Source organism: Boleophthalmus pectinirostris, unplaced genomic scaffold (assembly GCF_026225935.1).
Source record: "Boleophthalmus pectinirostris isolate CB_2022bp ecotype Guang Dong unplaced genomic scaffold, ASM2622593v1 HiC_scaffold_17, whole genome shotgun sequence".
Classification (NCBI taxonomy): Eukaryota; Metazoa; Chordata; class Actinopteri; order Gobiiformes; family Gobiidae; genus Boleophthalmus; species Boleophthalmus pectinirostris.
The window spans coordinates 17,906,193-17,978,281 of record NW_026571115.1 but is presented as its reverse complement, the minus strand read 5'-3'; the positions used below and the strand labels follow the sequence as shown (position 1 = coordinate 17,978,281).

Sequence of the window (72,089 nt, the reverse complement as noted above, 5' to 3'; positions counted from 1 at the left end):
TGCCCCCTCTGCCCCCCCTGCCCCCTCTGCTGCCCCAGAGCGCTTCCACGCCACAGCCCCCAGGCCAGGGCACCCTGTTCAGGCCCAAAGGCAGCCGGACTCCCACCCCCTCCCTGCTCTCATCTGAACCTGTGAGTCAGCACAGCACCCTGTACCGGCCCCCCAGCAGCCTGGGCTGTACGCAGACGCCCAGCGCAGGCTTCTCTTCCTTTGTTTGACACACACTCTGCTCTGACCTGCAGGAGCCTGACGACCCTGAGGACAGGAGGATGTGGCTATGGTTCATTTGATTGTGTTTGTCCTGTTCTGTTGCACAGGCAGAGTTGTTGCTCTGTATTTGGCATTGCAGGCATCTTGACTAGCCCTTTCTCCTTTGTCAGGGTGTCCATGTGTGTGAATGGTCAATTTGTTTGACATATTTTATGAAAAAAGACAATCATTTGAGAGATTGAATGCATTTCAACGGGGCAATGAAAAGAGAGCCCTTGTATTAACACACTGTATGAATATGTTTAATATGAGAGCTTTATTGAACAACAGTCACCTTAGACCACAAGAGAATGGACCACATGGTTAGGACTGGACAGTGGCTGCAGAAGCTCTGGACTTATGTGATATTTAAACAGTGGTGGACTTTGGCACTGGCATCGCTGCTCACTGCTGCCTTCGGCGCAGTTTGAACTTCTGCCTAATCATTGTTGGAAAAACATTCTGTGTTGATATGTACTTGTCCATATTGTTTACAAGATATTTATATCAGACAGCTCAAGGCTCTACATTTTCAGAATCACTAGTGGTAATGTAACAAATCACATTAAAGCGTTGTGGCACCTTGATAGTTGTCTGACAATATTTTGACAATGTGCTGGTAAATACACAGCAGCTTTATTATTTTTTAACTACTGACAGACTCAAGAGAAGACCAAAATGATATTTTATTTGTAATTACGTATATCTATTTGAAATCTGTGCCAGTAATTGTCTGCCAAAAATAGAATGCATCATTTCTGAGGCATCAATCACTGCTGTGGGGATGGGATTGGGACAGAACTGTGTTTATTTGAAAGCTTCTTTTAATGATGTGGTTTTATGTGTCAAACTACCACTGTGTACACTGACACACACAAAACACAAAATCACTTTCACTTTCATTATTGCTTTTTAAAACTTGGGAACTTTACTGTGCTGAAGTTATGTACGGTTCATTTGTCATTCTGTCAGAAATGGAAATTGCTTATCACTGTACATGAGCAAGTAAACATTAAGGACCTATTCATGGTAGCACTTCAAATAAATTATTCTATTTTTAACTGCCTTTCCATTGACTACTTTACAAACACATATGAAAATGGAGTATTTGGCTTTGAATCTTGCTTTTACCTTTTTTAATACCCTCACCTTTCATTTTCATATTAAATGTGACACTTGATCCTTTGGTGCAAAATGACCTAATCCTTTCAGCCACAACAGAAATAATTGGAGGAGGGCATGGAGGTGGAGAGAAGAATTTGCAGAAGAACTCGATCGCATGTGCACAGGCTGAAGAGCTCTAGAGGTCTGGAAGAAGGGAGGGAGTGTGTCTGCCTGCCTGGATAATCTCCTTATTTCAGACCGGAAAACATCGATCTCAAGAGAAGCAAAAGAAAGAGGACCTCTCAGATGTGATGTGGTGGTTTTAAGCAAAGAGAAAGTCAAGCTGAGCCAAGGGTAAAAGATTGTTACTGGTTAAACATTGTAATCAGACACACATGGCAGTGCAAAGCATGTCATTATGCAAACAGAATGCTATTACAATCACCTGAATGGTATCACTGAGTGGTACTTGAAGGAAGTGTACAGCAACTTGTAGAATATTACATGTCTGTTCTTTATAATGGCATTTAGTTTCTGTAGTTGTCCAAAAATGGATAGGCTAAAACTAGTATCAAAACTAGATACTAATTTAAATATCAATCATGACGATTTTTTTACTTGCATTGTAGGGTTCACAATGCTACCATGAAATGCATCCTGATGACTTATTGCCATAGTGATAAAATGAAACATAATAGCTGCTACATAATAATCCTTCTTTAGATATATGATTTCAGATACATCAGACTCTTACAAGCTCTCATAGCTGACCTTGTGTAGTTATGAAAAGTTGGATTGTACACAATAATGGCAGTGGGTTCACTCACTTGAATATTATGAATTCAGATTTGCTCTTGACACTGAGACAAGTTTTTCTGAGAGGCATTCAGTTGAAAAGTACAAGGGTTAGCATACAGTTGAAAAGTACAAGGCATAATCTATTGAAGAAATAGAAGTAGTAGTTGGCTGCGATAGTTTGAGAACATAAACATTTTGTTAAACATTAATGAATAAGAGTTTGAGCTAAGACAAAAAGCATCCGCCTGTCAGTTTTGGGTAAAAGGGCACTGGCCCTCTCTCTGCTGGTGGGACATGCCGTACTGGGAACACTGCCAAAGACACAGAATATGTGTGAATGCCGCTCAGCGCCTTTAGCACTGCCTCATTAAAGCACGACTGTAAAAGACAAAACCGATTAAGTGATTCTAATCAGGTATTTAGGACTACAGACTTGTGACAATTATCAAACAACATTTACACATTCCTCGGAGCTGAGATCAAGAAGGGCTTGTATCACCTCAGGCCACATCCTGCCTGTTAACACCTATTTGTGGTCAAAGGCAGAGGTCATCCAAGAGACCCGCAATACACAAGTTTAAACAAGAGGTGTCACAGCTCTGTATGAAGATGACTGACACTGTCCATTGACATGTCAATAGGGTGAAGGTTTGTTTATTAGGAACTAACTAGACATCAAATGAATCCTAACATGATTTCAGTGGTGTTGCTCTATGTTTGTTGTTTTTCCATTTGAAGAAAATCATAAAATAACACATATCTTAAAGGTGCACTGTGTAACTTCTCTGATTGGGTGTCTATCTCCAAGATGTTATTGCTCAATATGTTCCACACTTTGTTATTAAACTTACCTATCTTACACGTATTCAATTGCAGGTGTTTTTATTGCCCCAAATACCTGGGGAAATACCAATTCCTTCTGTAAGTAAGGTCTCCTTTCCACAGATCTGACCTGTAGGTTGGTCTAAGCTTGTCTACATGGAGATAGATATGTCCACAACATACTGTGGAACATTCTGGGCTCAGCAATAACATCTCCATGGAGACAAACACATGACAGACCCTCCTCCAAAAAGTTGCACATACTTTCTTACTTGTTTACTTATTTACTTAAATCTACTTCTTACTTTTGACTACTTTCTGGTTGGCTTACCATTTATTTATCTTGCCTTAAACCTATAGCTATAGTTTATTCCAAGTAGGTCATATAAAACCCAGTTGACAAGTCACTTAATTATTAGTTCATAAATTAACATTACACAGTTTCCTCCTCGGTGTGTCACGTTGAGTCTCATGTGCGTGTCTCCTGTATCTTTAAGGGGCCATCTAAAGGGGCGTGTCCACGGCGCACACTCCAGTCTCCAGAAGCAGGAGGCTTTGTAGTGAATTATCGCCCTCAGAGCAGCAGCAGTGCCTCGAAGGATGTGCTGCACGTCCCGTTTTACAGAAGACCTGTTTGTGTACCGTTTATATTTCTAACCGTGCGTAAAAGAGCCGCGGTTTCTCCAAGCGTTTTGTTCTGTGAGTGCGACCTCACCATCAAGCCGCTGGGGGGCTTACGGAGGAGCACGCAGCACCCGGCTTTTTGTGAATGGGATGCTTGGTAAGTAATTATACCTATTGTTCTTGACAAACGCTTGCATAAATTAGATCGTATACACCATTTAAGGTTGGTTTATTTTTATACATTTATCCTGGAATATAAAGAAATATGGTTTTACGCAGCGGCTTGGCAGAGCGTGCGCTAACCAGCTGACGCCTTGGGGGTCAGCTACTTATTGTTCTCCTGCCATTGACCCACCCTGGATCACGCTCTAAGGTGTAGGCTGATACTAGCAAGAAAGAAATCACGTGGAAAGAGGGAAATTTGGTAGAAAATACATTCTAATAAATCACGAGACGAGATATGAAGATACAATTATATGGCCTATTTCTGGTGTGGGTACAAAGAGGTGGTTATCAGATACCTTTTGTAGAAACTCGCTATAGTTTTCCAATTTTACTTTATACCATAAGTCACTTTTTCTCCACCTGAAAGGAAATGGTAAAGGAAAATCTCTGTCAAGCACAGTTTCTTACATTCCAAAGAGCCACTTGGTTGGACTCAGTGCCTTACTGACTGTAGCACCCACGATGATCCCATCACAAACTTTGTGACCCATGCGATGTAGACGTATTAGCCCTGTCCATTAGTCACCCTCTTCCTGGCAGTGTTCTGACCTGGTCAGTGCTTTCTATTTGCTTGGCTGGATTGTCATGGGGCCTGTGATGAGTCCATTGACTGGAACAGCAGCACAGGGCCTGCAAGTCTGTCAACCATCACTCCATCAATGCCACCCAGATAACTGCTCCTCAGGTATTGTTTGGGGAGATTATCTTATCAGCACTAGGGCAAAGTGCTTGGCTTTTAAAGTTTTAGGGGGCTTTGTTGTCCCTATAAGCTCTTTTTAGTTTAGTTACTGTGATTAAATTTGCTTTCCAAAATAGCAGTACATTTATTCTATAACTTGGACTTTACTGATCCACAGTGGATAGAGTAGCTCACACATCTCAATAAATATAATAACAAACAGCAAAACCATAAATGGTAATAATAAACCCAACATAAGTAGCAAAAATAGCAAGAGACTGGTCAAATAAGGCATATACATCCATCCTCGAAGAGCCTATACGTTTGTGGAGAACCTTACGATTTCCTGTTTGGTATTTAATTACCTGTATGAGAGGTATATTTATAGCACTAATGTGACAGTTGTGCATCCTTGTAGTTGTTAACACGTTGCTAAGCCCAATATTACAGCCTACAATAAAGTGTGCTCATAATCAGCTGGCTCCTGGCTTGTGTACAGTTAGGATGTACAAATACAAGCGGTAGGTGCTGTTCACTTTCCCTTTAGAGGTAATCAGATGCACCAGAACCACTAAAGTGGGGCTTTACTGTGTTATTTGTGGGCACTGAGCATTTCCCTGTTTGAGCGTGTCTGCACTCTGTCTGCTGTAAGTCTACGAGTGTCCCGTCCTACACATTCCAGGAAATGCCAGAATAAACTGTTATTTTTTTTCCCCATCTGTGAGTGGTGCTTGTAAAAGTGATTACACCAAACTCAGATTTTGTTAATGTTTTATGGATATTTAATTTGCTGATGTCAGTATAAGGTGATGAACTGTCTAATTCGATATCTGATTTTTACATCATGAGGCCGACTGAATTAAAAACAAAAACAACTTAGAGGACCCATATTACGCTATTTTTTTTATCTATGTTCTAATGTTGTTTCCTCATCAAAAACACACCTGGAGTTGTGTTTTCTCTCAAACAGAAAACACTCTGTTCCACCTTGTGATGTCATGTGACAATACAGGAAAAGCTCCACCGTTTTTAAACTCCATACACCATCACCAGAACGCTTTTGGATGATATTAGTCCTGGAATTGCCGATCTTTACTGAACAAACTGTAAAGGGTAGGCGTTAACTTGAAAGCTACCACTACATGACATCACAAGGTGGGACAGAGCATTTTTACATCTGGAGATGTAGACAAATAATAAATGATTAATCGAACATGTGTGAATTAAACAAAACATAACTCTGGGTATGTTTTTGATGAGATAACAACATTACAACATTGCCAAAATCTCTCAAGAGTCAATTTTGTGTAATATTTTACCTTTAAAGGATATGTTCAGATCTGGTTTACGGTGTTGGGTAGGGGACTAAACATTTCGATTTCAAATGCGTCTGCTTTGATGTAATTTTGAACCCTACACTGCAACCTAAAGTTCACTGTTGCTCGTGTTTAGTTAACTGGGGCAAACTCTAGTTCATTGGCATTTACATTCTTAAGGCTCGTCTTAAACTTGAGATTCTAACCGCATACTCTGTGTCATTATGTGAACGAAGAGTTTGTTCCCATGCCTTTTGTTTGCCGCCATTGTTTTTCTTCGTCTTTTTTCCCTGCATGCATTGTGATTGGTATGCTTGTGTGTTGACGCTAGGAAATGTTCTGTTTTTCTAATCTGCCCTGTTGTCACTTGTTGAAATCGGTTTACGTCCACAAACAACACAGGACAAATGGCTCCACAGTTTGTTGCTTCAAGACCACACCAGGACAGTGGTAAACTCATTTACAAGTTTATCAGCATTCTTCAACTTTTTCCCATGCATTTGATCAGTTACATTAGACAGTCACTTAGGCCTATCATGATAAATGCTATATCGACTTATCATTCAATATATGATGGATGGAACAATCATTTTGGGTGGTCAGTATTTATCATGAGTTCTTTTTTTCTATGTAATTGTTAGATTTATTTATTTTTTTGCAGTATGATAAAATTTCAGCTGTAAAAGGTTGAATGAACTAAAACTATACAATCTAATTATTAAAGTTTCTATTTATTTCCTGCAACAATAAGGTACATTTGGAATATTTTTTATAGATAATTATGCTTTTAGTTGCAATATAGTCTATATTTACTTCACCAATATATCACACTTCAAAATTTGGTATTGTGACAGTCCTACCGTCACTTCTTTGCACCAGTCCCAAGCACGGATTCAGTAATTTAAAAAAAAATAATAATCCTGAACAATTTGTCATAATTCAAATGGTTAACTAACTTGTATTTTTCTTTAAGAGCCTAAGTAGAGCCCACATGACATGTGATCCTGCCTCTTTACCATATCTCTGCATTTCTGCTCCTTGACCCTATAATTACACCACTCACTTTAAAGAAACCATTTTCAACATCCCATAATTTTCCAACATTCTTTCCGAAAACACAGGTCCCTGTTCGAGCTTTTGACATATACTTGCAGTACTTTTTGGCACCTGGTAAAAACAGCACCTGGGTCGCAGTGTTGACACCTGGTCATTAAACACCACTAACTTCTTGTGAAAACAATTCTGAATTTGGTTTATGTTAATTATGTGAGTTACCAAATGATCTCTGTCTTGCATTTTGACCACTGAATTCCACTGATTTTGTCATTTAGGCTGCATTCTTGTCATGGTTCAGATTTGGTTTAGTCCTGTTGTAGACATTATTTGGACCTGTAAAGGCTGGAAAAATAGATTGAATGGAGCTCAACAGTGACCACTTGCTTCTGTTCTGGAAGTAAATTTTCTATTCATTTTTTCCCCCATAGATTGGTAGTATATAAAGTTTCAGAACCAGATTTTTTAAATGAAATTATAGGCCTTGTGGTCATTATTTAACATGTAGCTGTTTGGCCCTTTTGAACATTTAATAGGATTTTTTATTTTTAATTTTTTTTATTTTTTTCAGAAAGTGTATGAGGGAAAAATTAATGAGAAATTTAGCTCCAGAACTGGGGTGTGGGTGATGTGTTCCGAAGTAGTCATAATAAGAAAATAATTGTAATGGGCAGATGATGAGGAGAGTGAAACTGCTCCCAGAGGTCAGGCTCTGTGTGAATAACATTCAGACTGAACCAATGAGCTAGGCCAGGGGTTTCCAATCGGTAGCTCAGGAGCCACCAGTAGCTCTCCACCAAGTAGCTTGCCAAAGAATTTCTGAATTATAAGTTTTGTGCTGAATAACAAAAAATTGATGAATAGAATGACTGTTAAAATTGTAAATATATAATTTTCATGCCTAACTTTAATTTCTGCATTAATAAATAGATAATGGTGTATGTTTTGTAGGCCTCTAACTGTTTCTATCTAAGGCCCTGGCTCTTATATTTACTCAATTTGTTGCGATTGCTAAAATGAGTAGCTCTTTGGCATTTCCGTTCTGTAAAGGTAGCTCATCGGAGGAAAAAATGTTGGAGACCCCAAGAGTGGTGATTAGAGTAGATGTGGTGTCCTGTAGGCTTTGAAAAAAATCATGACGTAAATATATAAACAAAAGGAATATATCTTTTGGTGTATAATGATAATAGCCATCTGATATAGCCATCTGACAGAAATGTGCTAAAACATGTATTGTTCAAACATAATTCATCTAGTGCAGGTTCAAGCATGATGTGAAAAATTACCCAGACAAAGTGCACTTTTTATCTTTGTTTGAAAAATTACAGTCCTTTTAATTCTGCCACTTCCTCTTTAGACAGTATGCAATTTTTTAAATTTAGCATTTATTTATCACTGATTTCATACATTGCCCACCCCTTCATATCCCCAGCAGATAACGATAATAATTATATATGTACAAAGTTAATAAAGCAGCTGCTGATGTGGATATGCTGCTGTTTGTTTGCTCAGCCCATCAGTACTACACTACGATGTACTGTACTGTTTATATTATGTGTTCAGGAAGGGCAGGCGGAGTATATTTCCGGAGATGGGAAGCTTTACTACCTCATTTTCTCCCTGCCCTTCCTGTGGTCCCATTGCCACAAACACGCTGCCACATTTCATAATACCCTTCATAACAACTGGGAACTCCGTGCTTTGGGGGTGCACCAGTTAAACAGCTGCAGTGAGTTTCAACTATCCATAATTAGACTCATTTTTGCAACTTGCACTTTCAGAACTGAGCAAAGAGAGAGTGACAGTTACTAATGATGTCACAATGAATATTGCATGTCTGGGGGACCTTTAGTTATTCGCCATCATCATAAAAACTTAAAAATGGCACGATGGATTCCTCATTTGCATTTACTCAACCATTTTGGCAAAATGCTGAGGGCGGCAGTTTAATAAAGATATATTTTCCGAATCCCTATTCATGCGCACATTTGTATTATTTTGATAGGGCAGTATTTTTACAATGTCAACATATTCCACTATATATTCACTAATAGAAGTTAATATGCAACAGTTGTTTCAATCCATAATCTTGTTCAGGAATTATTAACTGGGTCTATTCCAGCAGTGATGTGTATTAGTCTTAGAGGCAATGTAAAAGACTGAACTCACTGTTGGTACTACTGGAATACGGTCTTGTTCTTGTTTCAGTGTTAAAGGTCCTACAGTATATTGCACAAAATTGAGTCTTGTGAGCTTTAAGCCATTTTAGAATGTTGTTAGCTCATCAAAAACATGTTGAGTTTTGTTTTGGAGTTGTTTGGAGTTGTGTTTTGTTTCATCCACACATGTTTGAGTAATCCTTTATTATTCGTCTGCCTACATGTCCAAAACTGAAAATTCACTGTGCCACCTTGTGATGTCAAGTGGTGGTTTTCAAGTCAATAGCTTCTTTTAGCTTTTATTCAGTAAAATTTGTGGGCTTAAATGTTACAAATGATTCTAGTGAAGCTGTATGGAGTTTAAAAACACAGTGGAGTACTTTCTGTATCACCACATGACATCACAAAGTGGAGCAGAGTGTTTTCTGCTTGAGAGAAAAACTCAGTTTAGCCTAAATATACAGAGTTTGTGTGTTAAACATGTGTGAATGAAACAAAACAGAACAGTTTTTGATGAGGAAACATTATAACCTAGATCAGGAAATGCTGTAATATGGGCCCTTTAAGTCTCTATCTTCAGCTTGTTTTTCTATCTTAAAATGTATCTACTTGTAGTTGTTGGACTATTAAAACAACTGACAACTGTATTGACCAAATGCAGTATCCAATTTGTCTTGACATGAATTTTCGTTTAGGATCAATAAAGTATCTTGTCTAATCTAAAGAGGCTGTACTTCAAGGTTACACTTGACAGTAGCTACCATTGCAATCCATAATGTAAATGCTTCACCAGTTATTATGTAGAGTTAATCTCTTGTCTATTTTCATAAACTGCTGCGTGAACTTTCTATTTACGTTTTTAATACTTACACAATAACTTTTATTCCACCAAGACAATGGCACATAGCTGGACTGAACAATGTGACTTGTGTATACACATGCATAGGGGATCCATAATAATGATGTTTATCAGCCTATGAATGCCTCCATTGTTGCCGTCAGTAGCGTCAAAGCACAAACGAATCAAAGATGTGTTGGAGTGACAAATCTGGCATCTGCACTGACTGTAAAAATAAGAAGCAAAAGCTAAAAGGCCTTGTCAAGTACATGTTGAAGTGTACTTTCTGGGTCCACTGTGAAGCTCTAAAATGGTTATTAAGTTTTAAGACTACAGTGGCAGTTATAGTTGGTGATAGATATTTTAAGTGGAGCAAACCAAATAGCCTATGTCTGTGGATGGCCTTTTGGCAATAAGAACACTTTGTTCTTATTCGTGTAAGATTTTTTGAAATTCCTTTTGGCATAATGCTCAAAAGGGTGACTATTCCTATGCCATACTACTTACTTCAACTTATTACATAATGGAACCTTATTACATCCTTCAGATCTTAGGATTATCTGGCATTTAAGTACTCTCCAAAGTGAATCCTTGCTTAAACCTACAGGCTAATATATTAGGATGGAGCTTCTAAATATGTTTAGCTTTGATCCTCACCTAGCTTGAAGCTGTGCTGTGACAAGTCTGATTTTTCTTAAGACTTTAACAACAACTCACTTTCTCACTAGCTCACTTTCCTCCTATAGTCTGACCTCATTCATATCCACAAATGGATATTCCTGGAAAAACGCAGGCCCATTGCGTTGTTCGCCCAGGATGAATGTACAACTCTTCTGTGCCCCTTCTCAAGTCATTTAAAGACCGTAACAGAGCCACATTTTGGATTTGCCTTGCTCCATATAGGACCAAGGATTTCCACTTTGATCAGTGGGCTCTGGGCCTTCACACTGCGTTTCTCTACAGCAGTGAAAAGTGGCCTCAGAAATAAGCGCTAAGGCCAGAGTTCATTCAGGATAGTGTCATGACACTCAGCCGCTTCAGCAGACAAAGGTGCTCAATGGTGCCTTCAAGCACATGGATACAATGGAATCTGTTTACTGACTATTGTAAGTGTAGGGTTTATATGATCAAATGCATAGAGTATGGTAAATAAAATGTGCTTTATTTTGAAATATATAAAGTGCTCATATTACATTATTTTTTGATCTTTGTCATAATATTATATTATAGTTTCCTTATCACAAACATACTTGGTGCAGTGTGTGGTTTCATTCACACAAATCCTTCATGTTTTAGCTGAGTTCTTCTCTTAAACAGAAAATGCTTTGTGATGTCATGTGGTGATACAGTGAGTGCTCCACTGTGTTTTTAGAGTTCACACACCTTCACTAGAATCATTTGGATGATTTCAGCCCTGGAATTGTCATCCTCTACTAAACAAAAGGTAAAGGTTGCTGTTAACTTGAAAACTACCTCTTCATGACATCACAAGGTAGAACAGAGCATTTTGAGCTTTGGAGATGTAGATAGACTAATAATAAAGGGTTACTCAAACATGTGTGAATGAAATAAAACACCACTCCAGGTATGTTTTGAGCAGATAAACTTAAACTTAACTTAAAGCTCACAACAGACAATTTTGTGTCATATAGGACCTTTAAACACAATCAAATCAAAATCTTAATGAGTCGTTGCAATTATCGAACCATTAAGAATGCATTTATTTAAGTCCTTCACACACAAAAAAAAAAATCTTATCCTGTCTTTTCTTAAAAACTCCACTAACCCTAAAGTTTAGTAGCCAGGTTGGTGCCACCTAGTGCCTCCGCTCAATTTAATTTCTCTCCAGCGACTAGGTCAGGAGTTGAAATACACTAGACGGTTCACATAAACCCTGGAAGTGCGAATCCGGGCATCAGCAAATCAGCAAAGAGCCATATATTCTGTGTTGTCAATGATTCCCGAGATCGAGGATTTAAAGCCGGAACAAAGAGAATGTTTGGTGAATTTTATCAAGGGGAAAGACGTTATTGCCCTTCTTCCTATGGGATTTGGGAAAAGCTTAATATATCAGTTAGCCCCATTAGTGGCGCATCACGACTAAATAGCAGCAATTGGTTAAATAAAGTACCTGCCTGCCATCGAGTGAACTAATTGTAATGCTGCGATGTCAGACCGTTTCTGCGAAGTGAAACCGGCTGATGAATCAGGCTAGAAGTTTAGACTGCTATAAACTAAAATACATACAGTATATTAGTTTAGCAGTTCCAGGTTTTGAATGCATATCTTTATAATTTGGGTATGTTCTCAGCAACTGTCCAATCCCTTTTAATTCTAGTATTTGCATGTTGTGTTTCAAGTGTTCCTGGCATGTTATCAGCGCTTATTACTGGTAACTCTCTTTAATATGAGACCAATTTTGAAATCAAATTCTGGCTTAATGTCGGTGGGAGGCATCTCTTTGTACCTCTCATTGGATCATGTTGTTAAGGCCACTCCATTCACAGCAGAGGGTCCAGTGTCAGTGTGATGTCCGCTTGTTTCCTGCCCATGCTGTTGAGATAATGCGATTTTGGCTGTGTCCTTGGGCTGCAGCCTCCTAAATGAGATACTCAGGTCTGCTAACTGAGTTGTGTGGTAGATACCGATCGCGTACAGCCCATTTGTCTGTTTAATTACTACAGCATGTACAAGGCCACAAGCAAGGACAGTTACAGTAACTCTGCATACTATATTAACAACAAATTGACAAAAGGCATTACTCAGTTGGGGATGTAACAATATCCAAATCACTTGATACTATACAAACAACAGAATTATGAAATTGCTGCTTTTCTGTCATAATCCAAATAATTAAGATTTAAAAGTGCTTAATAAGTTATTTCACCATGTAGATTGGAGTGAAACATAGCAAAGGTTCATAGTATAGTTGTTTTTTAGCTGTTGCTACACCATAACAATGAATTTAAGCAACCAAACTTGTAGGGATGTACAGTAACAATAACCGAAATATCATGATATTGTATCGTCAAAGTTCTCACAATAATATTGTGGACCATCACAATATATCGAATTACCAGTCTCTTTTCTTAAATTAAGAGATATCGTATTGCAATTGCTTAAAAAAAAAAAAAAAAAAAGGACAGAGGGAACTACATAGACCATAATCCTTTGCTCCATTTCAGTGCGTGAGCTTCCCCACGCTAACGCAATAAATATCGTACCATGAGGTTCATACCGTGACAATATCGTATCATGAGACTTGGATATCGTTACACCCTTACAAACTTGTAATTCGATTGTTATGGCTCACGGTATTATGTGAGATTTTTGACAATACAATATCACAATATTTCAGTCATTGCTACATCCCTGCTATCAATAGAAAATGTAAAAAATATATAGTAACTGCTAGTAAATGGTCCTCCTTGCAGCCTCCCCTAATGGGAATTTACCTCCAGGTCATAAAGCCGTCCATCCAGGTCAGTGACTTCAAATGGAGCAGACAGACAGAGCCCCAGTGTCCAGACAGTAATAAACACATTATACAAAAGAAGGAGCATCAATACGCCATTAGAGAAATGAACTCTCAGTCAACATGACGGACGTACTAAACCTCCTGTGTATTGGCACACATGGGGCTGGTGTCAAAGTATTGATCATTTGGAAGAAATATGTTCATCTTAACTGCAGATGGCCCCTCAGTCAATACAGGCTCTTTTTCCCCTGGGCTGTAGGTATTGGAGAGAAAACACCTATTGTGATACAAGAGGAAAATAACTTCCCCAGTGTTAAATGTGCATTGTGTAACTTTTCAGGCTGGGGGGTTCGCTACAACGGAGATGTATTGCTTTGCTTGTAATGTTCCACAATATATTTAAGATGCATTTATTCAATTATTGGTTTTATTGCTTGAAATTACTTTCTAAAAACAAGCATTCTGACTGTGAGTGGGGTCGCCTCTTCACAGTTCTCACCTGTAAATTGGCCTGGTGGCATCCCTGCTTGTCCCTGTGGATATAAGTTTAATGCCATACTTTGGAACATTGCAGGCAAAGCACTAACATCTCCATATAAGGAACAGTCAGACCCTCTAGTTGCATAGGGCAGATTTATGATGGATTTTTTCAGAGTTTTCACAAACTGTTGCCTTCTTCTGATTGAAACCTTTAGTACAAAATATCTGTAGCATTTTCAAAACACTTTTATTCATCTTATTGCTAAAGATTGCTAAATATTTTCATCAAATTGGTGAAAGAACTTGTTTTTTATTTTTTTTATACATAATTAAATCCTTGGGTTTTGAGCTCTTGACTTGGTATTTTTTATTGATAATTGTGTTATGTGATCTATAAACGGAGCCACTTTGCCTCCTCCAGGGGTATAAATGCATTTGGGGGAGCAGGATGTAATATAATTTCCCCAGCAGATGTGAAATAGCTGGCGAAGGGGGAGAGCAGAGGAAGCAATGATTTGGAAACATTCCTAGCGCTCAGGTTTATCTACATGTGAACACACTGCTATTTCAAATCGGGTTCAAAGAAGACTGTTTTTAAAAGCGTGGATGGCGTATTTACTTATTTTCTTCTCTTTTTTTTGGTTTCCATCGGTCTATATTGGGAGCGTGAGTGAGTACTGTGAAAAGTGTGTTTGTAAAGTCAATCCTACTGTCATGACCCCACTGTTCCCACGCTGACTGCAGCTCTCCCAGGCCCTCATTCACATGTGTACGCCCCCACATGCGTGGAGCTATTAATGTTACTGAGAATCTGGAGCTACTTCCACTAAACTATTTTAGATGGAAGTCTGAGGATGTATCAGTTAGTTTTGTGAAATACCCAGACAGATAATTGTAAAGATGATCAATGTCACCTTTGCAAAACTGGCTGTATGTTACTTTCAGATAGAGCTGCAAGAGGAATCGCAATCGACTCAAAATCACAATTTCAATGGACGCAATTAGCAATTCACAAAGGCTGCAATTTTTCAAGTACCGTAATTCACCACCACAAACAACAAAATATCCTGTCATTAAAAACTGCTAACCCTGTAATTTAGATCTTTGCAGGCATGTTTGAAATGTGATTCTTGTATTCGATTGTCAGTTCATATTTTAGTATTTTTGTTAATTCTTCTGGAGACCTTCACAATTGGATGTTTTTCAGAATTAGTACTTAAGGACTTCGAATTAGAACTTAAGAACAGGCTCAATACCGATATTCATACTACAATTATAATAACAAAAACACTTTTAAACTCACATTATAGTACTTTGTTTGTTACTATGTGGTCTCATAGTTGTGATAAAGCTTAAAACCATTCTGAAATTGAGATCTTGAGATTCTGACAACCCTTTTGTAACATGTTACTTAAAATGTTCATTGTTTTAACTAGAGAGATGCAAATTTGGGTTTTTCATTTTCAATTCTCAACAGTTAGCTTGAGTGAGCCTGAGTTGTTCAAAGTATTCATATTCACATACTATTTGATACCAGAGCTAGTATCAAAACTCATTTTATAGGGCCACATAAATCAATGGAAGTATTTAGATCTGTTATCTAGTACTGAAAATGACACGCTTTCAGGCCTGTGTGATGTAATAGTTTGAGCATTTACCCCTAAACTGCACGGTCATTTGATGCTGTTCTCAAATGTGTCTTAGATGAACTGTAGTCCTTCTTCTAAAAATTACAGCTTTTTGTTTGGCATATTACTCCTGCACTACATCTAGCAAAACATGTTCCTGACACAACAAGCATGAAATTATACAACTTTTTATGTCAGTTCGTGCTAGAAAACTCTCCTGTGTTCCCGACTTGCACGTCTTTTTGTGTAGTAACATTTAACTAGCACATCCGACTGTCAGAACAGGAGCCCATGTTTTTCTTGTTTCGTACGAAGCCCCGAGCCTTGTGCAGCCCTTTGACAGGAAGCTCTGTTGTTGCAAGAGGGTGTTACTATGGAAACGTCCGCAGGTGAGGGCATTAACAGGAAGAAGAGTTGAGCTTCAGCTGGAGAGCACATGAGGGGCGGGGCTTAGAAAGGAGGTCAAATTACTAAAAAGAAACAACCCCTGAAAGCACTTGACACTACACAGTCAGAAGCCGTTATGAGCAAACCAGACATGCAGACAGCAAGGTAAGCATTTTGGAGATGTAGTTTTTTCCACCCACACCGCTAAAGTCTCAACATTTTCTGACCAGACCACCCATATGCCTCTCCTTTCATGTTCATTTTATACAACAATATGGATTCCTAATGAGACGCCCATGTGTGCAGAGCCAAGGGGAGTGATGCTGATTTGTTGATGGCCTGTGGTGCTGTTTTCCTTCGCTGTACTTTTTAATAATGCATGGGCCTTACATGGCAGCTGTCAGTCAGAGATTTCAAAAGGAAGGAAATGCTTTATCTTCCGGTTGTGATTGCATCCGTCAAGTCTGTCTGACAGCAACCGTGTAAATCCAGGTGACAGGTGGAGTATTGTTTTTTAGGAAGGAAAAGGAAAATGAGATAACAAGTTCTTATAATGCAATAGAGGAAAAGGTCTCAAGCATTCCTCCATAACTCTTGTTGGTCTGTGGTAGTTCAAAATAAAATCTTGTGGTCTTCCCTTGCAATATTTCTCACCATTACATATCTGAGGTCATCTCTTTGCAATGTTGCTTATCATTTTGGGAGCTCATAATAGATGGTTTAAAATGTTGCAGTTAGTGGTAACATTTAGAATTCCCTCAAAATGTTTTTATTTCTGTAATCATAGAGGCGTCAGTGTTATTTGTGGAGGAGCAAGTTGTGTGATTACGTGCACTTTTCCCTCCAATTCCCTAAACCACAATACAAACTGTATTTGTCTTCTTTAATATATCAAGGGTTTCTCTTGTAGTAATCTATACTAAGATCCTTTTATAACTATAGCAAATGTAGAAATCTCACAGAATTTCCCAAAATCACATATTGAAATTGTTTTTAGATAATCTGATACCCTTTCCCAGTGGAACAACATAATATATGTACATTGCATATGTATTATATTACAAACAAAAATGCAAAAGAGCCAAAATTAAATCTCAAAAGTAGCTCGTGTTAGATGTAATACTGTTAGTTTATTATTAGTGGAAATGAAAAGCATGCACTATACAATTAGATTCTAAACCTTTTCTTCTTCTTCTTTCAGGTTTTTGATTCACCAAGATCCAACTTCACAGTGAAAATTATATTGAAGTCTGAAACCAAAACACAACATCTTCATCATGCCAATCCTGAAGCAGCTTGTGTCCAACTCGTCCCAGACCAAACGGCGCACCCGTGTGGACCTGACCAGGGAGATGATCAGTGCACCCTTGGGTGACTTCCGTCACACCATGCACGTGGGCCGCAGTGGTGATGCCTTTGGTGACACCTCGTTCCTCAGCACACGCTCTGGGGAGCCTCCATCTGAAACCACTTCCTTCCCCCGCTCCCCTCGGCCCGGCCTACTGTCTCGCACGTTCAAGAGCAGCAAGCGCTCCCAGTCTGTGACCAGGGTGGATAACGCTCTGCTCTGCCCTGATGGCTCACCCACATATGTCAAGAATGCCATGTCTTTGCCTTTCCTTAATAATCAAGATGGAGGGGACAGCACGGGACCCACAAGTCTAGCCTGTAGTCCAATGAAACCACAAACAGATGATGGAGGAGCTGCAGCTGCTGCCAACTATTTAGTGGAAATTCAAGAACGCAGCTTTGGGGAGCTGACAGAACTTCCAGAGACCTCTCATCACTTTGGAGGTGGGATGAAGCATGCTGAATCTGTAATGTCCTTCCATGTTGACTTGGGTCCGTCCATGCTGGGTGACATTTTGGGTGTCATGGATAATCAAGATGATGATTTAGGATTCGAGGAAGGCAAGAGCAGTGAAGGCCGCGGTTCACCTCCACTCAGCCACCACGAAGAAGAGGAGAGCCTGGGGAGAGAGGAGGGTAAAGTGGAGGAGATGATGGCAGAGGAACAAGGAGGGAGTGATTTGCAGTTGACACATCCGAGCAACGCTTTTGATCTGGGGCCAGAGAACGGAGGGCCCTACACGCCCGAGTACACTCCGGAGATACGACCCAAACACCTGCAACATCTGGACAGCTGCTCCATGTCCAGCTCCGGCTCTGCTGCTCTGGATGACAAACAAATGAGTCAAACATACACAGGAGATACAGACAGCGCCACCTTCAGTGCACCACCAGAAGAGGAGAGCAACTTTTCTTCCTTTATGGAGGATGAAGATGATGAGATTCGAGTATGAAAGGAAAAACTCACTGCCATGGGCTTTGGAAGATGTTGTCCTTTGACTGCGTGAATGGAACAGTAGGTGTGGGAATGGGATTGTTAAGAAGAAATCTCTCCAAAAAGCGACTGCTCCTTTAGGACGTGCACTTTTTGATCGTCTGTCAATGCTTCTGTGCCTTTGAGAAAGTGACACAGGAGAGACTGCTCTTTTTCACATACATTCCACACATTAGCATGGCAGCAGTGCACAAGTAGGACGGGCTGGAAAGGGACTATTGTAGAGAAAACACTTCTTCATAACTAAAGCTTGGGTTCACGCTTCTCTCTCACTTGATGTGCTGTTGCTTTTCTCACCGTGCTCTGACTCTGTCTCTGGCTGTGGGGACATCATGAGGCCCGTGCTGAACAGAAGGCCCCTGTCATAGCGGGGATCACTTGTGGGTGGTCTGTCACAATGAAAAGGGGACTGTGTTTTTCAGCAGTGTGTGAAAAACCGTCTTACTCCCTCCGCCTTGAGTCGCTGTCGTCTGAAAATATTTTAGCAAAGTGCCATAGATCTGTCAAGAGTTTCCTCTCTCATGTAACTCAGGGTCACAGCGCTCAAAGGCTCCCATTTCCGCCTGAAAATCTAAGCTCTGCTGTTTTAGAATGTGCCCCGTCCACAAAAACATCTTGGTAATGTACTTGTGATTAAAGAGCTGAATAGTAAAAAGAAAGTCTTTTTGGGGCTGCACTAAAGTGGCATTATTACAAAGGAAAGTGTGAATCTCAAAAACTTTAAAAAGCCCTAAAATGTGAGAGATATTTCTGAATGTTCAAATTGACGAGAAATGATTTCAAATCTGTTGTATCAGGTTGAAAATGAAAGGTGCAGCACAACCACTTCCTGTCATGTTTTGAAAAGTTGGGCTATATGTATGCAGCAGTACTGTGCACCCAAGCATCCACTGTGTTCAGAGCATCACTACTTCTATTAAAAGGGCATTATACATTGTTTATGGTCAAACACTACAGACGTCCATAGCCAGTTTCTTAATATGGAAATTACTATTGTACATTTGAAACTGGAGAAGCCACAGCCAGCAAAGCCTTAAATTTAAAAATGCCATTTCGAAGGTACGCTTGTTACATAGTCATTGCATTTTGACTGTATCTCTTGCATCACTAAAACTCATATCCACAAGTACTGGGGCACCCTTGGATTTAATTGATTTTGTTGCCTTAACTATAACTGACACATGTGCCAAATAACAATTTTCTAGCCAAAACTTATTTCCATCATGAGGCTTCTGACTTTTTGGAAGGACCTGTCAAATCTGTCTCTCCACAAGGGTAATCACAGTTAAATTGGAGTAAGAGTTTCTCACACAGGAAAGAATAAATTAGCATAACTGGATGTGTACTCAAACACTACATTGTGATTTGGCTGTGAGTGCGAAGGCTAGGCAGTGTGTTTTGTCTGCAATGTTGGATATTAAGCCTTAATGTCGTCCTTTTATATTGTATATTTACATTGTCTTTCTTTGTATTCAAAATAACATATATTTTGTCAATAAAAGAAGTAATGAACAGTTAAAATGGCTGCCAATTGTATGTGTGCATTCAAGCAAATTGGGTAGTTTTAATATAATCAGCACTCAAAATCCTTAAGTGCTTCTAGTATTTCCTGTCACTGTTGTCAAGGCCGCCTTAAAGTGGAAGGAAGGAAGCAATTGCAGCAATTGAGGCACAGTTGGATCATTCTAGTGGCCATACAATGTAACAATTATCCACTGATTAAATGGCTACGTTACCTGAGGCTAACTTCATATAAATGACTGGCACGTAGCATCATTTTTATTATTAATTGTGGCCTATGAGTTGAATAAATTATAAAGTGTGGATGTCCCTGGCCTTAGAAAAAGAGGGATTGACGAATTGGGTTATACAATGTGCATAAAAGTAACTTAATTAATTGGGCATTCTTCTTAGAAATGTACAAGTATGGCTCAGAAATTTTTCTCTTAAGAGAACACTCACTAAAAGGGCAAATGACAAGTGACCTTAATCACCACCCACTTACAAGTAGGCCTATTACTTTTCAGTAGCACCCTTTAAAACTTGTTAAGGATAAAGGTGCTTTAGTCCAGTCACATTGAAATCATTATGTATTACTAGTTTCTTCAAGAGTTCATATCATGCTACTGTCTGACCTTTCCTCATCACGAACATACCTGGAGTTGTTTGGGTTTTTTTGTTGGGTTTTTGTGAATGAAAAAAACAACTACAACAAAAAAAACCATACATATTTAGGCTTAGTTCTTCTCTCAAACAGAAAACACTCTGTTCTACATTGTGATGTGGTAATACAGGTGCTCCACTGTGTTTTAAAAATGTATACACAATCAATTGGATAATTTCAGCCCTAGAACTGCCAAACTCTACTAAACAAAAGGTAAAAAGGTAGCTGTTAACTTGAAAACTACCTCTACATGACACCATAAGGTATTTTGAGCTTTGGAGATGTAGACAGACTAATAATAAAGGTTGTGCAAGCATGTGTGAAGGAAACAAAACACAATTCTGGGTAAGTTTTTCATGAGGCAACAACATCTAACTGAGGTAAAAGCACATAATAATCAATTTTGCGTAATATAGAACATTTTACGCGTATTTGTAGCTTCTGGTAGTAGCTTTGTTGAGATTCCACACACCCCATCCTCTCCCCTCCGCTACCCTTGTAGAAAAAGAGGACACTAGATGTTCAACAAGTCACCATAGTCTAATCGTAATACGCACGGACGCACCTGCAGCCATTGCCAAAGCTCGTTTCTACTTTTGTGGTTATGCTTCAGGGAGGTGTCTAATCGTAGTGGCCCCCGTAAACAGCAGCCTTTCAGTCACATTATATCAGCATCCAATCCGCCATAGGGCTAGAAAGAGGGCAGAAAAGGCCATTATTCTTACACCGGCGGTAAAATGCAGCGAATTTATATTGATTGCTGTCGTCAATACAAACCAGTAGAGCTATTGATCCTACTTTCCTCTGCTGGTATCAAGTCATTACTCTTTTCAAGATTGTTAGGTTTTTTTTCTTTCTTCCATGACTAAATCACTGCTGCAGTTGCTACTTTTGGATTGGTTCCAAATGGTTTGGGTTTTAATCACCCCGTTCAGCAGATTTATAACTACTTTATCCCATTTGTGTATTGTTGTAGTAGTCTATTGGGTTCGGATTTAAAATTTAATTGCATAGTGCCATCTAGTGGCGTCAGGGTGGGTGTTCATCTCAACTCAAAATGGGTGTGTCATGTCCATAGTCCATAGTAGTTCTGTATATACTATAGTCTATGGGCATGTCATTGTGGCTACAACGAACAAACATTAGTTAGTTAGAGAAGTTAGAGAAGAAAAGTCGGGTACATATATAGGCCTGTTAATATATGTACACATTTTAATATAGGCTGCATTTTAAAACATTATTTATTAGGCAATGATATAGGCCTAAATAAGTTTTATGTAGCCTGAAAGTGTAACCAAACTCCAATATTTATAACCTTTATTTATCACGAGAAATTGCAGTTGTGCACAGTGAACATTATGAGGAGATGCCATCCTCAGTGACTAAGAAGGTTATCTTGGATATTTAGTGTGTGTGAACTACTAGGCATCTGTAGTAAAAAGTCAAGATATGGGCCTCATTCTGGAAGTTATTTGACACCGGAAATGGCTGATTTGTTCGGGGGACCACCACTCACCTAGCTTTGTAATACTACTCTGTCTTGCAGCTGTTTCTCCTTCGTAAAGCAGTGAGATTCAGAGCCTGTCAAAAACCCCATTTCCCTATAAGCGCCTTCGACACTCTTCTTCAGCAGCAGGGGGCGCTATTTCCCTGCCCCTCGGACACTTGTGGGTCGCAGGCATCTACTCCCAGACCTTTTTCCGCCAAATTCCATCAGCAGATTTGCGAGTCTTCCAGGAGGAGACCGACGGCATGCAGCAGAAATCTGGAAAGTATTAAACAACCTGCCGGTGGAGAGGGGGGCTGGGGTTGTGGGTGAGCGGAGGTGGGGTTAGGGAAGGGAGAGACAGGGGAAGTTAAAAAAAAAAAAAAAAAAAGTTCGGGGGGGATGGGGCAGAAACGCTGCAGCAGAATACAAAATTGTTCATATGCCGCCCTTTTTGCCTGGCGCTGTTTCCTCTCCCCTCCCACACGCATTAAACAGTGTGAGCAACCCCCCAAAATACCAGACCACTCCCCAAACTAGTGCATATCATTTTTGTTTGACATTTTTGCATCATAGCAGCTAGTGTCCATAGCATTCAGAGTAGCCTAGTCTAAGGAACAGAACATGCAAAAAGTTCAAGTATTAGTGGTTAGTGAAGTGGGGAAACTGGATGGCTTCCAAACATCCTTTCCCAAGCTTTGATAGATGTATTGCTGACCGTATGTGAAATGAAATGCCTAAAGGACAGATAGAAGCCAACCAGTGGAGGCTATAGAATGTGAAAAGGGGGATGGAAGTGTCAGTGAGCTAGTCTAATGAATATATTGAGGTCATACAAGCTATAATTTGCTATTTCTTTAAGTTACTATATACTGTATACGGTTTAGTCATTAAAAAGTTATGCACATTTCTATGCATTTCTGTGTACTTAGTGTATATGTTCTTAGACAGATCATAAAGCCTACCCAGCATTGACCCCTTGACTGAAGACCACACACACACGCGCACACACACCCCCACACACATACACATACACAGAGAAGGAGGGCTGAGGGATGCCATACGTCTCTGGTGTCTACACACATACCATAGAATGTAATGCAGTTTTCCTTTTGAAATTCACTTCTTTGTATGTTGGAAGTTGAAAGGATGTTGTGGAATTGTCAATTTCAAAATGACAGTGACAAAGACAGGCATCTAGATCATTTTAAATTAATTAAATGGCTGAAATCTTTGAAAGTCTTTGTAGTATTTGCTTTTTGCTCGTTTCTCAAAGATTGTTTTCTATTGTATTTTTGAGCTGCTGTCTCCAATTTGCTTCACAGATCAATAAAGTTTGTCATAGTCTTAGGTCTGATTTTGCTCAAACATTTCTATTTGCTCAATGTTTACTGGCAATTTACTGACTACTGGTAATTGCATTCTTTAGGAAATGAATAAGAAAACCAAGATACATTTTCAAACCGATATTAAATTAACTCAGATGCTAAAACTGTAGTCCAGACCAAAATTTCCATTCGTCCCTTTCTGTCGTGTGTTGTAATCCTGTTTCACTTCAGCAGATCGAAAAGCAGTTGCAGCCGTGAAGGTCCCCAGGAGGTCCGGCCTGGCCTGCACTCATCCATGACCACATCCCACAGACCAGAGCTGGGGTCTACACCGTGCTCCCCCCTTTCCTCAGATGCTGGCCTGAAGCAACTCCCCTTCAGAATAAAAATCAGGTTTAGTACGGCGTTGTGCATACTTTGTACTCCTTTTGCATGCGCTTCACAGCAGTAAGTATAGAACTTCTATAGAGTGTGCAGTCTTTAGATTCCCATCACATAGTACCTCCTGCCAACATGGACTTGGCGCCATACCAACGAGGGCCGTATGCCAACACAATACCGGCTTTGTTCCTACATGGCACTGCCTACTGTAGAGTTAAAGACTCCAAAGACGAACCAGGAAACGTGGTGTCACGAAAGGTCACTTCCCATAGGCCAGTCTTAACCTTTGACCTTCTAGTTCTTCTTCAACTTAATCATCCCTTTTTTTCCTCCAAGAAGCGATGGCTCTTTTTATTAACTCAAGGTCTCTGACTGAAAAGCCTCAGAAGATTGATGCTTTCAGGCAACCAAAGTGACAATTATCTGCCAATAAGTGTCTCTATTTTAGAACACATTTAATTTCCTTAAAAGTCTGAACTATTATGCTGGCCTTGCATTCATAAAGAATTCTCTTCTGAATGCATGCACATATTTTACTAAATTAATATCATATTGAGTTTTAGTCCCTTAAGGTTGGTTTTCAAACTGTTTAGTAAGCTGGAAGGACATGACATGCAAGATGCTCATAATGTTACTTTTGAATTCTCTTGTGCCACATACCCTTGGGTGGCTATGGCTGTTTATTTGACTTTGTTTAGTTCCTGAGCAGTTTTATGTCTTTTCTATCTAGTTTAGACAATGGCCCGGTAAGCCCATATGTGCAGCCAACAGGAAAGACTCAGTGAGGGGTTAAGTAAATAAACAATTCATCAATCAATCACTATACAAAGAGCAGCAGATGTTGGACTGGGGGCTGCTGGGAGTTTCTAATAGCATTAGCCTAATGCTTTTGTGTAAAATTTGACACTTTGTATTTTTTTTAGCCTCATTTAGTGACAATTATTTATCAGAAACAAACAGACAAATGGAGATTGTTCCACATAGAAACTGACATCCTTTTTGCTCCTTACTATTTATTTAGTTTTTTTCTTATTTCCTTTTGAATCTAAAGATATACATGTTTGAGGAACTGGTAATATCCTGATTGATATCCTGTTAACAAAAACTTTTAATTCTTGCCTATGACTACCAAGCACTTGTTTATTGAGCTACAGATGTTGTGTGACACTTTTAACATAACTTTATATACACGCTCTTTAAATATCTCACTCATGCAGGGTCTACTTCACAATCCTGCCCTGATGTTTACATTATAAACCTGTCTTTCGTCACTGGCATCATACTTAGTGAGGTCAAAGGTCATCCATCCCTGTACTGTTTTCAATAAACACAGTGTAAGCTAGACTTAAACAGGCCATTCTAGTGTGTGTCCACTGATATGGCCCATGGCACCTGAAATGTCTTTCCATTACAGTCCATTTACCATCCTGTTTCCATACAAATCATGTTTTAGCACTAGAAATCTCAACAACTGGCTAAAGACATTTTCCTCCTCAAAATCCCTGCTGCATCATAAATCAGGGTGTGTCTGGAGATAGAAAAAACAAGCCTGGGTGAAGAATCCCAGATCTGGATGAGACAGAGAAGGGGGAGTCTTGAAATCGGACTGTACTGGGTGTTGGCTGTCCATTTAACAGCTCCTCCGTCATAGAGCACCCCTCCCAACTGTGGACGCAGGCTTCCCCAGAGGCAGAGCTGGACAGGAGAGGGGGAAAAGTCCATGAGATACTGACTCTCCTCCCTCCCTCCTCCCCCTTCAGCTCCTCGTCCGGGTCCTGCTGCAAGTTTATGACCAATCAGCGCTCCCTCTGTACACAGATGCAGCGTGTGTTATTGTTTCACAGTGTGTGCAAATGTGTTTATTTTATTCTGTCGGTGTGACTTCATCAGGCTAATGGATCTTCAATGGCATAATTAAACACTTGATTATTCATGAGTCACACATGCATTCGAAATCCACAAAACCACTGAGGTCAAAAAGACAAACTTAATATGCTTCTGATGTACAAATATTGCATGTACTTCAAAGTAAACTTACCACACTCACTTAGGCTATTCTATTTGAACTGCTTCACACTGTTTGTTTTGGGTATAAACATTTAACATGATGGTCTGCATGTGATGTGCAGCTTTCCTGGTCTGGATCTCATCTTGGAAGACGCAGCTAAGCGTGAGGTTATCTCCTGGCTTTTCCTGTATCAGACAATTGCCTTTTGGCCCTGTATGCTGCATGCTAAAGCTCCAGCTAAAGCCCTCTACATCTGTTTGCTGTTTGTTTTGATTGACAGCTCACTTGGACGCTCAGAAACATAGTCAAAGAAAGTTGTACCACATTCACGCCTCATTCGCACAATAATCTCCAGCCCAAATGTCATGTTGACAGCGTAAACCTCAGATGTTATGGGAGCGTGTGTGCTCTGGAATGCAGGAGTGCTTACGTGTGCTGGCGAGGAGGAGGGGTCCGCTGATTTGGTGAGTAACGGTGGACCAAATGTGAATCAGTGCAAGAGAATGGAACAAATACAGTGGGCATGGTTAAGTAATCATCCGAATCACTCTGCTCTCTCCTCTCTGCCGCTCGATCCAGCTGTGGTGAAACTTTTGGGACAGCCAGGAAGTGTTATGGGGGAGTGTGCGGGTGGAGGCAGGGTGAGGTCACTGGCTGTTGGCCCCTGGGATGGGAGAATAGTTGAGAGTGCAGACACTCAGCCCACTGTTACAGCTTTATCTGTTCCGCTCCTGACCGGATTGTCAACTGCCCCCTTCATCACGAACATATGGCCCTGTTAAAAGCCTTGTGGAGCTCCATTCAGTGCGACAACCATTTTGGACACTGAACCCCTCTTTCACACAGTCACCCACCACGGCGCTGTAGGCATATTTAGAGACCTCTGTGTGAGTGCCCGGCCCTGCATGCCTGGGATGCTTTGGGTGTGACCGGGGTGGCCTGCACTGTGTAGTAAAAGTGTGTAGTTGTGTAGAGTGTGTTTTGGTAGTTCCAGCTGCCTGTTGTCTGCTGCTGCCCTGTCCCGTCCTCTGCAACGAAAGCCAGGCACAAACTCAAGTCCGACCGCACACACATGACATCCAAGGAGGAAAGGCGACTTCATGGAAAGTGCGGCTGATGCAATTTGGAATTTCCTGGTCACCACAGCTTTTACAAAAAAAACAAAACAAATGACAAACTCAATTGGTATTGTTAACTATTAAAATGCCAGACATTGTCACTGCGTAAAGGATTTGTACTTGTACTTGTACATTTACTTGTACATATACATTTATATAATTATGCCTTATTTTACATCATTCTCTTGCTACTTTTGCTACTTATTTTGCATTTATTATTACCACTTATATTTTTGCTCTTTGTTATTATAATATATTGTGATGTGTGAGCTACTGTGTTCAAGTAATTTCTTTTGTGGATCAATAAAGTTTGTCTAAGTCTATTTAAGTCAGATGCCCTTACAGATTCATCCTTTTCCATTTATTATGGTTTAGGAGCAGCACCAAGAGAACTTGTAGAACCTAAACCTTGCCAAATGACAATTATTAAATGTATGTCCTCTTTATATGCACGGAATCTAAATTAAAAGTAATTTGTTTAGGTTTTTTGCCTTATTGCCCAGGCCTAGTATCCCTGAAGAGATCTATGACGCATGTTTTATTGCACTTTTTATGATACAAAACCCAAATAAATTCAGTATTTACAAACCAAACAAGGACCTAAGAGAATACAAATATTCTTCCCGGAAAACCCCAATGTCCATAAACAGTATTTTCACCCATGGATTACTCTGGGACTAGAGCCGTTTGTGAGTGACGAGAAAACAAGGGAACAGTCTGTGGTTTCAATGGTTTTCCATGAGCAGGCATCTTTGACTTGTCTCCACTATCACGTGCTGGGGATCCTTGCTATACATTAGTTATTAAATCCTGACATTGGGTTTGGCAGAGGCTGAAGTTTGAACAAGCTGAGGGTAAACTGGTGGCCCACTGTAATGATAGGCCAAGTAATTGTTTTGAAAGGAGTTTATAATGGAAAAATATAAAAACAAGCTCTGTTTTTAATTAGGCTTTACCATCCCCCACTACCACTCTGCAGAGGGACTGTTGGGCACACACACTGCTATGCTATATTTTCTTCTCTGTGAACCACTCGCCATATGGCTAGACGTATAGCATTTTATATGTTAGTTTGTTCCCTTCTTCAAGCAGAACAAGAACTAAAAATGCAACCTCCCTTTTTATAACAATGCTTGTTGTTGTTGACCACACCCAACTTCTCCTTTGTCATAAAAAGTGTGGAAATTTATCACACGAAGGAACGCAGAAGAACACATGTTTGGAGACATGGGTGGAGGAGGAACAGGCGAAGGTCTCATCTGGAATGCATAAAGCATAACAATACATCCCAACTTCTCTCATTGCTGTGGATCAAGAGCTGGGTCGGTTTAGGATGGGAGTGGGCGGGTTCTGTAGCCTGTAAAATCCTACAGGACTATAAACTAAAGCTGTGGCCTGCATACATCCAGCTGCTTATCCTGAATCGTACCACTCCTGTCCTTCACATCTCACTGCTAAATGTTCAGCCGCTATGGGGACAAACTTGTTCATTTAAACGCACTATAGATTAACCTTTGAGGCTAATTGACTCATGTTAATTATCACTGTCGCACATTTTAATTAAAGCCTTCTCAGCTTCATGTGCATTAAAGCAATTATTAGAATTCTGCCACACGAATGAGCCTGGCTTTAATAAGTACATGGCGTTCTGCATATTGTGAGCAATGATTATTTCCTTATAGCATTGCACAGCAGGACTTATGTAGTTTATCAGACACAGAAGTGAGGAAATGGTCTTGTTGAACTCTACACCTAAAACTTATAGATTCATAGAACATAATATTGTAATGTAAGACAAAAATGCAAAACGTGAAACAGGACCTTATGAATATACATCAAGAGTACTCACTTTGCTACCAAGGTCAGAAACTACAGACGGGTTTAACGAAATCGAGTTAACCTTTCATCTCCGTAGAACATCGCAATATTAATGTACAAAATGATTTAGTGCAGGTGAATAATCTATTTCCATGAATTCCTAATGGTTAAAAAAGTATGTGAAGAATTACTTAAAAATTTTAATGTTTGTTTTTGCAAGGCTATCTCTCCAACAGCAGCAGTTGCATCCTAGTAGAGGTGGGACTGGGAAGCTTATCCAAAAAATGTGAATGTTGTGTAAAAACTGCATAATTTGTGTATTTAGTTTATAATAAAAATGCACCAAACGCTGATTAAAATTAACATAAAAAAGCAAATTGTTGTATACTTCCAAATAAATACAAATAAAGTAATATTTCAGCACTTTTGTGAGTAATTTTACAGGCATTTCACATACATCTGATCATTTCACACATAACTTCAACTGATACATTTAAAAATACATCTAGTATTTTACTGTTGGGTTGACATAATATACAAACATGTACTGTATTATTATCAGTATACTAATAAATGAATGAATATATAAATTAAGCAACTAACTTTATCCAATATCGCCAACGCCACATGCAGTCCTGCCAGTGACTAATGTGATCCAATCTTTCTTCACTTTTACATTATACAGATTTATTGTGCATATACAGTATATCACGCTCTTTGTCCACTGTCCTCTGTAAATCTCAAAATTACTATCTAGTCTTTGCTGCAACTGTAATTCAGGTGTCTTACTGTAGCTCTGTGGTGAAAAATCTACTGATGTCTCTGTTGTGGCACTCCTGGATTTGTACCCTTCTTATCGGCTCATAAAGCTGTAGACCACAGAGATGCCTCACAGAATTGATCAATCCATCCTCACCTTGTCCGCATGTGGCTGCTGAGGGGAGCTGTCATGGGCCTAATCCTGAATCTCATGGTGGTTTCTCTGGGCTGCAGTCCAGACCAGGCCCATCAGAGCTCACACATCACAAGCTCCTAACTCTGCCTCTTGGTTTGGCCACAACTTCCTCTGGCCAGGCCACTCGCTTAGCAGTCGCATATATCAAACGTGACATTTGACCTCACATTGAATGATAGAGCAATAATAACATAACAGTAATCGAGGAACAGTCGAGTCTTTGTGTATTCATTGTGCCAGATCCAAGTGTATAAATAAATAAAGAGATCTGCATTGCTGGGTTTCAGATAACATCACAACATTTCATAAGCTAATATTATTTAAAGGTCCCATATTACGCAAAATTGTCTCTTGTGAGCTTTTTGCCATGTTAGAATTTTGCTACCTCATCAAAAACATACCTGAAGTTGTGTTTTTTATCATTCACACGATTGAGGAACCCTTTATTATTAGTCTGTGTGCATCTTCAAAGCTCAAAATGCTCTGTTCCACCTTGTGATGTCATGAAGTGGTAGTTTTCAAGTTAACAGCTACCTTTTACTTTTTGCTCAGTAAAGACTGGCAATTCCAGTGCTGTAGTTATCCAACTTATTCTAGTGAAGGTGTATGGAGTTTAAAACACAGTGGAGCACTATTACCACATAACATCACAAGTGTTTTTAGTTTGTGAGAAGAACTCAGCCTAAATATGCAGGATTTTTATGTTTAAAATGTGTGAATGAATCAAAGCATAACTCTAAGTATGATGAGGACATAAGATTATAACATAGATCAGAAGTTATTGTAATATCGGCCCTAATAAAGATGGGAGCAGTCAAATTTTATATTGTTAAAATGCAGCTTTCTGTTGTAATACAGTGAGTTCTTGAGTCTAGTCACTACTACATATTGTCAGGTTCCACATTTGTGCATCTTCCATTCAGATATTTCATGTCAAAGTACGATGTAATCAATTCTTGTTTAAAGCTGTGATTTTTTACTTTTACTTTATTTTGACTTGTACATTTACATTTATATAAGTATGTCTTATTTGACACCTGTCTCTTACTATCTTTTTGCTACTTATTTAGAATTTATTATTGCCATTTAAATTTTCGCTCTTTGTTATTATATTATATTATGATGTGTGAGCTGCTGAGTCCAGATAATTTCTCTTGTGGATCAATAAAGAGCCAGATTTCCCTATTAGACTTAGACTTAGACAAACTTTGTCTAAGTCTAGCAGCCATGTGTGGTTACAGGATCTGGCAAAGGTTGGTTGTTAGATTTCTGTTTTGACCAGAGCATACTGTTGTTGTGTTCTTTGGCAAGACACATTTCTTAGTTATTGATGGGATCAGAGGGCTCAGTGGAGCAGATTGGGAGTCTAGCTTCTGTCAGTTTACCCATAGGCATATGTGAGGTGATAAATATATACTTTTTTCATCCCAAAGGAAACAAGCATAGCAACATAGAAAATATATGTATGTCTATAGATGTCATAATGTTGCGATGAATAATATAAAAAGTATTTGATTGTCCATTAGAAGTTCTTGGAGAAATTGTCTTAGCAACAGAAAGAGAGGCTTCATCAGTTCTTCATCAGAGACTTTTCTGGTAATGTTTAAACAGCCGTAAAGAATAAAGATTAATATTTAAATGTAATCCATCCTCTAGGACAGTGTCTCCAACCAGAGGTACAAGGACGCCCGGGGATATACACAAGCACTTAGCGCCGTGTACTTTCAGATTTTAAAGAATGTCAAAATAAATAGTTTATGAAAATAAAATCTCATGGGGTACATGTTACATTTTTCTGGTTTGGTAGGATGATTTGTGACAGAAATATAATTAAAACAAGGCAATATAATAGCAAGTAGTAACTGAATAATTTAAGTACACAGGTGGGTACTCAGAGACAAACTTGGGGGTAACTTGGGACAAACAAGATTGAGAACCACTGCTTTAGAGAACAAAAGATAGTGTTCTTTTTGTACCTGCACCAAGTTAAAAATACATGGATATTGAGAGAAACTTGGAAATGTTTCTTCTTTAAATGAGTTAATCAATTTTAAAGTGTAAAGTGTATCTTTTCTGGTGGAGGGTCCGTCAAATGCCTTTCTCCATGGTAAAGTTATTACTTTGTCTAGAATGTTTCAGAGTATTTTTTTTATCTTTATCTTTATGTTTTGAGCAGTAAAACCATTTGAAAATGAATAAATGTACGATAGAGCTGTTTAATGACAGGGTAGAACAATCACATATCCATAGAAACAAGCAGATGGCGAACATCAACTAAAAAGTTACATAGCGCACCACCAAGAAAAAGCCTAAATGCTAGACCAAGATTTGAAAAACTACATTCCACATTTGAAACAACTTTTATGCAAGTAATTTGGTTTAATTTATTCCACTGGCAATGTTGTTTACCCTCCCCTTTTGTCAGTAGTTATACATCATTCATAGTAAAAACAAACCACCTCACAAATAGTTAAGCAGTGGGGAGATTCTGACTCCTTTACACACCTCTATGCCCAAGTGTAAACATGTGTGAAGCCTCCTGTTGACCTCTGGGTATCTGCTCTGCTATTTTTGTCATTAACCACATCAACACATGTAAACAGCTCCGTGCTAAGTGTTTATGTTAACCTTTCATGCAACACTACCTCTTCAGATAACAAATCCACAACAGACAAATGAGTTAAGCAGTGGCGTAATAGTAGTTAGCGAACTCCTAACTCCCCAGGTGAACCCGAGCGTTGGAACTTGAAAGAGCTGGCACTACTTTTGGAGTGAAAATATTTGCTGGCACATACTTCGAGTTCTCATAAAGGAGAAATTGGCAGCGTTTTGAGGAAGTGCTGTCAAAGAACCACAGTTACTCTCAAAGAAGATAGCGAAGCCCCTGGAATGAAAGAGGTGCTGATAACAAGTCGAAAAGGATGAATTCTACTCGTGGAGATGTAGGGGATGTCTCTGCAGATATGACAAAACAGAAACAAATCATAAGACTTTTTAGCAGAAAATTGATTAGACTTGAGCAAAATATCAGCCGTGGATGCGAGGATTTAGCTGTAAAATCGTGAAAGCATTGCACTGTTTTATGATGCAATTTTGAATATTTGACATTTTGTTCTTTGCTATGCTTTAATAAGTTGTTTTTCTTTTTCTTACAATTGATCAGTGATGGAAGAAATACTACATTTTGTTACATAAGGAAAAGTACAGACACCAGATCAGAAAAATCACATGAAAATATATACTTAAGTAAAACTATTTAAGTAGTTTAAAATGTACTTAAATAGTAAAAAAAAGTATTTCACACAGATTTTGAGGTCTTATGAGGCTTCAAATGTAGAGATTTTATCCAGATTTGTGCTGCATTTGCTTCTACAGAAACCAGTAGCAGTTTTATTTGTATATTTTTGTTTGCTCATGCTATGAATGTGTTTAAAAATAAACCCTCAGCCTTTTCAGCAGGTCTCAAATAAAAAATACTTTTACATTTCAGTCCTTTTCAAAATTTAGAGGAGAAAGTACAGATACCTGCTCTTAAATGAAGTGATGTAAAAGTAAAAAGTATCCATTTTTAAATCTACTTAAGTAAAGTACAGATACCTGAAATGTATACTTAAGTACAGTACTTTACTTTGTTCCACCAAAGCAATTGACAATCATTTCTTTCTTCTGTTTTATAGTGATATTAAACCAATTAGCTCAGTATGTTTACGATTGTATGTTTTTTCTATTGTTTTATTTTTAGAAAACTAAAATTTCTAGCAACCAAATCAACATTCATTCTCATTTTCTGAGCCCCCCCCCTCTATTCCACACTCATATTTAATCGTACTGTGAAGTTATGTCGAATTAAAGGCGGTTCCAGTTGAATTTTTCTTTTATTGCTTTCATACCAATGTCCTGAGGCTAATATCAGAGTGATTTGAAGCAACAGTTTGTGTGCGAGGGTCCCGTCGGTGGGGAATGTGTGTGCTGATGACATCTACTCCGACAGGAAGGCAAGGGCGTAATGATTAGCACATGTTTAGCATCAGCAGGGTGCCACAATCTGGAGTTCGTCAGGCCTTATGTCTCTGATTTATTTGCTTGTTGTTGCCTCAGAGGGAGGGGCAAATTGGGCATAAAGGGAAGAGAGTTTGTCTGCAGTCTTCTGCCCCGATTTCAATCAACTGGCTTTATCTTATTGTGGACATCTGTAATTCAGTAATGTTTGGAATGTTGATAGATTACAGTTGTTCGAGAGTCATCTTGGACAGAATAATAATGGTAGATTTTATATCAATAACATATTTGTTTTGTTTTTATCGTTAAGGGAATGGTGTTGCTAAGAGTAAAACTGTTCAGCCTAAGCCCTGTGGGCTAAAGAAGAGGCATTACTCAAACAGAAAAGCATCACTGGATATGTACAGTTCTTCTCATCCTTTAAATGAGAATAATTGAAATACATTTTGAATCTTGCTTGTAAAATTTGAGATTACTTTTGGTAGTGTAAGTTCAAATATGTTGGCAGTTGATCCTTACAAAATCCTGTAAATGCAAAGAAGAAGAGAGGCGTTGTCAGCTACTCTCGGATCACTTGACTTCAGAGCCTGAGCGTTTCCTCTTGTTTTGGCAGTGACCTCTATAGGATCTTAGGCTGGATGCACTGAAGGGTGTTCCAACCATTGCTTAATATTCCCAAAGGTGAAATATCCGTCCAGCTGTCCCAATGTAAACCAGCCAAACCTATGGAGAGACATCCAGAAACCTACTCCCAGATTGTCTCATCCAGTCGTAGAGTTGGAGAGGGAACTTTGGCCACTCCTGCAGGTGGAGCTCTGTACTTTACACTGACAGGACTGGTGTTGAACTGCAGCTGACTCATTCACAGCGGCCTATTTCAATAACCGCAACATACTGCAATCTAGTTGAAGCTTGTCTCATTGTCCTTACATTACGTAACTGGATAAGGAAAAAGAAAGTGAAAGTTACAGTGTGGATAAGGATGACATTGGTTTAAGGGTAATGCTACAGTGCCAGGCTCTTTCTTTTTGTTTTTGTTAGTCGTGATAGTACTATTAATGTTCTATATCACCTAAAATGGATGCCTTTGAGCTTTTAGTCATGTTATAATGTTGTTATCTCCTCAAAAACATACCCAGAGTTGTGTTTTGCTTCATTCGCACATGTTTGAATAAGACTGGTTTATTAGTCTGTCTACATCTCCAAAATTCAAAATGCTCTGTTATACTTTGTGACGTCATTTAGCTATTTTCAATTTACCAGCTTTTACCTTTTACCTTTTGTTTAGCAGAGTTTGGTAATTCCAGGGCTGAACTTATTCACTTTTCCAAATGATTCTAGTAAAGGTGTATAAAGTTTAAAAACACAGTGGAGTGCCTTGTGTACTACCACATGACAACACAAGGTGGAACAAAGTGTTTTCAGTTTGAGAGAAGAACTCAGTCACAACATGTATGAATAATAATAAAAAAAAACATTACAACATACATCAGAAAACAGTGTAATATGGGCCCTTTATATATCTTTTCTAAGTCTGGTAGGTTTTATGCAGTGGCTCAAAATGTGGGTCCAAAACCCAAAGAATGACATTACAATTCCTGCCTAGAACAGCACACACTGTTGCTGTGTTCTTGGGTATGACACTTAGAATGTGACAATGTATAAATGTGTTATCTGAGTAATTGGTGTTGATACGTAGGCTGTTGGTGCAAATTTGCAGCAACAAAAGTATGTCTATATGAGCGATTAATAACCCCTAACCCCTAACCCAACCCTAACCTAACCGTAACCCATAAATAATGCTGTCTAAAAAGTTGTATACTGTAAATCTATTGCATTATAGATTTTCCCAGCACCTTGATAGAAATCTTTTTGGCACTGAAAATAATACATATAGTAGAACCTCCAGTGATGCTGCTTTTTCGTGATAATGAAAAGTCCCGAAAAAACAATTGTGCCACCTGCGTCCCTGTGAATCCCCTGCTGAAATGTGGCGTGTCACTTTTAGTTTTAAGTTTCAACTTGAGCTACTCCACAATGGCTGTGACTATAGTTACCAGTGGTGAGCCTGTCCTGCCTTGTTTGTTATGTGATCTGTCACTTCCAAAAGAGGACAAGCTGTGTGTGTTTAGGTTAACTCTGTTGTGTGGGTATTGTGCCTTTTGGAAAACCTCCAAGAAAACAACATCAGGAGAGAGTGCCAAGAGCCAAGAGCCATCACAACTTTTCAGCATTATGCCTTTTAATTAGCCAAACAACAATACACTAATGGGGGTTAGAAATTGAGCTGCAGTAATTAAAAAACTTAATTTCTTAACATTAAGGACGTAAATAATGCTATAACTTTGGCTATAGTTATTATGTCGAATAGTAAACTGCAGCAGAAGAAATTTCGAGGAGACAGAGAAGGGTGCGGTATGCATTATGTCACTGGAGCTTCATTTGCCAAAGAATGTGTCACAGATGGTGTAATGTGAGACAGTGCTGCAGACTAACAAGAAAATCTGAACTTTTTATAGTTTCGTATTATAATATTTTGTAGTGATCTGCGTTTGATGAACATTCCAGACATTTTCGGATATATTTGAATTAGATGCTCCTCAGTTTTTGTTTGATACCTCTTTAGTCCTGGTTTAGACTTTGATTGGACCTATTCTAGTCTCAGTAGTGGAACATAACAAAATAAAAGTAGTAAAATACTGTGCTTAAGTATAAAATTTAGGTACCTCTCCTCTACTTGAGTCAGTTTTAAATTGAATACTTTTTACTTTAACTTCACTACATTTGAGAGTTATCTGTACTTTCTACTCCACTACAAAATTTCGCACAAATCTTTATTAAAAAGCACGACATTTTAAGCTTTATTAGACCTCAAAATCTGTGCAAAATACTTTTTACTCTTTAAGTAATTTTTTTATGGACACTTTAATACTTTTACTTAAGTTGTTTTTTCTTGTAATTCTTTTACTGGAGGTTTTTTGCTCCAGTATCTGTACTTTTACTTGCATTATGTAACTTTTCAGTCCGTGGTCCGTCATCTTCTTGTTTCTATGGATATGTCATTGCTCTGCTTTGAATGTTCTACAATATGGCGTTAAACAAATCTGCCTCATATTTATTCAATTACAGGTGTCCATGATGATAGAAATGTTTAAAGCAGGGTGCGGACCCTCCACCACAAAAGTTACACAACACACAATTAAGCAACAAAACTGAATACTTGTTCCACCACTGTCTAGTCCTGGTTTATTCCTGGGAACTTCTTGGTTCCTTTGAAATGGTGTATACTCAAGTCCAAACAAGTATTTCTAACAACAGTATTAACTCTTGAGTAATTTGTGAAATGTTGTTGCCATCTACTTCACTGTCCAGGGGTGTGTGGTAACAACCTCTGAACAGAATTAGACTTTTTCAGTGTGCACACCTGCTTTTGCCTGCCATCTAAAATTCAAGCTCACTCCCCCTGCTGCTGCTACTGGCACAGCCTTGCCCTTGACCACTGGAGTACTTACATATTCATAAACAGGGCGCTGATCTGAAAGTTGGCCTGATGGTCAAACACTCTCTCCCTCTCTGCTTTGCCAACTCCAGCTCTCTGCAGCGCCGCCTCACCCCACTTTCTCCTCGTGGATGTTTACAAACACAAACCACAGGAATCCAACTGATGAGCCAAAGCCAGCAAGACACAGAGAAAGAGAGAGAGGCCGAGCAGCTGATCACTATCACGTTTAGGTCAATCACGTTTCAAGTGGGCACGTTTCTTTGTCGCTCCTAACATCTGCGCTCTTGAAGTTGAGTTTACAACTTCGACGCTCGTAAGGAAGTTCCCTGGGACCACACTGCAATCTCTATCACTCATCCTTGACTAGAATGTGTGTGGAGATCCGAGCGGTTCCATCAATTTAGCATGAACAAAACATTACACCATGGCAACTCCCACTGGCACCAGACAAGCCAGCTTTTCTCTCTCACTCCACACACTCCACTCGGGGCCAGATTCTCACTCAGAGGCATTCGTCGTAACAGGTGGCGCATGGACGTAGACACAGACGCATATAGAATGGGGATGGACAGAGACATATGCGCGGCTAAACTCAAAGTGGACAATTGAGTTGAACTAATGAGGGGGCACGTGGGGGGGTCACTACCACTTAATTTTTATCCAGTACACAGCCGCATGATGTTATAATATATCTGGAAATACACATCTGTTTATTATGACTGGGAGGCTTAGTTGTAGTGTTATATTGTGTTTACTATGGTCATACTATAGGCCTGTAAACTATGAGAGTTATGCACTTCAATGGCCTGAAATCTTCACACAACCCTATGCAGTTTAGTTCAATCCAGATGATGAATGCCACGGAAAGGGGGGGAAAAAAATGAAGTTTTGGAGCGGGCCTCTGGTGACGTGCGGGGCCTGTAGGGCGGTGTTCGCAGGCGGAGACAACGGCAGACTGGGGTGTGTGAGCCACATCTGGAATAGTAGCTACAGAGAAACAGTCCAGAGGAGCACAACTTTCTGAGACTTTCTGCAACTCTTTACTGCAACACTCATTTTCCAAGGAACCAAATCTCCTGCTTTGCTTTTGTAAGTTGGATTACTACTTTGGAACATTTCGTATCCTTATTTGGTCTGTTGTTGTTTCCATAACGCGCCCATGAACAGGACGTTCTCTCTGGACCTAAAATCCATTTTGGATCTATTATGGGCGTGAAAAGGCAGTCGTGTGATACAAGTCACCGGTTTTTCTCGTCAAGTTTTATTTAACTTGAGTTTTTCGCCACTTTTCATTTGAAAGTAAAAGACCAACTTGTGGCGCACGCATGGCGCCACTACGCTGGGATGTTTTTTTTTTTTTTTTTTTTTACGCAGCAGATGAATCGAGTTTGTTTTCCAGCAGCATGTCCAGATTAGGCACGAATCGAAACTTGTCACTGTTCTATGGTCTTCCTGGTTTTCCCACCAGTGTTTCCGCCTTAACACATTCGAACATTTAAGTTCTAAGGTTGAGGGTTTTCTTTTTGTTGTTAATACTACTTTTAGATGTTTATTTTACTCACAGTAACTTTGTGAAGGAGATTATGTAGAAGTAGCTCCAAATTACAACTGTAAACTTACCCTTAAAAGCTGCAAACAAGCTGTAAGTAGCCTTTAGCTTCCATTTAGGATTTGAACGTTTGGATGTAAGGCGATACTTTCACATTCAAGTAAACATTGCGGTCCTCGATTGAGTGGGCGGGTGGCGCCATCTGGCGTTCTGAGTGTCCTGTTGGCTGTAGATGTGTTGCTCCTGAGTGGATTTGAACTCAAATGTAGTTTTATTTTGTACTTTAGATCTGCTTCAAAATGATGCTCATTCTGCTTGGCGTGCTTATCCTGCACCTCATCATTCTTATTCTCCTTATAGTGTCGACAGCAGCCAGTGTAAGTACTCTTTCAGCATTTGCATTACATCACAGGACAAACTGTTGAAAAACAAATTTAATGTGATCTCAGGCATGGCAAATCGGGGGTGGTTCCAGCAAGGATCTGTGGTACTCCTGCCAGGCAACCAATGGAGGGGTCCACTGCAGACCAGCCAGCAACGACGGTCTATATCCTGAAACTATAGCTGCTTAGACCCTTACAAATGTGTGTTTAGACTAACTTTGTTCTCCTGACCTTTAGATTGGATCCAGGCGGTACAGGCCCTCATGATCCTGGCTGTTCTCTTTTGCTTTTTTTCCCTCATCGCATTCCTCTATCAGCTCTTCAAAATGGTCAAGGGTGGACGGTTCTACTTCACCGCCATTTTTCAGATTTTGGCCAGTGAGTATAACTTTTGAGGTTCACACCCTAGAGTTCTAGTAGTGGGTGGGGTTGCACAATACTCAGAGCATTTAATCTTTCTTCTTAGGTCTTTTCGTGATGTGTGCGGCCATCATCTACACTGCAATGAAACCAGATGATCAGAACATGACCTATGGTTATGCCTATGTCCTGGCCTGGGTGGCATTCCCCCTGTCGCTGGTCAGCGGGCTCATTTATATTGTCCTGAGGAAGAAAGAATGAGAGGAGCAGCGAGGGAGGAGGAGCGGAGCAGGGGGAGCTTGGGGACCCCTTTAGCAGAACATCGCACTGTGCCTACTGCCCACAGACCTTAGACTTACAGACATCGCCAAAATTCAAGTGGATAAGTCACTAACAATTGTACATAAGTGGAAGACAATGTAGTTGACAAAATGCCTGTCATCATCTTGTGTTTACCATCAAGTGCCTTAAATTTCACATTTCAATTGTTGCTGAGGTATCGACTGGTGTTGCATGCTAGAAACTTTTTAAATTTGAGATACAACAGTACAGTGGTGTACATAGTGTCTGTGGTTTTTAGACATATTTATAACATTGTAACATTACAATTGTTTTGTACATAGTCTTGTCAAGTTAACATTTGTCTAATTGCTTTTGTATGTGATAGAGTTTGTCTCTCACAGATCATGCAGCTGTGCCAAAGAAATGATAATGCTTCCATTTGCCAGATTATCAAGCTTCTTAAACTGTCTTATTTCTGAGTGTTTTTGTGTTTTACTCTTAGTTAGAATCTGTTTTTATTGAAGGAAAAAAGAAAGGAACAACACGTGTTAATTCGCTCATGAAGTTTTTTTTCTTCTTAATAGTACTTGATATGTCAAAATATATTTTTTTGCATTTCCTACTCATTTTTTTTTGAAAATGGTGCTTTTTTATCTACATTTATTGAAATGTATAGCTTTTGTGTTATGCCGTGTGTCATGCATTGTGATTAATTTGCATTGTACAAACCCAAGTTTGCATTTTTGTCAATATTCTTCTAAATAAACAATATAAAAATAATATATATTTCATGTTTATTTGCATATTTTTGACTGCACAAAATAATCTTACGTGTTGGTTCAATCTACAATATTGCTTTGTACAATTACCAGTTAGAAAAGACTGCAAACATGTATTTACAAAGAAATGCAATATATAGTATTATTCATATTTCATATTTTGTCTTGCATCATATACGTGTACAATGTATATGTTTTATATCTCTCTCTCTCTCTCTCTCTCTCTCTCTCTCTCTCTCTCTCTCTCTCTCTCTCTCTCTCTATATATATATATATATATATATATATATATATATATATATATATATATACATATATATATATATAATAGATAGATAGATAGATAGATAGATATAGATATAGATATAGATAGATAGATATTATATTAAATTTTGTATTTATATTGTAAGACACATTCAGGATAGAAGTATGTAAATACAGAATACTGCAATTCATGTTGATTGCAGAGACACGCCACTAGGCGGAGACTCTAACTTACAAATACGCTCACCATTCAGTACAGTTCCTAAAATTGCCATAAAGCAACTGTAAGGTATACTTTGTGAGTCGTTTCCATTCCATATTTATCTGCAGTCCCCTTTAACAACATTAGAATAATAACAAGACTGAAAAAAAGTTGTTAAGATAAAATATAATGCCTGCAATGTCAACAAATGATTGAAGAAACACACATTTCAGGTCATAATAATATGAATTAGCCTAAAAACAAGACTGATGATGGTTGAACAGTGTTCTGTTGTTAAACATAACAATGTGTCATTTGTACAACATATAAACTATTCTATGACCTGTTGCTACTGAGTTACCCTCAGGTTGACACAGTTTCATGCAAGGAAAGGTGGCTGTATTGTTTTCCTTTCAAGAATGGATGAAACTGACTATACCATCTCCATTGCAATTTGTGTTTAACCTTTTGTGAATAAACAATTTCTCTATAGAACTGTACAATAAAAAACAACAACAACTATGAACCTAAAATTATGTAGGGTTATGTAGAATGGCATTTTTGGGCTGTATTGGTAGTGCCATGTAGTGGGTCATGCTGGGTTGCTGGTCTCTGTGTATGTACCGTACAACATAAAGGAGCTGAATATTTTAGTGGCATGCCTAGTAGTATTAAATGAATTGCCTCCGCAAACTGGGATGTTAGAAATACTTGGGGAGCTGGAGTTTGGGAGTGCGCAGTGAGGCAGTGGTTGTGAAGGGACACAAACAATGGACTGGAGCCAGCTGATGAACTTCTGAAGAAACTCTCTTTTCACTGTTTAGATTTGTTGCCTTTTTATTTGCAGTGTCTGTCTCCCAGAACAAACGCAGGCAACTTCAGATCCCAGTAAATGATATAGAAAACAACCCTGCCCATTTTATTCAAGGCACATTTCATCACGCCCATAAATCTAGCAGAAATCAAAGGCGTTGCTATACTCAAGTTTCTCTGCTGTCTTTGTCTTGCTAATTCGCATTAGAGTGTGGCTGGCTGCCCGCTTTGACAGCAGCAGGACAGGAGCTGGGTAAAGTTGCAGATGTGAAAAACCTGGAGGCACCTTTGACCCTTGAACCCTGCTGTTAAATCCCTGCATCCGCCTCAGAACATGCACAGAAATCCTCAGATGCATTTGTGGCACTCAAATCAAATAAGGAAAACAGCTAAATAGTTTTTCTCTTTCTTTTCTCAGCAAATATATATATATATAATATATATATATATATATATATATATATATATATATATATATATATATATATATATATATGTGTGTGTGTGTGTGTGTGTGTGTGTGTGTGTATGTGTGTGTGTGTGTGTGTGTGTGTGTGTGAATAATTATGTCTTATTTGAGTCCCTGTCAGTCCCTGCTATTTTTGATACTTATTTAGTTTTATAATTTATTATTAGCATTTATATGTGACATGCATCCAAATAATTTCCCTTGTGGATCAATAAAGTTTGTTTAAGTCTACAGTAAGTCTAATATTTAAATTATTGCAAGTGTGTCCATCTTTTTGAGTATATAACAACTCTATAGAGATCTGAACTTCAAATTTGCATCTTCTGATGGTAGTATTTCGATTGTTCTCTGTTCATACCAAATGCAAACTGTGGAAAGTTACAATATTGACGTATTACTAGTTTTGTGTACTATTTTACAGAGAGAAGTCTGATTGATACATGAAACTCAGAAACAAATGAATAACTAACTAAATAATCAATAATGCAATAACCAGGAAATCATTCTCAACATTTATGCATTATAAATTAAATGAGTGCAACAATTCACTGTCATTTAAAGGTGCACTTTTCTTGTACAAGTCCAGCACCTGCTTGTGACCATGGAGATACTTGTATACTAAGGACATTGCTTTTCCCTATATGTACCACAGTATGGCACTTAAAAATAATGCAGTATGGCATTAAACTTGATTATTATTTAATTTTAAGTTTTATATGCATTGTACTTTAAGCAGGCCCAGCTCTCCACAAATCCGACCTGTAAACTGACATGTTGTTTGTCTCCATGGAAACAGATAAACTTTGTGAAAAATGCCAGACAAAACAAAGTTATGCAGTGCACCTTTAAATGTTGTGTTGCATTGATTAATGTGTTTATAAAGTAACACTATCACTGTTAGCCTCTAATACACCTGTCACTATAACCAAACTCTGAGGTGACCAATGTGCCCTAAAGACCTTGTAATCCGGTGCTGGTGGCTAACAAGTGGCTGTGTACTAAACATTTCTCCTTTAATTACACCACAGGCATGTCTCTGGTGTTTTCAGCCATGCAGCAACCCAGTAAATGAAAGAGCAGAGTGACAGTGCGAGACACATCATTTGACGTGGTTACATGGCGGTTTATACAGGCATGGACTTCAGATACACGTCCCAATCTGAGTTTAAGGACTGAAATATGCAGATAATTTAAGAGGAGATATACTAACACAGGCAGGCACATGTGCGTAATTACTAAGTGTTACTGAAGTGATCTATGGCTGATAAGAAAAACACGGAGATGGCCTCACATGAAAAGTTGTTGAGGTAGTAATTTAAGATTGAGAGTTATGTTGACCATATGTGGGGATTTGAAAATGTACAAGATGGAAAAATATGATTTGGTAAAAGCCTCTCAGTAAATTTAAAGGTCCTATATTACACCAAAATTGACTGTGGTGAGCTTTAAAGCCTTGCCAGAATGTTCATCAAACCTCATCAAAAACACACCTGGAGTTGTTTTTTGTTTCATTCATGCATGTTTGAACTTTGCATTATTGGTCTGTTTACATCTCCAAAGCTTAAAATGCTCTGTTCCACCTTGTGATGTCATTAGTTTTCAGGTTAGCAGCTACTTTTTACCTTTTGTTCAGTAGAAATAGCCTATTCCAGGGCTGAAATTATCCAGACGAAGGTGTGTGAAGTTTAAAAACACAGTGGAGCACTTCCTGTATTATCACATGACATCACAAGGTGGAACAGAGTGTTTTCTTTTTGAGAGAAGACCTTAGCCTAAATATGCAAGATTTGTGTGTTAGACATGTGTGAATGAAACAAAATTAATGAAACAGTCCAGGTATGTTTTTTGATGAGGAAACAACATTATAATATAATAATATGGATCTTTAAAGAAGCAGACACAGTGGCTCTGACTATGTTTCATAAGATATACTTTTAATAATAATAATAATAATTTTCCTAAAATATGTGATATGCAGTGTTTTAGTAGATGGTGTACCACAGAATATTTTTAACCAAATAATTGTGCCATGATAAAAACAAAAAAAGTTTTAACAATGCAGCTCTAGCCTATATGATATACAGAATAGCTCTTGCTTAATGTATCGGGAGAAGCCTGTATCCTTGGCTATCCTGGCTACACGGGCTAGTGCCTAAATTTGACCAAAACTAACAGAATTCTGCACTAAACCCAAAGACACATTATTCAACATCTAATTACTGTTTTAGCCATAGATATCTGTGGTCTGAGCTAAGTTTGCCAATGGACAGAGTGCATATGTCAGAGAGCTAAAGAGACCAGAGTGCTGTGTGATGTGTGCTGGCAGTCCGACTGAAGGATCGAGGTTGTGGCCCGATCAAGGGTCAAACTGAAGTAGCTGTGTTTTTTCAACCTCACTGACCCCTCACACTGGGGTCCATAACCACACTGGACTGAACCAGGCTGATGGGGGACAGGGAGGGGGTGGGGTAGGTGGGGCAAGGGGGTGGGGGGTCCACTCAGAGAGGTGTCTTTGTTGTCTTTGTTTGTCTTCAGCTTGGACACCCTTCTCCAGTGACGGATCATCTGAGTCCCAGTGGTCACCCTTGGAAAACAATCCCCCACCCAAAGGTGCCACTTAAGTGGCGGGGAATAGGAAGAGTAAATCCTATGAAGATAGCTCTCTATGATCATGATAAAAATCTGGACTTATTGACAGATATGTCAATATAACTTTTCCCAGTTTATATGATCAGCTCAAACATGTACTTTCTGTTATATTTTACATCTGTGGATTCCGCATTTCAGATTGGCATTTTCATATGATGCATATATCATGGCATTTTCGTAGTGACCCAGCCTACTACATGAGTTTATTACTAATCCTTATAAAAATGCCATAAAAATAATTGCTTCATTTATTTAAAGCAAACAACTTATTTCATCCAATAAAGACGCAAGCTCCAGACCACCTTTGAATTTTGAACTTTACATAAACCCTATTTGTGCATTGATGTCATCATACCACAGCATAATGAGCCATGCCAACTTGTAGTCAGTCAGAATCCCAGCTTGACTTTAAGACTGTTTATGCTGGACAATGGGCAGTGTTATGACCAGCCCAGAAAAAGCTTTTAAAATCTATAAACTCATAAAAACAGAGAGATTCCAGAACGAAGCCTTGTACTCATGTTGTTAACCCTGTCAGAGGATGGGGACATTACACATAGGGAGACTGGGGTGAAACATCTACTAATCCAAATATTGACAAGACTTTGTTTGTGAAGCCGAGCTGGAGGAAGTTCCCTCAATGTATTTAAAAGTGCTGCAAAAACAGCCTTACTCTTGTAGAATTTATACTGAGCAATTAATATGTAAGATGTTGTTATATACTTTACTTACTTGGTCAGCCTTAAGCACACACTTTGAGCAAACCTTACAAAGACAAGTGGATCTGGTGCCATGTCCTGTCTCACTGATTTCAGTGGGTGTAATTGACAGGAGGATTAACCAATCAGAGACAGAGAGTCAAAAACAAACATGACTGCATTCCCGTAAAAAGGAGGACAGTGTGGATTTTCTCAGAATCAACAATCAAACCATCAAACTATTACTTATCTCAGGTAAAAGAAGTTACATATTCTGTTCTGAATGTTACAAGACTTTCCAAGGGGAGATATCTTCCACATTTGAGAGCGATACAATTTAATGGCTGTGACTGGAGCATCTCAAGTTTGGACAGTCCAGTCCCATCTGGATTCAAAAAGAATGTAGAAGAGACTGGCCGGTTAGGCAAATACTTTACTGCCATGACAGCTACGGCAGCCAATGTCTACATTACCACCACTACTAATATGTATTTGATCAAAAGTACAATTATAACTCTTGCTCCAGTTGATAAAAAGAAACTCAAGTAACTATAATGATCACCATTAAACCTTTCATAGTGCATGTATGTGTTTGTTTGAATGGAGAAGTTGTTCAGACATTAGGTTTACCACGATCTATTTCTGTATGATCACAAACATTTCATTTCATTTCACTGGATGCCCCACCTTCTCTCTAAGCAAATAATAGTTTGAATACGTGATTTCAATTATGATTTAGGTAATCATGATTGTTAATTTTCCATAATAAAGCACCAACACTATTACTGCTACTATTTTACCAGTTAAATTACCGTACAGTATCTTGTTACTTGCAGGTACACATTATTACTCAATTAGAATTTAATCTGAACAGCAGTCATTGTCTGCCATTAAATCAAAGTGGATATGTCAAGGTAATTGTAGGAGATTTTATTACTAATGCAATATGGTCCCAGTTCAATCAGTGCATTATTGACTTCATAATCAATTCATAATATCAAATGTTTAATAGAGAAATCCCACATACTAAAACCACTCTCACAAACAATCTTCTCTGATTGCAGTGTAAACCATTACTGCGATAAAATAACAGTTAACACACACCAGGCATGTCCTATCAAATACGTTTTTTGTTTTTTCAAATTTAATTCAGGGAAGATGTTACATGGGGAAAACGCCTCAGGACTGAATGCAGCTGTGGTGCTTGTAAATTTGTGTTTTGGAAAAGTAGAGAGTGAAATGTGGTTTAGGAAGAAAGCAATTAAACTTGTTAGTACTTCAAGTAGTTAGACACACATATTCCAAAAAATAAAAAAATAGTAAGTAAAACCTGTATTTTGTTAAATGTACCAATGCATTGAACACAGATCCTAAACAACACAAGAAGCAGAAAAAAAAAAGTTTTGCTTGTAGTTTGCACCAAATTGTGTTTCAGGTGCAATGACACTATGCAGTGGTTTCCCTATAAGCTTTGTCACACTCTCTGGGTACTCCCCAACTCTGGCACTATGGGTAAATTATTTAGGCAAGTAATATTTGCACTAAATGAGTTATCTTGATCCTCTGCTGTAAATAAATGTTTTCTGTATTGCACTGTATTTTTATTGTTCTCAAAAATCACTTATTACTATTATATTTTCTTGTTTAACGATATTGATTTCTGAAGTCTTCCAAATTTGTCTTGTCTTCCTAATTCAATTTGACCCTGTTTTTAAACCATTAAATGTACACCCAGGTAACTGCTTGTGTACCAGTAACCATACACCTGATTGGAAACCAGTACAATGACTGTGAAAAATCAATGGGTATTGTACACATAGTCTAAATAAATGGTTACGATTAGGCAGAGTGAGTTAATGCATGTACATCAAAACAAGCACTTATAACAGACTTATGACAAGTCCCATTAATCATGTGTGAGCCATCTTCATCATAAAGGTGCATTGATTCTGAGTGCATGAACTGGACTAAACAAGGACACTGCAGTGTGCAGTATGTGACACACGTGTACCTTTGCCCTCTATTTCCCAAAGGCTCAATAAACATCGTAAATCTGATGGCACACTCTCCTCCTCATGTGGAATATATTCACTGGCTTGTGTAGCCACAGTTTTTAAAATTGTTTCCATAAAACCCTTTTCACTTCCTATATGCCTCCCTTTGAGGTTTACAAGGTTGTCAAAAAAATAAAATAAAATAAATTATAGCCAGATACAATACTAAAACTAGTAAAACAAATATACTAATGTGAAGTCAATGTCGAATATTTCTCCTCTCCTGTATGGTTTTAGTGTGACCTTGATATGAGGAGTTCCATAAGACCACATTGAAACCACTTTACTCATTTTGTATTGAGAATTTTAGTTTGTTTTTATTATAACTTTGGCACTGAAAACAAATATTGAACCTTAGCATTGAATCTGAGTTTGAAATTTTAGTACCGTGACAACACCAGAACTTGGTGGTGTGCCTTGTGGCTTCCTGTCTTAAGAGGCTTTTTGAAAGATTAATTACTACAGACCTGCTCTTATAGTGTGCTGCAGATTTGAGCCTTATTATAGTCCCTTCATTATTGGCTGGACAAGAGGAGAGGATATGAGACATGTCTTTGATAGAAGCTTAAGCTACATTGAGCTCAGTAAGGCTTCAATGAAGTTAAATCAATACTTCAGGAGCCAGAACTCTGCGTAAAAGTCAGTGGAGTCTGTGCATCTATTCACGTGAATACAATCCTTTTAGCCACGGTAACACCTACCGTATTGCCGGGTTTCAGATTACATCACAACATTCTATTGTCCAGTATTATTTAATACAGTTGGGGGCAACCATAGATTGAATATATAAATGGACATACCTACTCACTTGCCATCGCGTTCCAAATAGGAAGTGAGCATGGGGGCGCTTCTGTCTCCATTTGAAACTTGTCGCCCATGTCTCTGTGACTGCTGCAGTGAGCCTTGTCAATTTGGTCTTAAAATGTTCATATTAACCTGCTCTATATGATCCTGGTGTTTTTATTTAGCTATTTTGTCTGTTAATAAATTCTTATTCCTAATATGTACCCCGTTTTGGCTGGAGCTGAATGCTATGGATGACACGTTATAATACAGTGAGTTATAATACAGTGAACTCTTGGGTATTATCAGTAATAGAAAATTATCAGTAATAGAAATTATGAAGTTCAAGATTTGTTAATTTACCTTTTGAGTATTTCATGTCAGAATACAGTGTAACTGATATCTGAATTGACATCTGGCTCTTGCCCAATATCTGGAACTATGGCATCCTCATATAGAATTTGAAAACTACCAATTGTCAAAAACCTTGAAAAACAGTAATTCTTATATTGAAAAGGTTTGCCTCTCCATAAGTCTGATCCGGACACATCACCTGCTTGTCTCCGTGGTGATAGATAAGTTACATAGTGTACCTTAAGGATACTGTTTAAAATATTGTTCCATAGTTTATTTCAATTTTGTGGATGAAATAAGCTTATAACCAGCCCACATGAGGTATAACTAACATGCCAAGGTGAATATCTCTCCAGGTGTGAAAGTACACATCAGCAGTCCTTCACTTTATATTATACAAACCAGATTTAGCCTTCAACACCTTAGGGGGAGGGGCCTATAGGTGTTCAAACTGCACCATCTGGCTTAGCTCAGGGTGTGGATGGGGCTTTAAGATCAGCATTTTTCCTGAAAGTATACTCTGTGGACTGAACTAAACTAATCTTTTAAATCCAAGTTTAGGTATTACCTCTGTCATATGGCCCACAAATGAGCATCAAGATTCACAAGGTCCAAATTACAACCTTACATCAGTCCCTCATCTTTTGTGTTATTAGTGACTGCATGTATAATTGAATTAGCCTGCCTGTCTGTCCATATACAGAATGAGCCCAACGCCCCAGAGCCATGGGTCAGGGGCTGGTGGATACTGAAGACAAAGTAGCACTAAAGCAAATGTGGGATGACATTCACTACTGAGTAAATGTGTTGTATTTTTGACCAATGGTTGCCATTACATCAAATCTGGGAATTATCTGTGATCTAGACTGCATAATAATAAATTGTTCTTTAAACTAGACATACTGTTTTCTTTTTGTAATTATTTCCATTTATTTGTACAGTGTTTTATCTTTAGTACTGGATTTTTGGTAGTTAACATTTTCTACAGTTTCACCTCCTACACTGGTGGTATGGTTAGTATTTGTCAGACCCATGCCAATTTCATTATTTCATTATTTCATTATTTATTCATTTATTTATTTATTTAAAACTCCATACACCTCAACTAGAATAATTTGGATAATTCCAGCCCTGGGATTGCCAATGTCTACTGATAATAATAATGAATAATAAAAGATTACATATGCAATTGAGGAGGTAAAATTATAACATGACTTAAATTTCCAATTTACGTATTATATGACCTTAAATTTGATTAAACAGATTTTTTGGCTTGTTAGAAATCTTTTTTTTTTTATTTCTTGAATGCAGGCACTAGAGTAAACCTGTAATGGAACTGTACAGTGACACCAGGGACAGAGCTGATGTGCCTCCCACACTCACAGGAAACAAAAAGAAACAACAGTGAAAAACAGAGACAATAGATCAACAGAGTGACCTAGATATCAACCTGATGTGTACTGCTATTAACCCAACTGTATTACTGCATTGACTCAACATCAATAACTGATAGAGTAAAACACGGTGTACCAGGAGTTCGGTGTATAGGGTGCTTACTGTTTACTGAGGACCTAATGCAAGAAAGGAGCCTGGCAAAAGTCTGCAACCTATGGTATATATCATAAAGAACAATGAATGTATGGTAACTATGTCAATAAATAAATCAGTAAATGAGAGAGAAAGAGAGAGAGAGAGAGAGAGAGAGAGAGAGAGAGAGAGAGAGAGAGAGAGAGAGAGAGAGAGAGAAGAATTTAATCTTGAAAACTTTTCTGTTTATGTTTAGCCTTGAACGTCAAAAACTCTACATTACTAGAATTCAATTAGAAAACATAATAATAGCAAAAACACTAAAAAAATCTAAAGAAAAGAGCTGTGAAACCTGATAAGCTGCTGCGTCACTCCTTGTAAATACATGTATCACTCTATACTGAATAAACACAAAATATTGTATTTAGCATCTTAAAATCTCCATTAGACTGGAAACTCTGATGATAAGTAAGGACACAAACCTAAGATCTAACCTAAAACAGTTTACTAAAGGTATATGTGAGTGACAGCACTCGCCTGATTCCATGGCAACATGAGGAATTCTTCTGAAAAGAGCCGTGACGAATCAGGACCTTGATTTTCCCTACTGTGGTTCAGTGGAGCAGGGGCGGAGAGCAAGGACACAGGCAAGGCTGTGGAGCACTATCCAAGCTAAACGAGAGGGACATTTAGGAACAGACTAATGGCATCTAATGTACTATGAAAGATCACTGTCATGAGGATCGAGATTGTTGAAAGTTAGATCAACAGCTTCAGTGCCATCTACACGAGGTTGGGCATATGTCATGTTTGCTGAAGTGTCAACATTGTTTTATTTATGTTAACATGAGTGAAGATTTACTCTTGAGTCTTATGGGCTTAGTTTTACTTTATCATAACCTGGGATACAGACTAGTTCTCTATTCTATATCTTCCTGACTACCCATAGTTCATTTTTGTCCTCTCTAGTGGACATTTCTTTACTAAAATATTTCCAACCAAAATAACCAACTCCCTCTGTGATTTAAAGAGGACATTCAGAGCTTTCAAATGATACCAAATTTATAAGGGTGGAGCTTTTAAAAGACCCTCCTCCTTTTCAAGAAAAATGGCTGCCATCAACACAACCACATTTTATGGAAAAAAGAACAGTAAGTGGTATACCTTTTTTATTAAGCAAATTTTGGATCAAAGTTGCATTGTATATTTTTATGAATGTCTAATGAACACATTAAAACCATTTTTAAAGTAAAGTAACAATATTTTACAATGAAATTTGAGTGTTTAACAAATGTCCTCCGAAGTGGACATTTGGAGTCATTAATTTATTTTTTTCCAATTTGAAGGAATTGGTTCTAGGTCAGAGGCAGAGAAAATATTACTACAAATTGTGGTAGAAAACTCAGATATTGAGTTGTCTGATGATGATGACCAGGATCCATTGTTTGAGGGAGAGGCTGAGAGCTCTGAGGATGAGGATGAGGTTGAGGAAGAAGAGTCAGTGTCCAGTCGCTGTCCGCTCTGGAGCAAGACTACAGTGTACATCTTGATCTTGTACTCTCTTAGTATTATGTATTTTACAATGTATTTTATATATTTAGTTCATTCAAATCATTTTGCAAAAAAAACTATTCAGAATAATTCAATTTTGTAATAGTTTACTATAACAATCTTTCACCTTTAAAAAGAAAAAACTGACATTTTTTATTGTTTTCCTTAAGATTTAACCCCCAACTGGATGATCTTCCAATTATTCTAAGCAGTGATGCCACAACATGCCAAAACTGGACCCCACTTTGTTATTTTGAACTGTACATTGATGACTCTGTGTTTGAAAAAATGGCTATGTGCACAAACCAACGTGAAGTCCTTCATTCTGGAACATCACTAAACACTACCCCTGGAGAGTTGAAGACTTTCTTTGGGTGCTCCATCTACATGGCCTGTTTGGGTTATCCAAACATTCAAATGTATTGGGCTTCAAAGACACTATGGAGCGCTACATCTTGCAAAAATGGTGGATGAACCACATGCATCAAGGTGTCGTAGATCTGGCTGTAACAGCAAAACCTATGTGATGTGCACTAAGTGCCAAGTCTTTCTGTGTGTTTCAAAAAAGGGGAATTGCTTCCTCAAATATCACACAAAGTAAACCAGAAAAAGTTCAAAGTGCAATGTTCCAAAATAAATGCACTACACATCTGTATTGAGGTTGTTGAGGGACATAAATCCTGAGTTCAGTTACTCTCTATGGAATTGAATTCTATGGAAATTGTTAAATTTGTACATCAATAAAGTTCTGATGTCCGCTATAGTGGACATGCTGTATTTTTCAAATAAAAACTTGAAAAAGAAAAAAAAAGTTTTCAGTATAGTCACTGTCTTCTAAATAACTGGGGAAACTAAAAAAAAATTAAATTGGAATACATTTTTTTCTCTGGTAGTCAAGTGTTTTTTTTGTTTTTTTTTAATATCCCTTCTAGGCAGCCATGTTTTGATGTTTTGACTTTTTTTTTTTTTTTGCTTTATATTAACCTTGGGATTTGTTGGCCTTACTGCCTCATGGTCCAAGTTAGTCCCTGTGTAGACTAGACTAAAAATTGTGTTGATTCCAACAAAATACATAAGTGATTTGATTTTGCATTACTGCAGTTTATAATCTGTTCAAAACAATGCCTACTGTACTGTTGGTCATTTAAACGGGGTCTTGGGTAATAGACCCACACGTTGATCAGATTAGCCATATTTAAAGGGCAGACAGACGACAGACCAAACAGCAGACAGCCCTGTGTGTAATCCACTGAGAGCAGCTCATACCCCCAACTTTAAGTTCAAATGGTGGATTATAAAGGTGACCCGGGTCCATGGAGAGTCCCCACTCCTCACTACAGAGAAAGCAGATCAGACCATATGAAGGCATGTCTGAGCTGGGCTCGTGGCATATGTGTCTCCAGTCTGAATCACTAAACAGATTACTTATGTAAACAGAGTTCATTAATAATTTTAGGTAGATCCTGAGCTGAGTGACTATTGGGAAAATTGTAAAATATATTGCCATTATCTGTCTTTTATTTGTCTTTTACTTTTGATTGATCCTTTTACATTTTGATTGATCGGGCATGTGGAGGATTATTAAAGAAGACCTTGAGATAGTGCAAGCTCTGCACCTCTCAAGGAAGAAATCAAACCTCATTGGTGTGAAGTGACAATGTTGGCCAAATGTGTCAACACAGTTGGTCCACACAGAACCAGGTAGACAATCCAAGAAGGTCCCATGTGACAACATGCTGCTAGCATCAATTAGAAGCCTGTTCCCAGTGCACACCGCCTCTGGAGGCTGTCTCCAGTTACATACTGTTGAATCAATAGAAGCTGATGCAACAGCTACAGTGAGCAGCAGTGATCAAACCATGTCACCATTAATCCAAGCTTCAAAAGCATCTTCAAAGTAATCACATGCAACAGTCTGTGTATAAGAATATGGGGACATGAGTTTGTTGATTGCTATTGTTATCTATTTTGCAGGGTGATGTAAAAGCTTTCTTTTCTTAAAATAATATGACACACAAATGTTCGAGTACCATCAGAAGGGAGTGGCAGCTCTTCCAAACATATGTTTGTGGAAAGCTGAACATTTCCCACTCAGTTTTAATTGAAGAAACATTTCTCAGGTACATCTCACACTAGCGCACATCTGAACAAGTAGATTATATGTGAGAGCTGGGTCAGCACGTATGCCAACTTCAAGTGTCTCAGATTAATGACAGCCTGTACAATGGGATTAGGATTAGGGACTGGACAATGTAGGTGATGATTAGGGCCCAGGAAGAAGACTATTGTCCTAATGACCTCAGGAAAAGCAAAAACTATTATCTTTTGTCTAGAATTACAAATAACCTGTTACAAAATGTATTTTTATTGTCTAACATTATGCTTAACATATGTTCTGCCATTAATTGCATAACCAACCTACTGGAGTGCCCTAATTTAATATGTTCTCAACCTGGTTTAGTCCTGGTCTAGTCCAGGTTTGGCTCCAGGGTTATATTGTTTCAATTTAGGCCTAAAACACATAAACTCTGTCTGACTTCATTTGGTGCCTGACTCTTGGAGCGTGTGCCAAGAGTATGTTTACCATATCTTTCTGAGCGTTCAAACCAAAGCTACCGCCTAAAATACCTGCAGGCCTGTGTGTAAAAACAATGATTCAGGAGTTAAGTACAACCTAGCAATTACCTCTCTCTGGTAGTGATTGCAATGAGATCTGCAGCTTCCTCATCTGGGCATGCCACCAGGGAGAATCTTACCTCATTTTACGTAGGAGCCTCAGGTAAACAGGTTAAATAAAGGTTGTTTGTTAAAAAAGGGGAGAGATTTATGTGTTATCTGCTCCATAACCTTTGCAGTAGGTGATGGAACAAGTGCAGGCTTGAGCCTCTAAAAGAAGGAACAAATTATGTAGTGTAAAAACAGATAACTGTTTTCAGTGAACCACTGATATCAACACAAAAATCTAAGTTCTGCAATCTGGGTCTCAAATAATCCATAATTTTTGCATTGGATGTCATATAGAGTTCACGCTCCAAGTGTTACAGTTTGAGGGAAATGTACCCAATTTTATTTTATTTTCATATATTTTTTAGAATGTGTAAAATCTGTAAAGAAAAAGTATGAAAAAATGGTTTACTTATAACAACATAGTCTGTAGTAGTGGTTAAAAATATATCTTGCCGAATGACTGCAATAAAGGTTCTAACTTTAGAAATAACAGAATTTTTTTGTATCATATTATTTTTATGCACTAAGTGTGTGTAGTATTTTAGCTAATATAATGGCTTGATAAGTACTATCTGGCAGTAACAGTACTATAGATAGAACTATAGTACTAATAAGTCGAAAAACAAATTCTAACTTCAGATATTTCTAATTTTCTCTTGTACCCTTTTTCATTTTATATGCTTCTTCCCCGTAGTAAAGTGAAACTTGATATTGTGTTGTTTACATAGTTGTCATGGCAACCAAGCCTGTAGTGTAAATCCCAAATGACTAATGAACAGTACGACGCTAATTAACCTGATATCTTAGCTAGTAAATTACTCAGGGCTCCTCCCTCCCTACAGGCATCACAGAGGAGGTGAGGAGGAAGAAATGCAAACAACATTTTAGTGCACTGATCACTTTTATTTGTGTCAAAATTGCATTGATGTATTGGAAATGTCAGTCACCTACTTTACAGAGTTGTCTGTGGGAATACAGTGAATGAGAAATAGAACGCTGTTGTCTTCTCCTGTCAATCATCTTATTATTATGCTGTATATTACTGAATCTAATTGTTGTCTATAAAAGAATACCTTGAGTCTGGCTAACCTTCGTCATAGCAACAAGGATACACTATTTAAGAATGAATCATGCACTCTGGCTGAGTAAAACACAACCAATAATTTCTTCTCCTTTTACAGATGTCTACAACAATTCTAAAGCATCTGAATAACTAATAAGAATGTTTTGTTAAATAATTGTGTGAGTTTTGGATCTTTCACGCTTCTTTTGGATTTTCTAAGCCTTGTTTGATTGTGCACCTTGTATAAACAGCGCTTAAGCCAAAACAAAGCACTGGAAACAAATGTTATTGTATTATGCCGAAGTTGCCTCCAGGGTCAACCATAAACTTGCAAGCATTAATATAAGAGCTTCATGTTTTATTGCGCTGTTCTGGAGATGGAAGCGGAGCCATCACTCAGATCTAATTGACATGATGAGGAGCTATTACTGTATTGATTCACCTGTGTAGTGGCACTAGATCAGCTGGGGCCAGTATTGACCTGCCTAAGTGGTTACACAGAGGGTCGCACTCATGTTAAGGGGAAATTACCAACTGTTTGCCGTGTAAGATCTCATTCACTTCCAACATGGACGTTAAGCTGCATTTGGGAGAAGTCAAATAAAGTTAAAGAGAAATAATTATGCTGTTTTATGTTTATTTGGGACTGAAGATGAATTGTGGGAGTTGTTCAAGGATTTTGCAAAGAACCATCACCTTTTTATGATGTCAGAAATTGGCAACAAAAAACAAAAAACTTTGATTTTAATTTGCTTTTTTCTGCTTTTTGCATCATCAGGTTCAAAGTGAATACATTAACAATGCATTATGTAACTGGTGGAGGGTCTGTCAAATGCTTTTCTCCATCATTGCTTTGTCTGGACTGTTTCACAGCATGGCATTAAACTTCTACCTTCAAGGAGACCAAACCAGACCAAGTTATGGGTCAGATCTGTGGACAGGCAACCCCGCTCACAGTTAGAATGTTTGTTTCTGCGAGTATCTTTGAAATGTAAAACCACCTGTAATTGAATATATGTAAGGTAGAGCTGTTTAATGTCATGCTGTGGAACATTCCAAGCAGAGTAGTGACATATCCATAGAAACAAGCAGGTGAAAGACCACCAACTAAAAAAGTGCTTCTTTAAAATGTCTTGTCTATTATGTAAACTGACTGATCCTATTCACCAGCGGGGTCACTAATGAGTCGCTCTCCGCTATCAAACAACAACTGCTCCACGGGAAAAATACTGCAGCCAGCGCTTTAAATGACACAATAGAGTATTTCCACTATAATTCAAATGCTGTCTTTTCCAATGTCAGGATAGTTACATAATTATAATTTAGTCAGTTATTGCCCCCAGAACAAAAGCTTAATGTTACTGGCATGTCAGCAACAAAGATAAAACATATCCATGACTCATATTACCCGTATCTCAGTGTGATCAAATGAATGGTGTGTGGGTAGTTAGACAGCACAGCAGAGTGACTTGACAATAAATTATCATAAAATAGATTTCTCAACTTTTTACATATTTCCCCAATACTGTACATTATAAAACATCTTAATTATAAAAACAATTAGTCTGCCATATGATTTTTTTTTCAATCCCAGCCAAAATGGTGGCCAGTCATCTCATAAAACTTCATATTGAACGGTCTGTAAAAGTCTCGTAGCTTCTGCACCACATCTGGGTGAATGTTGGGGTGAGTCCTGCCTTTGGTTTTGCCCAGACAGTGTGGTTTGCTGGTGCTCTCTGGTCTCTTCAGGCATGGAAATCCCTTCGCTGGGTTAAAGTGGAAGTACTTTTCATCCACAACCCTCTTCAGCCCTAAAAAGTCCTGTACCCGCGCCATTTCACCAGCAGGGTCACTAATGAGTCGCTCTCCACTAACAAACAACAACTGCTCCATGGGAAAATACTGCAGCCAGCGTTCCAGGTGCTTAGCGTACATCCCTATCTGCACAGCACTCCACGAGGTGTCTATTTGACCTGAGGACATGTTTTTAAAGGTGAGGCTCTCAAAAGATGGGATGTCCGGTTTCTTAGAGCGAGTTTGGGTGTAGTCTGAGATGGCGCGGGTGACAGGATCCCGGACCACCACAATGAGTTTAGTGTCTTTGGACATGTTGTAGATCCGAGAGGGGATGTCCTTGGTCACATAGTAGCTGGGGGTCTTCTCCATAGTGAGCTGGCCCTCCAATGACTTTGGCATCAAGTCTCTGAAAACAAAACAAAACATAGTCTTTAGTTATTACTGTTACATCAGTCAAAATGAAAGAAAACAAGCTCTATGAACATGGATATATTGTTGCTTGCTTTGGAATTTCCACAGTATGACATTAAACTTATTAAATTCAACATGATTTTATTGCTCAAAAGAACCGTGATTGTGAGTGGGGTCGCCACTTCACGGATCTAAGCTGTAACTTAGGCTGGTGACATCACTGTCACATCACCATAAATGCCACACTATGGAATATTCTTGGTAAAGTAAGAACAACTCTATGGAGGTAAGCAAGTGGCAGACCATCCACCAGAAAAGCTGTTTTTAAATACAACTTTGTAACATATTTTTAAAAAATGTTTCCCTCATCAAACTTCATAATTTCCCTCTAAAGTCCAAATTAAAATTTTTATAAACATAAACACAGAGAATACATTGAGTAAATCCCACAAAATCCCAATTATGTCTTTCTTAATCAAAATATCTATGAAATACCTTTAACACCATTTAGCACATTCTGGACACTGGAATGTCTCAATACTATGTGTGACATTTGACAGTGTTCAACCGTACCTAAAGTGACAGGCGCTGTAGACAGGAGCAGTCCCATCCATCACCTGCCGTCACATGTGAATACAAAATCTAAAGCACTCCAAATTCAAAGCCTGGAGGAACACATTTATCTCACAGACTCCCTGTTCAAAACAGGCAGAAAATCCACTCTCAATCAGGATATTCTACACACCCTTTATTACACAATACAAAACACAGGTTAGCGGTGAATAGGCAGCATAATGTATCTAAATGTCATGCCAAAACCTGTTAACCATTTTGTTGTCAGTCAAGATGCTAATATTTGGAGAACGTTCCTTTAAGATGCAGAAAGCTGTCTCTTGCTAGAAGTGCTTATTCTTTGAGACCCAGGGTGGCGGCGGTTGATCATTATAACTGCGGCACTGACTGGATAATGGCTATAGTAAGTCAGGGGGGATTAGGAGTAAGCCATAGGAGTATTATAGGGGCTGGGAGCATGCTTGGTTGGGGACTCTGAGCTGAGGATGGTGTGTCTCTGGAGACAAGAGAAAAGAGCAGAGGAGTCAATGCTGTGACAAGGAGAGTCAATGTTAATGTTGGATATATAGAAGATGTATAGCCATGTCTGTTAACTAGGCTTCATATAATCCAAACACATGCAGGGAAAGTTGTAAGCAGCAGTTTATATGCCCATATGTATTGTATATACAGCGAGGGGATTCAACTAGTAGATGGTGGTTCACTTTTGGACCATGGTTATAGGTCAGTTCCCAATTAAATTCATTGTAAAATATTTGTTAAAGTGTGTAGTAGTGACAGAGTGACATATCTGGCCAATATTTGCACTTTTTGGCATATCGGCCTTAAATCTCCAGCACAAAGAATACAAATGCCTAAAGAATACACATGCATATTTTTTTCACTTAAGTGTGAAGAGATACCAACAAAACATTACTACACAGCTCTCTCTTATAGGTGTATGGGAAAAAAGTCCTTTAGTAATTTTGTAGTAAATTTAAATCATAGAATTTGGGGAAAATAATCTGAATCTAGCCTACATATCAGCCCAAAAATATCGGCAGACCTGATAGACAATTGGTTTCTCTGGATTCTAAGCAATAAATATTGTATCGTTCCACAAAAAAACAAAAAACAAAAACATATCAGTCAATCTCTAGATAGCAGGTTCGTCATGATAGACAATATAACTCAGGCTCGCTATAAATTACACATAATGTCTCTATAAAAGAAACACCTCACATTGTAACAGATCTTAACTCTAATATTTATACAACCATAGACACAGACACAGACACAGACTGCTAAATACATTACATTTTGAAGGCTAGTTAATGTGACTTGATGTGAGAAGAATCAAATCTGTGGACCTATTGATGTGAGGGAACATTATTTTCTACTGTCTTTAAAATGTGTTTAATTCACCCATTTAGAAAAACATTATTTGCACTGATGAAGAAGATTGAGGAATTATCAATCTCTGACTCACTTGATGTGGAGCTGATGTGATGTTTTTCTTGCAATTGTAGTAAAAATCACAAAAGATGCATCAAAATAGTTGTATGTCCTTCAGTAGTTAAGAATTTAGATTTTTATTTATTTATTTTTTTTTGTGTGGGTTGTTTAAGTTCATGCATTTGGATCTTTTTAATGCCGATGTTGATGGATGAACTATAAGCACATGACATCACTTTTATGGCTTCCACTTCAAACTTTAACATCTGGAATTGACGTAGTGAAACTGTTAATCCTATTGTTATTACAAAATGTTTTATTTCAGTGGCTCACTGATACTGACATAAATCTAAGTTCAACAAATACCTGTTTAATCTATTGTATTAGACTGAGCCATCTGTTAGTACATGTACAAGGAGCTGCTAGTTTGTCTAACTGCAAGAGCTTTCATCTTAAATAAGAGCTGCACAGAGGAATTATGGGAAAAAGTGAGGGGAGGGGAGAAATATGCATCATCTGTTCTCATTACAGTCGCGGTGTGGGTTTAGTTATTATTATATTTCATCACCTGCTTTCACCTGCTCTTATGAGACCCTTAAGACTTCCTCCATCTCTTTTTTCTCAACCCCACAGAGACCAAATACATGGAAAAAAAACACAGCCACCATAGTCACACTGCACGAGACACAACTCTATCAAAAGCATCACCAATTATCTCGAACTACCTCAAACATGTGCAGCGCTGAGAGGGGTTTTCAGGCCACAGGGACATGTACAACAACTAGGAACCAATCAAACTTCGAAGTGGGTCCCAAAGCAAAATAATCTGAGTTTGAGAAGTAGATGTATTATTCATCTTTGTGGAGACACAGAACTGAATATTGAGCATGTGTGACAGAATGAGCGGAGGGAGCCATGCCTAAAGGAAGCACATGGAGCAGGCTTTCCAAATTTGTCCTGCTTAATACTCAAAATGTTGCCTGGAAACAGAAAGCTACATCAATCACTTATGAGAACAAAAAAGCAGCATATTGTTCATGGACTACAAGATTATAAATAAGGACTGTATGTATTTGGGAAAACTCAAAGGAAACATTATGCTAAGGTTTTTATGTATTTTATTCTTTACTATGTGATAATAGTGCTTTGGTGCTCAATGGATACAGTAGTTAGTCTATAATTAAAAGATTGAGAGTTTAGGTTTTGGCACTTAAGAAATAGGCCCATTGTACTATTGTACTCTTTGCTTTGTGCCTATACACCGTTCAATATGAAATCCAAAACAGTATTCATTGTAGTATAACTTTTTAAAATATAGTATAACTTTTCTTGTAGAGGGTCCACCACCTGCTTGACTCCATGCAGATGTAATTTTTTTTTTTTCCTGGACTGTTCTGATGGCATTTAATTTAATTTTATCTCCATGAAGACAAGCAGCCACATCACATCATCAGGTCATGTTTCAGGTGAGATCTGTGGAGAAGTGGGCCCGCTCACGGTAATAATGCATACTGTAGTGGTTTTGAGAAGGAAAAACTCCTCCATAAAACTCCTAAGTGAATAAATGCAAGATATACTTGTTTAACACCATACTGAAGGTTCGAGGCAAATCAATAACATCACCATGGATACAAGCAGATGGCTAACTCAACCATAAAAGTTACAGATTGCACTTTTAATTAACAACTGTTACACCCACAATGAGATCTGTACAAAATCAATAACACTGCATGGTACATGGTACTGAACTCTGCATCTGAAAACTATAAAAGTGATGCACTTAAAAGTTTCAAACAGTATGGAACGGCGGACATACCTCATCCCCTTTAATCTGTGCTGTGTAACTGTTTTGTCTGTGCACCAGTCAGGTGTGTCCATTAGGGATGGCTGCTGTGTTTACATTTGTTGCTATCAGGCAGTCGGCTCAAAGGCAGGAATTTGTGGCATTATAGATAAAACAGAACCTTACAAGGAGATTTGCTTAAGAGTATTGTGCTTGACAGTCTCTAATTAGCATCCATCTTCAGGAGCCTTCCTCCTGAAAAGCAGTGTTATCTAGTGTCATGATGACTTATAATCTCAAGGTGGTCAACGGCAGCTAGGACGCTGTGGGAATCCAGGATGAGAGGTGATGGTATGTGGCCACTTGGACTAATCAAACCAAACAAAAAAATCAAAGCCCAAATGCACTTTGCAAATGTGTCCTGTCTTTTTAGAGCTAATCTTATCCTGTGTTCAAATGCTGTCGCTATCTTCAAAACAACAATGCGGCTGTTGGGCATACCAGAGATAGAGCGTTTTTCAGCAGATTGAGAGAACAGACATTGTGCTGAGTCCAAGGCCACCTGGCTGCCGGATGGTCCAGTTTAAAGATGGCGGAGGAGGATGAGCGAGGCATGACTTCCTTCACACAACTGCCAGCCCTACATTAACACATAACAGCTCTGACAGCCTGCTGTTTATGGAGGCAAGGAGAACTTTGTATAAGTCTGCTCAAGTGAGACCCTTCTACATCTCAAATTCAGGGGGAGTTTGTAATTACCACTTTTTAGAGGTGTAACGATATCCAAGTCTCATGATATGATATCGTCAAGGTACGAACCTCACAGTACGATATTTATTGTAATATTGTGGAAAAGCTCACGGTATGGTGGAGAGGCTCACGATTAGGGATGTAATACAATATCCAAATCTTGGTACAATATTTTCACAATATACATCTCACGGTACAATGTTTATTGCAATATTTTGTTGAGGCTAAAACTGTTATACGCTACTGTTTCCACTTAAAATGCCTTGACAAGACTTAATCCAAAGACCTAAGACTTAAAAGTGCTTAGAACAGCTGTTTCTACACTGAAATGGAGCACAGGATCATGGTCTATGTAGTTCCCTCTGTCTTTTTTTTTTAGCTATTGCTGCAGCATAAATCTTAAGTTAAGCAAAGAGACTTGTAATTCGATATATTGTGATGGTCCATGATATTATTGTGAAAACTTTGACAATACAATATCATGATATTTTAATTACTGTTACATTCCTACTATTTTTTGACATAAGTATTTTTTCACTGCTACAATTTCGTTGCTTTGTTAGAGAAAGGGAACGTTTCAATACAATACATTAGACAAATTAACTGTTTCGATATTAAAAAATGGTTGTGCAGGTAGTGTTTTAACATAGAAATATTGTCATAAAATGAAATATTGTCATAAAATGAAATATTGTCATAAAATGGAAATGGTTCTTCAAAAAATATTGTATTGTATGAATATAATTTGCATCTTATATGATTTATTTTTAATGTATCAGCATGAGAAGGTAAACACCTGTGAAATGATGTATTTAACAAAGGACCAACCTTTAAACCCAGTTTAGATTATAACATAGAGTATGAGTCAACAAACATTGTGTTTATTGTTAAGTGGCTCTAAAGACTGTTTTGCGCAGAGCTTGTTTTAGTATAAAAAAGAGGTCATGAGTTTGCAGTCAACATATTATGACGTTAGGTGTCAGTTGGATGCTGGTCTTACAGAATCTTCAAAGACGTCAAAACAAAGATGGCAAAGGCAGATAGGAGAGCTCTGAGGGCGCTTTGACTGGAACTGGGGAGGGAGTAGTGGAGAGAGAGAGAGAGAGAGAGAGAGAGAGAGAGAGAGAGAGAGAGAGAGAGAGAGAGAGAGAGAGAGAGAGAGAGAGAGAGAGAGAGAGAGAGAGAGAGAGAGAGAGAGAGAGAGAGAGAGAGAGAGAGAGAGAGAGAGAGAGAGAGGAAGAGGGCAGGAAGCAACACATACAAAAACTAAAACTACAGCATTTGTAAAATCTACTCCTGGGGACCAATGGTGAAAACTTTGTATTTTTGTGTTTTGGGCTTAATGAGCGCAGTAGTTCAGCAATTTTCCTCAAACTGAAGCACTGGGGGGTTGATTGGGCAAATTTAGTGTTTGGAGGTGAGTTTTAGTATCAAAGAAACAGAATCAAAATCTTTCTGTTTTCATATTCAGTAAAGAGTTATTTTTGTAACACAGCAAACCAGTCACATGGGGATTAAGCAGAGTTGTTGTACTTGATGTTTCCAGCCTTTGGAGTGGGTACAGTACAGAGACACAACTATAGTACATAACACCACTACTTCCATTAATTTACCAGCATTTTGAACATCACCAATTGCCACCAACAAGCGTATGGACATAACTGTACTATACTTTAAACTCAACCAGTATTCTATCATTATATCTGGGAGAGAAGTTGCATTTCTGTGATGTGTTATCTTGGCCTACATTAACAGAGGTATAATACTCCCTTCAACAGAAGCATTGCTAGACTTGAATGGAATGGACAGCACTATCACAATGTCTCAAGGGTTTATTTCTCTGGGTCCCAGGTCCTGTACTGATGGTAAATAAACTTCTCCTGCATCATGCCTCTTCTTTCAACTCTCAGGCTATTTTTATTCTACAACAATATAAGACAGCCCTGGTTTGTAGAGTGCTGTCCAGAAGCAATGCCCTGACATTTGAAAACTATATCAAGAGCATGTCCACCAGGTTTGAAGTATGAGTACTGCACCATTTTTTAAGGTTGTTTGCTCAAAAAATATGTGAACCTTTGGGCTTTACATTTACAGTACGGAACTATTACCACATGTGCACTAATGACTAATGTGAAATTGTTGGAATAAATTGATACATACACCTAAAATGTTCTCTTTTCCCTGTCACAATCTATCTATCTCTGTCACTTTACAAAGAAGTGTTGAGTACGCAAAGCACCTAAACATCTAACACACATCTATGGGACTGAGCTGCACCTACAAGAGGGACGTGCAACTTTGAACACAAGAATCCATGAAGTCGACTTTTGGGGGAGCTGAAGGAAAGCAAATCTTTTTGGGGGAAGATTCCACTGAATGCCTCTTTCTGATGAGCTCCTGCTGGGCTTTGTCAAAGGGCACTTTCACCCTTCGGAGCACATTTGCATACAAAGTGGAGGCAGAAAAAACATGTTTCACACTAATTGTCTGCTCTTTTATTGTTGGGGTTAATGCAGTCCTCAGGGGTCCTCCAGCATCCTCTTTTATCCCACTCCATAATACTGTTGCACTTTCTAAAGAGTGGTTTTAAATTTACTGCCCTCTATCTGCCACTGGGAAACACTAACGTCCCACTGGGCTCCAACGGGATTACATTGGCATTTTGGACGTACTCAAAGTGGGAAGAAAGGTAAATTAATACTGAAATATCTTTTTCCACTAGACTTACAGTGGAAAGAGCAACAAAAACTTTTACTCAAATAAGAGCACTGTCATACTGTAAAATATAAACACCATGTGTAAAGTATGAAGTCTAAAAAACGCTCTGATAAGAAGTGCATTTTACCACTTCTGCTTTTTAAAAAAAATGAAACGGTCACAGGTTTTTATGTACAACTAGTGAACACATGCATGTTGAATTCCAATCCTGCAAGAATAAATGTTTCACAAAGCCACACAAAATGACATGTCCAAAATACCCCAAGCAGGCACACTAAAAACAAATTGCACTATTCTTATTCCAATAATGCAGCATATCCTCGCTGATATCAAAATATTACAAAGACACTCATCCTCAAAGCAAGAACCATAGTTGAAAGGAAATCTCCCCAAAAATGTTCAAAAGTATAATAAAGTAAAGAAACAGTTCCCACGACTTCAGGCTTGACTTTTGTGTCTTGAGCATGCACATTGGCCTCTGTTTTGATCCTACGTGGCAGAAAATGTCTGTATTGTCCAAGCTGTCCTGCTGTGCTGGGGCCTCCTCTCTCCGGAGCGCTCCATAAGGATGAACAGAGAAGACCTCCAGAGGCATGGACACACCAATCACAGCAGATAAATGTGTGTGAGGACGACTTAATACCCCCGCAGGAGTCCAGCAGCCCACCCACCACTGACTGTCTGCTGTTTGTCCAGAGGAGCTGTGCTCAAACATGGGGTAAAGTTGACAAAACACAGATGTAATGTGTCAGCCAGTGCATTTGAGCTCCAACAATGAAGTTCGGGGTTCTTTTGCATGCTTTCACACCGAGACCATTGGCCTGACACAGTGACAACTATACAAAAGTAATAATAATGGAATATTACAGAATAATTGAAGTTAAAAATTTTTTTATTAATTAATAAAAAATTAAAAGTACTTCATTAAGTACTTTTCATGTCACTAGCTACCCCAGTGACAGGACAATTTCAAAATCAGTAGTGAGCATTGAAATAGTTTACAACTGGAGAACAATCTTCCCATATATTCCCCTTTGGCCACTTTCAATCACCAATTATTTGTTTCAAGACATGTACCACGATTAGGGTTGTCAAAAAATCAATAACAAACAAATTTATATTGATACAGATTTGAATATTTTCTGAATAATTTCATAATGGTTTTGGTCTGTATTAAAAAACACATGAAAATATTAAAGAAACCGTGTATTTTGTGTTGAAAATGGCATCTGATTGCATACAAATTCTCATTGTGGTACCAAATATCAATAGCCTGATTCATCAGCCAGTTTTACTTCATTTCACTTCGTACAAACCGTCTGACCTCTTAGCCTTAGATTTTGTTCACTCGACGGTAGGCGGGTACTTTTTATCATTTAACCAATCACTGCTATTTGTCTTTCCCCTTGATAAAATTCACCAAACATTCTCTTTATTCCGGCTTTAAATCCTCGATCTTGGGAATTGTTGAACTTGCACTTCCGGGGTTTTTGCAAATCGTCTATTGTATTGTGATTCCTGACCTAGTAGCTGGAAAGAAATGAAATCGAGTGGAGGCACTACGTGGCGCCAGCCTGGCTAAAATATCAAGCCTTTAGAATCAAAATCGAGAGAAGAACTGACCACCAAAATACCATTAATAAAATGGGATCTTCTTAACTTTCAAGTGCCAGTAACTGAACTCTTCCTCAGTGCCCTTCTGCCCTAAAATACTTCCTAGAACATAGCAATACAGACATCAATGGGCATGTGAGTTCAGCTCTTAGAAAGACTTAAAAATGAAATTATGACTATGAGAATTTAGAGAAAATCCAATGTGCTACAATGGTGTGCTGAATCTTTAAGCCTGAATAGTTTTTTCACTTAACGGTCATTAGGAGTTGGTTGTGTCACGCTGCTCTTTTATACCAGGTCAGTCTGTGGCACTGCCCTCTCACTGGGACAACTCAAGCCAAGTGGTTTTAATTGGCCATATCAGTTCTACTAAGCCAGCCATTATTTTACAAGCAGAATGTTAAAGGTATTTTTACTTCTAACCAGTGGTGGAAGAAGTACTCAGTTTTGTTACTTAAGTAAAAGATACCAGGGCAAAGAAATACTCAAGTAAATGTAACTTAAAGTACCTGTTTCAAAATGTACTTAAAAAGCAAAAAGGATTTTGTGCATATTTTGTGGTCTTATAAAGCATCAAATCGACTGATTTTGATTTTGATTTGAAGATTTGTGCTGATGTTTGTTTGCCAAAAACTTGAAATTATTTTTTTCCCTTGCTGTTTTTATGTGTATATTTTTTGTTTGCTCAAACTACAGATGTTTTAAAAATAAACCCTCAGACTTTTCAGCAGGTCTAAAACTATAATAAAAATACTTTCAATCCAGTTCAGAAATGAAAATGCTGTAGAATAGATATGCTCTCGGATATAGTGAAGTAAATGTAAAAAATATCCAATTTAAAATCAAATTAAATGAAGTACAGACACCTAAAATTGTTACCTAAGTGCAGTACTTTTCTACTTTTACTTTGTACATTCCAACACTGCTCCTAACCACAAGTTAAACCTATCAATTAATGTGTCAATCATACAACCACCACTACTTGATACTAGGGCTGGTGGGGTGATATGCCAATACGATTCATCACATTTCTACATGTTCCTCGTACTGGTCAATCTCGATTTCATTTTCATTTTATCTAGACTTTTAATCACTGCTATTTTGCACAAAAGCAGTCACATTTCTTCCTCCAAAATCTGAACTTTGCTCCAAACCACAAGCTTGTACGAACAGAGTATTGGCTGTAGACCCTTTTGAAACTCAATCTGATCTTTGATGATTTGTAATGACTCTCTCTCAATGAATCTCAATCTAGATTAAAATGCCATTAATTGCAAAGCCCTCCTTGATACTACAATGTAAATTTAGTAGATCATATAAAAGACACAAGGGATTTTGCAATGACTGATCATCAAAAAATATCCTAAATAAACCAAGGAAATTCTTGAAGAAGCTTAAGCGAGAAGGTCTTTGAACCATGCTTGGCTTCACCTGTTGAGGTGCACTGGAGCCAGCCCTGAAACACTGTCTAGATCCCTCTGACTTGACTTCTAATCCTTCTGCTCAGATCATTGGACACTTTAAGTCACGGCATCAGCTTTTATCTAAAGTTTACATGATGACGTTACTTCCCAGTTAAAATCATCCTGAAGTGCTATGACAAATCTTCAGTTTGCAATAACGGACTTGTACAGATGTGCAGAATAAGTTATGAAAGGAAACAGCTGGTATCTCGGGGGCAAAAGGTAATCTATCAGAACATTAGTCAGGGGAGATAGATGGACAAGGTGAAGGTTGTCTAAATAAAAGAAATCAATGTTAATGCAAATTTTTGCTTTTTACTCAAATGTGGGCTAGTTTGGACATGCCTGTGTAACTGCAATTACAGCAGATCCTGTGGTAGACATCTGAGGTCTGCAGTATTTAAATAAAAGTAGGCTACAAGCTTTTTATTCTTAACAAATATTTAATAATGACAAGAGCTTACTACATCATATGCTCCAAAGCGCACATAAGCTGTTTTGTCATTGATGAATCACCGATTAAGTTTCAGGAGCTTAGAAAAAAAAATCTTATAATAAACTTAAAGCTCTCCTGGTTTTATGTGAATGCTTTAATTGCATAATCAGGATATCGCAAATCGCAAATCTTCAAACACTCACGCTTTGTTTTATACAGGTAAAAAAAGAAAGAAATGTAAAGTGTGGGCTGCATTGCACTTATAGAGAGGATATTCCTTTCTGGTTAAATCTTGATTAATTATGTGGTAGGCCTACTTTTGTTTTACAGCTTATTTTAATTCTACAATTGCTGGAATTGAAAAAAAAATATAGGCCACTTAACAAAAAAACATTCATTAAGCTTGATAAATTGATATTGGACTACTTGGATTTGTACTTAAAGCCACAGTCTGTAACATTTTCTTTTCTTTTTTTCTTTTTTTTTTTCATTTTGGTTTGCATCTCCACAAACCTGACTCTTACTTGGCCTTCTCATTTCCATAGAAATTTAACAAAAATCTTTCGCAATATGTCATAAATAAATCCATGCAGAATATCACGGATTGAATCATGCAGGCAACGTGCCACCAACAGAAAGTTACACAGTGTACCTTTACTTGTTGGTTTTACATTGTGCTGTTTGTTTATGCGGACTGGTCAAGATGCGTTTATGTACCTGTACCACTCGAGTCCCTTGACGTAGTTGCGGTCAAAGAAGTGCGGCTCTGCTCCTACGGCTCTCACGTCCGGATGCAGGCGCAGAAACTCGAGCAGCGCGCGGGTCCCTCCTTTCTTCACCCCGATGATGATGGCCTGGGGCAACTTCTTAGTCTCATTGAGGAAACCTGTCATGGCATTATCATCCAGCGCCTTGCTCTCGCTCCTCGGCTCGTCCCACTCTTCCCCTCGGCTGTCCAGATCGTTCTCATTATTGTTCAGCAAGTCCCTGGACGCGCCGAGACTCTCCACTACATCCATGTCGTTCCCGTGCCTGTTCACGTACCTCAGGCTGGGCACCGTTGAGCAGTAACCCACGCAACAGTAGATCATGTACACCCAAAGGGACAGCATGATGCAAAAGACGAAAAGTTTGTTTTTCACGTGGGGTGATGGCACAACATGTAGACTGCTTAAGATCGGGCTATATTCCATAAGACCACGGTGTCAAAGTTACATCCCAGTCCCCAAGCATCTTTGCCATTGAGATTTACTCCTTTGCCATCGCGTAAATCCAGGACAAATCTCGACTAGTAACACATGATTTACTTCTAAGAAAGTTAACGACTTACAGACAATACAGAGTGAGGTCCAATTTAACTGCACTGTAAGAAGAGAACTGTTGGTTTGGAAAGTGCACCTGAGCGTTGGGCGCCAGAGTTCACGCTCCCATCACTTGCTGGATCTGTCTTAGAGCGCGGCGCACAGAGGCACCAAATTATCTTCATTGGACACGCACCAGCGTCAAGAGCGCACAGGAGACAGACTGAGTTCCGGTTTACCTTTTCACATTAAAAGCAGTTCCGACAAGCTGTTTCAAAACATGTCAAAATAAATGGGGCAAGAAATAGCCTAAAAGCATATAAAAGAAAGAAGAAACAATATGTACCTACCTACTACAGTACAGTTTTACAGTCAATTTTGTATTTAAAAAACAAAAATACATCTCTATGGCATGTGCTACCACTGCTAAACATTTAGTTATCAGCAGTCTATATTTTAATTTATGCTAAATGTATCACACTTTTGATTGAGAGCACAGCCAAGCAAAAACGATTTCCCATAAAGGCAAGTAAAATTGTGATAAACATTAATAAATAAATAAATAAATAAATAAATTTGTATTTTATCAGAATTTAGATAAATCAATCAATCCAACCATAAAAGCAATGCATTATAATTGCATGAAATCCTGATAACTTTTGTGGACTTGACTAATCTCGAACCTGACTGTTGATTGAATCACCACAAACAACATGAACACATTGCACTAACCTAAACCTATTCTTTTTTTTAATTTTTTATCCATAATAGTAATCACTGGATAACCGCTGATGTGTTTTGGGCTGCACTCCTGAAGATTTCTGAAATGCCAGTGCAAGTTCGGGGCATGTGAAGATAGAGGAAGGGTGTGAGGATGTGCACATTGGGGTCAAAGGTTGCTGGGTCCCTCCACACCCCTAGCGAGCGAAGGATTAGCAGGATTACCCCCAAAGCGACCATGTCAGTCAGACCAACACCCCATAGGCACCCCCCCCTTCACCTAAGCCCCTTATCTCATCTCTCAGACACCTCCTTATATGATGATATACTATGTGTGTTGTGCTTTCTAATCCTCATAGTTGCATTTGCACAGTTCATGAGCACAAGATAAGCAGTCATGTTTGGGGGATTTTATAGATATAGGTCCTGGTTTGCCCTCTCTGCTCTGTGCACGGCTCTTATTTGACTTTGCGATGTGTAACTTGTGTAACGGCTCATATAGACCTATAGATTTGAGAGTGGAACAGCCCAAAGAATAAGCATACAGGTTGTGGCAACATATAGGTGCTTAAATAAACTGTGTGAATCAATATCTATAATATGGTCCATAAAATGACTTCATCTTTAAAGCTGCACTGTGTAACTTTTCTTGTAGAGGGACTGCTAGTTGCTTATCTACATGGAGATGTTATTGCTTTACCTGCAGTGTTACAGAGTTTGACATTTAATTTATTAATCTCCATGGAAACAAGCTGGAGATGCCACCAGGCCAATTTATTAGGGGGATCTGTGAAAAAGTGACTCTGCTCACAATAAGAATACAAGAATGTGTTTTAAAGTATTTTTCAGCAACAAAAACACACATAATTAAATAAATGCAATTTAACACCATATGGTAGAACATTACAGGCAAAATGAACCCCCAACCTGAAAAATTACACATGTGTAAGTGCTCTTTAGATAATATGCAATTGTTGAGAGAACAAAACAACAACAAAAACAAAACATATCTATTGCAGTATGGCAGTGTTTAATAGCTGGCATATTAGAATAGCCTTAAGGTGGAAGAAAGCTAAATAGATGGTAAAATTACTTGCAGTTATACAGTTTTAAATAGTGTGGGATCCAGCTTAAAGCTAGAATTTAAATGTGTGACAAAATCTCCAAGGTATCAAAAGCTGCCAAACTGATGTGAATGTGATTTTACACAACACAAACAAAGAGAATGTCCTTGAATATAAATAAATACTCCTTTTATTGTATTCCATTTCTGATGCTCTTCAGATGCAGTCCTGGACCACATATAAATATATATATATATCCTGTATAGTCTATGTACTGGACACAAGGAGCGTAAGCAGTGGTTTACACAGGTCTTCATTAGACACACACAAACACTCTGTGCACCATGTCATTTCACAAAAACACTGGACATCACAGACAATTACCCAGAGTGCTCTTTGTTAACACAGCCCTGTCTGCCGCCTAAACACATGACATCGTCTGTTTACTGTAGCCCTCTAAACATACTCTTATACCAGACAGTTATAATGCCAGATATTGTGACACTGTGGTTGTAAGAGACTGTATTTAATTGTTTGCTTTAATACATAAATTGGCTATTAGCAACATTTAATTC

At 38.4% G+C, this 72,089-nt stretch overlaps 4 protein-coding genes across 5 annotated transcripts in view; 3 read left to right on the top strand and 1 right to left on the bottom strand.

The window, feature by feature from the left end:
- Positions 1-218, top strand: part of sdk2a (sidekick cell adhesion molecule 2a) — a 182,327-nt gene extending 182,109 nt beyond the window's left edge. Inside the window, 1 exon segment of the mRNA XM_055152572.1 lies at positions 39-218. Coding sequence (XP_055008547.1) covers positions 39-218 — 180 coding nt within the window.
- Positions 219-3,518: 3,300 nt separating this feature from the next.
- Positions 3,519-19,705, top strand: cdc42ep4a (CDC42 effector protein (Rho GTPase binding) 4a). 2 transcript variants are annotated; one of them, XM_020932468.2, is made up of 2 exons: positions 3,519-3,754; positions 17,042-19,705. In XM_020932468.2, the coding sequence occupies exon 2, from the start codon at positions 17,118-17,120 to the stop codon at positions 18,141-18,143; it is 1,026 nt and encodes a 341-aa protein (XP_020788127.1). In that variant the 5' UTR covers positions 3,519-3,754; positions 17,042-17,117; the 3' UTR covers positions 18,144-19,705. The 2 variants fall into 2 exon arrangements, with proteins under 2 accessions (XP_020788127.1, XP_020788135.1); XM_020932476.2 differs by lacking the exon at positions 3,519-3,754 and adding an exon at positions 15,968-16,005.
- An 18,176-nt stretch (positions 19,706-37,881) lies between these two features.
- On the top strand, positions 37,882-40,297 carry pmp22a (peripheral myelin protein 22a). The gene is made up of 5 exons (XM_020933476.2): positions 37,882-38,032; positions 38,780-38,869; positions 38,942-39,035; positions 39,113-39,253; positions 39,342-40,297. The coding sequence occupies exons 2-5, from the start codon at positions 38,792-38,794 to the stop codon at positions 39,494-39,496; spliced, it is 468 nt and encodes a 155-aa protein (XP_020789135.1). The 5' UTR covers positions 37,882-38,032; positions 38,780-38,791; the 3' UTR covers positions 39,497-40,297.
- Positions 40,298-55,312: 15,015 nt separating this feature from the next.
- hs3st3b1a (heparan sulfate (glucosamine) 3-O-sulfotransferase 3B1a) lies at positions 55,313-69,862 on the bottom strand. Its single transcript, XM_020932565.2, has 2 exons — positions 69,147-69,862; positions 55,313-57,653 (listed from the first exon to the last, which is right to left on the bottom strand). Exons 1-2 carry the CDS (start codon positions 69,620-69,622, stop codon positions 57,035-57,037), a joined length of 1,095 nt encoding a protein of 364 aa, XP_020788224.1. The 5' UTR covers positions 69,623-69,862; the 3' UTR covers positions 55,313-57,034.
- Positions 69,863-72,089: the final 2,227 nt, after the last annotated feature.

Coding starts and splice junctions, on each gene's coding strand:
- hs3st3b1a (XM_020932565.2), bottom strand. CDS start 69,622: ATGGAATATAGCCCGATCTTAAGCAGTCTACATGTTGTGCCATCACCC. Junction 57,654..69,146: donor AAGGGACTCGAGTGGTACAG/GTACATAAACGC, acceptor TTTTGTTTTCAG/AGACTTGATGCCAAAGTCAT.
- pmp22a (XM_020933476.2), top strand. CDS start 38,792: ATGATGCTCATTCTGCTTGGCGTGCTTATCCTGCACCTCATCATTCTT. Junction 38,870..38,941: donor TAGTGTCGACAGCAGCCAGT/GTAAGTACTCTT, acceptor ATGTGATCTCAG/GCATGGCAAATCGGGGGTGG. Junction 39,254..39,341: donor CATTTTTCAGATTTTGGCCA/GTGAGTATAACT, acceptor CTTTCTTCTTAG/GTCTTTTCGTGATGTGTGCG.
- cdc42ep4a (XM_020932468.2), top strand. CDS start 17,118: ATGCCAATCCTGAAGCAGCTTGTGTCCAACTCGTCCCAGACCAAACGG.